Below are 72089 nucleotides of genomic sequence, written 5' to 3'. Positions count from 1 at the left end.
CATAATACCATAAAGTGAGTCCTTTGCCAACAAACGAGTTTTAACTCACTGTCCAAGAAGCTGAGAGGTCCCAGATGAATACATTTGGTGCCTGCCCAGACTCTCTCTCTCCTTTACAGACAGCACCTTCTTGAAGAATCCTCATGTGTTAAAAGGGCTCAGAAACTGTTTTTTCCATCACAAAGGGAAGGTTTTCATAAGCCATGTTCTCCCAAATGTCCCATCTTTTACTGTCTCAGGGTACGGGATTTCAGTGACTTGTGGAAGGACACATTGAAAAAACGTGTTATGAAATCTGTAAGAAATACTATAAAATAAAATCTTGTACATGCATAAGTAAACAGTCTGAGGAAGAGCATCATAAAGTACATAAGTGATTAAGAATTTATACGTGGATCCCCAAATTACGAAATGTGTAACAAATTTATTCTATGAAAAATACAAGAAATTAATGTGCTTTAGAAGTTACTCACGTACACGTGAAATACGAGCAACAAACAAGTAAATAAAGTAATAGTTACAGCAAATGATATGGGACAAGAGACTTGTGAACTTAGTTTGTCACTGTTAGAGTTGTCAGTGTAACACTCACTTTCAGAACTATTTGGTGGTGCTTTGATTAAGCCCATAGAAAGACATCTTAAGATGTCTTTTTATTATCCTATTTTATTATTCTCCTTACATTCTGAATTAATGAGGACATTCAAAAGTCCCCATTTTCCCATGGTGGTTGTCAACTCTCAGTCCCATGGGAAAATAATACAGTTTCTGTTTTTGGTCAACAGTTTGGAAATTAATACATTTAACTTTCCTCAATTTAAGTATTCTATAAATGAAACTCATGATTTTATATGCACTTCCAGAAGTTTCTTTTAGAAAAGATAATATATCCTCTCTGTTTCTATTGTATAAGAATAACCCATCAAGTGGGTAGTTCAACAACAAGTTGAACCTGATGCTCACACCTTTCATTGATCTCGTAAGAATATTAACTGTGGAATGTAAAATAACTAGTACAGCATATGTCACCCAGACAAAGCCATGACTATCCCTACGTGAGGAAGAACATTAGTATTCTCTCAGCCCTGCTAAAGAGTCTTTATATTTTCAGTCATGTCACATAAAAATTTGGTGGATAAATAAATTTAGTGAATAAATGTTCGTTTTCAAGGTCAATTGGGTCATCACTCCCTTTGTTTATCTATGCACTGCAGTGTGGTCCTTTGTTGTGAAGTCTTCTTCCAGTGAAAAGACAGTGTCTTCAAACTCACACTTACACGACACTATCTGAGCTTTGTTCTCTTCTGTGCAATGGAGGCATGAGAATGAGGACATGACCCACCATACTCAGATGTCACACTACATCTCCACCATTTCCTAACACTGGTGATGGCTTCCTTCTAAATATCTTTTGCATCCCTGAACTTTTCTTCATCTCCATGGACATCAATGTTGCTGAAGCTGCTAGGAAATCATAACAGACAAACCCTGGTCTCTCAGCTTACCATGTGCCAACCAGTCTGCCTAGTCCTTTGTCCAGCTCATTCTCCCCAAACTGGTGTGGTCTGGGAGGTAAAATTCCTTCTAAAACTGTCTCTGTGTATTCTCCTGGGCTGACAAAGTGGTCCCTTTGAGTAATCTCACTTCCCGTAAAATCCCCTACTTTCCCTTACTTGTAACAAGTGTTCCTCAGAGTTACCGCCAACCTTCTTGCCTCAGTGACTTGCCTCTCTCTTTGGGAAGCTTTCTTGGTTCCTTCACGCTGGCTCCTACCCAACTCAACCTTATTTAGCTTTTTCTGAGATTAACCCAAAACTTACATCTTCAGAAAACCCCATTTCTGCCCGATCATATCTTCTCTCTTTCCCAGTCTTTCCCCACTTTCTCTGCAATGCACTTATATGTGTGGTATATCTGTATATATCTGTATATATCTGTATATATCTGTATATATCTGTATATATCTGTATATATCTGTATATATCTGTATATATCTGTATATATCTGTATATATCTGTATATATCTGTATATATCTGTATATATCTGTATATATCTGTATATATCTGTATATATCTGTATATATCTGTATATATCTGTATATATCTGTATATATCTGTATATATCTGTATATATCTGTATATATCTGGAAGGGTTTTCATTTCCATTTCCACCAGAAGATGATTGCACATATTTATCTCACTGCTTTCCCTCTGGTTGCTGTATCTCCACTGCTAGCCTAGTACAGATTAATTAATAACTGGACTAACATAAGCTAAGCAGAGCCTTTCCTCATCTTTATCTATCACTGGCTCCCAATACCTGAGAAAATATGGGTGATTTTTTTCTGCTTAATGTGTGTTATTCAGAAAATTGACAAGAGATCATTAACTGTGCCCATCTGAGCCACAGTGTAGTGATGACATGCCTCTGCGGAAGTGAGATTATCACATTAAGATAACCAGCAGAGATTAGGGCAAGGAATCTATTATAACTTCTAATAAATTTTCTGTCTTTCAAGTGCAAGTTTTGGGTGCCAATAGCCTGTACTTAGAAATTCAACAGTGCTCAAATAGCTAGGCAAATAGCCTGAGATATGTTTTGTACCTGAGAGCAAAACCAGCTTCTGCCGTGTTATCAAGAGGTCAAGAAAGGGCCCATATAGAAATATAGTGCAATTTCCTTGTGCAAAAGGGCATCAGAGATAAGTCTCCTAGGATTCAGAAAGTCATTCCTACTGTTGAGAATGGAGACAATTCTGAAATATTCAAAGTGGCTTCTTAAATGTTGATAGTAACAAATCTTTACACTAAGAAACCAAGAATATTTTTCATTAATTGGGCTAGATTTGAATGGATACTGGTATATTCCAATGTAGAAACTACCAGGAAGTCTATGAAAATATGATGTGGATGACAGAATTGGTCTTCCTTATATCCACTGTAAGATGAAGGCCCCCATGTTTTTGTTTGTTTGTTTGTTTTGGGTTTTTTGTTTGTTTTTTGACAGAAGCTCAATATCATTTCCTGCCTGGCCCAGCCATGAGCATTTATTAATATCTTGGTTTAAAGTGCTTAGTCTTTCTGTGTTTACAGTCATCAGGCTAACTTCCAAATTGTTAATCAAGGGTGATAGACAGCATGGTAGGGTGAGAAGAATATTTATTTCTGAGCCTTATCTTAATCAATATATTCTCATTTTAAATCCACAAACTGTGATGTAAAAATACCTGAACATGTTTAATTATATCAATTAAATATTTAGCTTGACATTGTCAACAGGAAATGGAAGACTTGCATAGAAATAAGCATTGCTACTTTTACTACTCTATGCAGTTTAGTGTTCTACAGTTCAACTTCTTAGGTCTCATACCACACCAAATGACTCTGGAGATATTGCCAAGCCCCGCTCCCGCTCCCCTTAATGGAACTGGGAAAGGACACACGCCTCGCTTGCATTCTTTGTTTTCTTTCTTAGAGTGAAATCTAATCTCAAGAGTTCTTTTTATCAGTGTTTGTTGAGATACACATGAAAGGACTTACTGGTGTGTATATTTCTGCCATCAGTTGTCAGTTAAGCATCTAACGAATGCCTGAACTTCTCTGCATTGACTCAGAAAACACACATGCATTGTTTATAAACACATCGCCCCCATCTGCTGCGGTTGTCACATCTCTGTTTTAAACTATGGAGGGAGATTAGAGCTGTGTGGGTGGAGTAGTATCTGCAACGGTTATCTACCTACAGGCTGCAATATATCACCCATGTCTCCGGGGACCTAATCACTAATTGCTTCTCCAGAGATATACAGGTGGCCACTTGCCTTTCACCTCCTGTCATGAATTACCCACCAAGAGCTTTCAAAATGGTCTCAAAGACATGGGAAGAAAGCCAGAGAGAAACATTTATAGGAGCTGGAGTCCAAGCTTGCTGGTAAACACTAAAATCACAGAGCTGCTGCTTCTCTGAAAGTTGAGGGGACTGAGGAAAAAGTGGCTCCATAAGAGCCTGAAGAAGCTGCTCCATCCCTGCTTAATCGCATAGATGGTTCCATTCATTAATATGTGTGTGCATATATGCCAGGTTTTCCTTTAATCACTTGAAAATGTTCTTTGCTGTGTTAAAAATCACCTCTTAAGGAATGTCATGGCTATTCTGCGAGTAGGGTCTTGCCGCAAAAGTCTGGATACCTGAAGTAGAAATCCAGAAATCACATATAGGGGAAAGAGGAGCAGAAACCACAAGGCTGTCCCTTGGTTTCCACACTCTTGCCTAGCACCATGCACAAGTAACAGCAACAACAACATCAGCAACAACAACAATGTTGCTCTGTACATCAACAACAACAATGTTGCTCTATACATGCTTTAGGGTCCCTTAAATGGAAGACAATGCGTAGCTTTTCTGTTCTCTAGGTTAGAAATGGATGTATAATTGAGGATGTCAGTCTTCAACTCTCAGTGGTCACACAGCCGTTAAAACTTAAAATCAAGTGGATCAAGCTGGTTGTAAAGAATGCTTGATCTGAGTTGATACATTGAAAATTAAAATACTTGTGTATAACAATAAAAAAAAAAAAGAATCCTGTCTCTCAATTCATCTTCCTTCACATTGGGGGAAAATCCACTAGAGATCCTAAAATTGGTTCCCAACCAACATATAGATGGGACTTTACAAAGGTTGTTGGAATTTGCTTTCATAAATAATGAGACCATGTTAGGAGACCGGGAGCCATGTTATTACATAGCTGGGAGGGAAAACTCGGATTCCAAAAACAAGAAATAAGAGACCCAAGTATGGTGACCCCCATGGGGCTGAGGCAGAGAGCTGTTAAAGCCCAGACTAACCTGGAGTACATAATGAGACTGTCTCAACACAAATAACAAGCAAAGAGAGAAAAGGGTGACTCCCCTTTCATGTTTTGCAAGTCAAATTTTTCTGAAAACCTTCAGTGGTTTATTTCACATTTGAGGTCAGAAAACTCAAACTACAGAGGTGAAACTATTGTGCTTAAATGTTGATCAACGTGTGCATATTAAAAAGAATTTCCTAGACTTCAATCTGAGGTCATGATCATGTGATAATATACTTTCTCTTTGATGTTCATGTGAGAATTAAGAGAGAGTTAATCTGTTTACATGTGCAAGAATGATTATGAATAATTACCTGTCCAGAAGGCACATAGGGCCACATACATCTAACAACTTAAAATTATTTGAAGTCAAATCTAGCAGCCAAAATAGAATACCTTAATAAAATCTCTAGTCTAATATAATTGCATTTTAAATTGGTGAATATGGGTCATTATTCATCAACCCATTAATTGTTCTAATAGCTTTGCTTTATTCTCCTAAATAGCTCTCCCCCAGTTTAAATAAAAACAAAGCCACATATGGGAAAGAAAATAAAAGCTACTGTGTGATGAAAAATAATGGGCATATAGGATGTATATGACATTGATTAAGTTCATATAACACCTGTAATTCCAAAATTCTAAGTCCATATTAACATGAATAGTCTTTATTTTATCACATGTCATGGCTAGCAGGGAATGTTCACATACAACTAACTTCAGGAGTGATTGGCTGCCCGATGGCATGCCAGTTTTTTCCAAAGCCTCAGGTAGGTTGCTCTATGCTCCAGTGGATGGCCCTATATCCAGGTACACATAACCAACTGAGTTCAGTGAATTATTTAGACAGCTAAACATGTAAAGTTATGTATGACCTAATTTGGGGGGGTCTGTAAGAAATGTTAGGGGATTAATATGATAAAATACATTGTATAAATTATAAAGTTCTCAAAGAATAGAAACACAAGCAAAAACTAATCCTCATAAGCAGAGATCATATGTGTGTATACACATTGTATGTCTATGTACACTATACATATATAATGTACGAATATATATAACATCATAAACTATATATGATATATACACATACTATAGATAGGCTTACATTTCTAGAGTAGCTCAGTTGCTACATCTGTGAACTCCCATCTGAATGACAGGAACCTGAACACTTCTTTGCAGAGATCATATGAACATGAAGTCCAATCTCCCCTACTCCCATGGACACAGAGTGGCTGGGTTCAGTATTATACTTGTGGTTAAAGTTTTATGAGACAGCAGAGCCCAAACCATTCTTTGAAACAAACTAACATGGACTTTTAGAGGAAGACAACTTTGATTTCTTTCTTTCTTCCTCCTTTTCTTTCTCTCTCTCTCTCCCTCCCTCTCTCTCTCTCTCTCTCTCTCTCTCTCTCTCTCTCTCTCTCTCTCTTCCTTCCTTCCTCTCTCTCTCTCTCTTTCTCTCTCTCTCTCTCTCTCTTTCTTTCTTTCTTTCTTTCTTTCTTTCTTTCTTTCTTTCTTTCTTTCTTTAGAAGTAGGAATTAAGCATGCCCTGAAAAGTCTTAGATGGTTTTCACAATGCAAATTTCCTGTCTAACACTTTCCCTGTTGAAAACCTAAAGAGAAGCCACAAATGTAGAGAGTCCTGCATTAGCCCACAGTAATTTCCCTTGTACAAATTCATATGAGGTAGGTGCGGAAATAGCTCTGGGTTTGCCTTCCTGTGGGGGTGCCCATGTGGGCCTGTGCAGACTTCCTTCAAGAGTGATTGGCTAACAACTTTAGGGGCACTGTGAACAAAGGAAATTAACTCCAAACACCAGGACCCACTCTGATTTCACACGCAAGAATTTTCATGTGGTTATGTTTTATGTGGGATCCCCTGTATTTTCTTATTCACTCAAGCTATCCTAGCCCAAGAGCCCTACCTGAGAGTTCATTGTATAAACCGAATGGATGGTTGTACTTTTTGCCCGCAGGCTTCTGTGGCTTTCTCACCAGGATGCTAATATTTCTTCAGTTCACTAACACAAGAACATAATGTGTCTCTCCTCCTGGCATTCTTTCTTTGATGGTAACAGAAAGAAAAAGAAAATCTGAAAGCTATATTTGATTAATTAAAGATGATGCCAAGAAAAGTAGTTTATCCAGAGGTCCCCAGGCTACACTATCATGTTGGAGTAATGACTTTACGTGTCTGTTCTGGAAAACAGGCAAAGGTGGGGGACACGAGTTCAGTTCCTGGTATTCCCACAATGCTGAGAAATAGCTGAGGGCTAAAGTGCTCAGGTAAAGATGGCCACATGGCTGTGAGGCCACGGACCTACTTCCTGTGTCTGAAAAACTGAAAAGGGAAGGATTTTTTTTCCACCAGACATGTCCCTGAGAGTATCTTGATAATGTTTATGTTGTGCTAATAATGCCATAAGTCAAACATTGTGCCTTCTCATTATCTTGATCTGAAAATGAGGCTTGCATTGGATGAGAGCTCACCAACAGAAAGGGAAAAAAAAGGTTCCCTCCCAACCCTTATCTAAAGAGAAGCGACTCATTTTTGAACCTAGGGTGGGTGGTTTTTTACATCTGCCTCAAGTGTCTAATAGTGAAGTAGTGAAAACGCTTAGTAAGAACCTTGGCTCAGGAGAAAGACTGAAGGGACAGAGCCAAGCTGTCAGAAGTGGCATTTCTCAGGCACAGAAAAGGGGAATTATAGAATAGGCCTTTCTTTACTAAAGTGCTGCTCAGTGCTTATGGCAACACTCTGCTCTGTCATTAGCGTTCTGCATAACAAATATTCTCACAAGCATTCAGGGCCGGGAACATTCTCGTATAACTTTGGATGCTTTCGGGAAATATGTTCTCGATGACACACTTTCTAGGATGCTGACAATTTTCAGGAACCTCACAGATCAATATTTCATGCAATGCAAGAGTCTCTTTCTCAACATCCCTGCTAGGGAGATGTTTCCTTGACTACCACTTATGCCTTCAACACTTACTGGGCATAGAAATTTGAGCAGTAAGCCAAGTGCGTTCCATTACTCTGTACCAGACGGGTTAGTCTTGAGCTTTTAGTAAACTCTTAGTCTAGAAGTGAAGAGAACTATGTAGCCTTGTAATCGGAACCAAAGTATGCCAAGAAGGAGGTGACCAAACAGAAGGTAGCTTAGTAACGTAGAGGGCTGCGGAGATGAATGAGGATAAAAGACACCCAGGAAAGCAAACAAAGTGCTCACACACTTGAGAACATAGAAAGTCTGGGAGAATTAAATTCATAAACAGACATTAATTTGCTTTCTAGAGCTATCATCTCTGTTAGCCACCAATCAAATGTAGTTATCGAGCACTTTGAGTAAAGGTTAATCAAACTTGAAGAAGACATATAAAGATATGATTCATATGATTTATATGATTCAGTATTTTCAAAGTGAAACATGAATTGGAAATCTAATATCTTATAACAAATCATCTGAAATAGCAGTTTCAAATTATTGGCATTTATCACCATTTTATTATTCTGGCATTGGAGGATAATTTAAGAGCTTCTGTAAAGATGCTGTTGGGGTTCCAGACACTTGTATGGTTGAATTTAGCTAGAGGATGGAGCTAAAAGGTTTGTGTCCATGTTAACGTACCCCATTTACTGAGAGGGGAGACCAAGCTGGCGGGCTATTGGTCAGGAGCCACTGTTCCTTTCTAGAATTTCCATCCTTTCACATTGAAATCTTCACCATTTGGCTTCAGGCTTCCTACAGAAGGGATAATTCAACATTAAATGCAAATACATTGTCTAAGTATCTTTTATGACTTGGTCTCTAAGTCATACCAATTTTTAAAAATTTTATTTATGTGTTTGTAGGAAGGGAGCACATCCATGCCATGGTATGTATGTGGATATCAGAAGACAACCTGCAGGAATTGAATATCTCCTTCTGCCATGTAAATCCCTTGGACCTACCTTGTATCTTCAGGCTTGGTGGTGAACATCTTAAAAAGGATAGTACCACCATGCTATCCAAAACCCATCAGTTTTGTTGTAAGCTGTCATTTTTACTAAGTCTAGTCATTGCTTAAGAAAAAAAGTTAGAAACTTGTAAAAACATGTCAAGTAAATCATCTATGGGTAGGTGCATAAGCGAGGTTATTTAGATACAATTTTTAAAACAGAAGATCTGTGAACTAAAGACACAAGGCACATATTCCCACCCACTCCCATAATATATAGATATGACCAGTGTAAGACAACTACTGCAGGTCGTCCTGCTCCTGAAGAGGAAAGGTAGGAAGCCAAAGGAGTCCCTGCTTCACAACGTTAGTGAGAGTGGCCCTGGCACATTATAAAGTTCCTTGACCTGGTCTTGTTGAGTCCTATAAATAACTCTCAATGGCTTCTAGCTCTGCTCTGGGCTGACTCATGCTACCGTGTAGGAGAAGACAGCTTATGCAACTGGGTGGGTTTCTTAGCCTCCTTCCCCATCCATAGTTTTGGAGGCTTCGAGTTCTATCCTTACCCCAGCTCTTTAAGCCTGTGTACAATGTTTCTGTGGAGACATTTATCTTTAAGACTGTGAGCCTTCTGTGAATATTCCTGTGTTCCACTCCAATAGAGAGGTACTGATCTGCTCTCCTTGATTGCTTGTTTGTTTGTTTGTTTGTTTGTTTGTTTTTAATTTGGGGGGGGTAATTTTTAATGGTTATTTTATTTATTTACATTTCAAATGTTATCCCCCTTCCCAGTTTCCTCTCCACAAGCTCCCTATCCCCTCCTCCCTCTCCCTGCCTCTATGAGGGCGCTCCCCCACCTGCCGACCCTCACCTGCCTCGGCTGCCTAGCATTCCCCTATCCTGGATCATGAAGGCTCCACAGATCCGTGTATAAGAGCTGTCCCTACTTTGTACTTCTGAAATGACTAAGGAGCAATGCCAGTTTGTGCTGGGATGACTCACTGTAGGGCACCATAGATGGCTCAGCATGGGAGGAAGGTCCTTGCCACATGTGCTTGCGGCATGCATTTCACCCTGAGACCCCATGTTAAGTTAGAAGAAACTGACTCCAAAACACTGTCATCTGACTTCTACACAGGCACTGCGGACTATGTTCTCTCTATTGCCACATGCACACAAGAAAGTTGGGTATTTTCTGTTGTTTGTTTTTATAATTCAATGAGGTTTAATGGTGGGATGAAGACTCTCCATAGCCACACATACAGATCTTCTAGTAGGTCTGTCCGTACCACACAGCACTCAGCACACTCCTGTGATCTTCCTGAAACCTTAACAAGGACTCTACAGTCCCCTTCCTAAATTTCATTTTTAAATCATTTTTCTGGCACTGACTTTAACTTGATCCATGATAGTGCTTCAGTTTCTACTATTATTCTCTCTATAGAAGAGTTCAGGGTTTTCTGATAACATCAAGTTCTGATGCCTTCCATTTAATTAACCATTCCTAATAGTTTATTTCTTTCCTCTCTCATATTACCGTAAACAGCAAGAAGAAACCAGTTAGGTTTTACAGGACTTTGTCCAGAAGAAATCTCCGCTAGATCGGCGGGTTTATTGGGAGCGTCTTCTACTTTCCACGTTAGTGCGGGCAGTAACCTGCTGAACGTTCCGCCATGGCAGACCCAGGCTTTCCCCAGTGTCTCTTAATACTTCATTTACAGCTCTTCAAAGAGGATCATGTTTCAGGAAACCTTTTTACAAGGCTCTCTCTTAAGACCTGTCAGTTTCCACTCTGTCCCTATAACCTGCTTCCAATGCCATTCCCATATTTGGGGTGCTGGCTGCAGACACAAGTTATTGCCAACTATGAAATTTTACATTAGTTTATTATTGGTTCTTAACAATTTATGTTAAAATTGGGGACCTTATGAGACAAAAATCTTTTAACTGTATGATTTCTGCAGGCCAGGAAGAAAAGAAACCAGTTGTCTTCTGTGCTGTCCTGAGCCCAGTTGCCTTATGAATTTGCTATGAAGTTGTTGCCCAGTGTGAAGGATTTTGGAAGTTTGACTGTGGATTCACAGTTTGCTCCATGATGGGATCAATCACGCTACAGTGATCAGGAAACCTCGCTTCCTGCCTGGCTGTTTGCAAAAAGGGCCCCCATTCTCTCTTCACAGGCCTTCGCTGCAAGTGGCAGGCTTCTGCAGAATATGTGATGCAAGAAAGAGAATTACAGAAGCCACAGGACATTTTGAAAAATTATTTTAGTTCATTCATTCATTCATTCATTCATCCGTGTGTGTGTGTGTGTGTGTGTTTTATGTGTGTGTAAATACAGTAACCTGACAAGACGAGAATTGAATCCCTGGATCTGGAGTTAAAGGTTGTTGTGGACCACCTAACATAGGGGCTGAGAATTAAACTCAATCCTTTGCTAATACAAACTTCCAACCATTGAGCTATGTCTCCAGCCCCATCCATGGGTTTTTCATAAGATAGCCTGAGGTAGGCTGATCAGGGACATGCTACCTGAAGTATTACATTTGTTATAGCAAGCAGTCTTAACAAATTGTTGCGGGGGCAGGGGGGTGGCAGGGTGACATTATACTCTGTAAGACATTGTGGAATATCCTCATGGGGACAGATTCTCCCATAAATATCGAATTAATGATTTTTATATTCGTGTGTCATTTCTCACTATTACCAATTTTTGGAGATACTTAAATATAAATATTAACAAGGGCAAATATAAAAAACATTAATATAATTTTACACACATGTAAATAACATAGAACATCAATGTTGCTAATATGAAATGGTGAATATTTTTCTCTTATTGTTTGCTTTTCTGTTAATCTAAATACTAAAAACTTGAACTTAGACATCTGGCTTATGTTATATTAGTATTGGATTATATTAACTGAAGTTACAAAAAAAACAACAAAAGAAAACAAACAAAAGGAAAACAGATGAGAAGGAAAGAGGCAGAAGACAGATGGCAGATGGGGAAGCACCAAGACTCTCATTTCAGAGTTTATGTCTCTTCTATAAGTAGCAAAAAGACATTGAGGCTTTGACTTAAGAAGTGGCATTATCCAAGATGTGGCAGGGATGATTGTATCTAACAGCAGGGAGTCTGATAGATTAGATTGAATAACACTGAAGAAAGATCCAGAAGCCTGAATTATACAAGGATTGAGCTCAAAAGCAAAATCAAGACAGGAGAATGAAAATCTGTGGCCTCATCTCCTCATGGGTCGTAGTTGCGCAGTTGATAAGAGCACTTGCTGGCTGGGGGCAGGGGGAGAACCTTCGAGGCTTTCCTTTGCCAAGTCCAGCAGAGTGAAGACCAGATCCAAGAAAAGGGAGTAGTCGGAGTTGGCGGAGAACTTGACACCTGACAGCAAGTTACTTTTTTTTTTTTTTTTTTTTTTTGCTTCTAAGGGGTGGTAATTCCAGGTTTGAGATTTGGTCCCTGCTTCAGGGAAGCTCTGGAGCAATAAAACAGCATCCTTGAGCAACAACTCCCCCGTGTGCCTTTCCCCCTCCACCTGGACGCCACTGCCTTTAACACAATACCTCTTTGTATTCTCAGGTGGCACCCTCCTCCAGATGGAGTAGTGGGCAGAGCTCTAATTAAGATATCTTGTTTTTTCATCCTCTGCCAGCTCCGATCTTGTGTCACGCTTCTGGGACGGAGGTGGTTGTAGATAAGCAGTTTTGGTGTCATCCAGAGCTGTGGTCTGAATGTTTACGATGTGCTGCTGTGGAGGAGGGAGAGAAAGGAACAGCTGGCTTTATTCAGTTGAGACTGAAAAGGCTTTTAATGAAAAGTTTAAATTACTCTATCATCTTGGGAAAAAATGCTCTGTCAGTAGCCTCTCAAATGATGGACTCGGTCTCATTTATAGTTACGGAAAATATAATTCTTAAAGTTTTAACACACAGTTTCAAGTAGCTTTTTCTGTTGTGTTAGATAGACCCTTTTTTTCTGATTTTCCCTAAAAAAGAGTTTTATGCTGTGTTGTATCAGACACTGGGTTAAGTCTGGGAGTTTTGTAAGATTTAGTGTTAAAGATATAAACTATTTTGTTGAAAGCAGTGAACACTTTCTAATACCAAAAATACAGCAAAAGGGACAGTGAAGAACAGCAGTGACAGGCACAGGATCTGCTAACTATTTTTCCAGTTGCTGTAACCTGAAGTTCAAAGCACTTACATGCACTAGTTGTGTCTAAGCTTAGAAACAGAACCGAGAGAGGAAAAGTCCTTTTCAGTTTGATGTCATTTTCTTCTGTAATGTCTGCTGTAATTTGAAAATTGTATTTGCCAAGAGAATTTGTTTGTGCCCACTCATAATTGGAACAACTACAACACTTCTTGTAAGACGCAGAACAGTCTTACTCACTGCGCAGTTAAGACATGTTCAGCTGACGGTATGCTGACTGAATATTCTCCCATCAATACAAAGTCACATTTTTGATCAAGTAATATTCATAGGTTAATTATATCCTATTAGTAGACATATCATAAAATATGTGTCATGATTCTGAGAGATGTGAGAAATTATGATACAATACAGTGTTCTGTTTTTAAATGATGACTCTTAGTACATCAGTGATTAGATATGGGGAATAAAGAGAATTGGGTGGAAAGGAACACTGGACATAGACATGGAGTTAGTTCTTTTTTATTATTTTTTTTCTTTTTGTTCACAGAAAACACAGATCTCACCTTGAAGGAAAGAAGATAGTTTAATCCTGAGTAAAGTTTGAGTGTTTCCAGCCTAGGGACAAGGATTTAGGTGGCACCCAAAGTTACTTTCCACTGTTGGTATGCTTTGAGTAGAACTTTTTAGTTGCAAATCCAACTAACACATCGAGGCACCTACGAGATGTGTTGGTAGAGGCTCCTGGTAGGAAGAAAGCAGGCAATTTCTCCAATAAGTTTAAAAACCTAGCTTTTGGTGGAAGCTAGCACATTTAAAGGTTTAGATAGTCACAAGTGGTGAGAGAAAAGAATGAAATGAGTCAGACTCAGGGTGTGGTCCTCCAAAGCAAACCATTCTGCCTCTGATCCTTAACATCTCCTTCTGTCTTGGCCAGAAACAGAAAGTGTCCTGTCTGTGCCTGAGCCTCTGTCCCTTCATCCAGAGAACAGAAGTGGCAGAGATGCTTGGGGCATTGGTAACTCTTCTCATTCCTTGCTTTTATCCTTTTTTTTTTTTTTTTTTTTTTTTTTTTGCATAGGAACCTTAATGAGTGTAGCTGCCAACAAGATAGAAAGGAGGAAGTGACAAGAAGGACTGTATGGAACCCAGGATGGAGAAGTCCCTGGAGATGTAACAGTTGAGAAAGGTACACTGACTGCCTCAGCCACCTCTCCATTCCTCAGCCCAATAAAGCTCTATCCGCCCCTATGGGACCCTTGATCACTAACAACCTTTTCTTGGATCTTTCTAGTTATATTGGCACTGGCCTCCCTTCCTTTGTCTTAAACTCTCACTTATAATCAGACTCCTTTCTGAAATTAATCCTCCCATCATCTGTGAAATTCGTTCTTTGAATTTAGAAGACTGAGGATCCAGAAGCCACTGGACCAGAGTACCCTCTGGTCAGTCATTGTCTGGCACCGTGACTCCCGAAGTGATTGTTTACTCAAGTGGATATGCACCTGCCATTGTACTCAAAGGTGAATGCTTTCCCACTGCATTAAAAGGAAGTTACATCAGACATGAGGGTGGCTACGGAATGGCCTTCGGGGGGATTAAAAGTAGCTTGAAATACTTTGATTCTGGATTTACAACATTCCAACTCTCCACAATCATGAATCCAGCTTTCTCTAATCGTCAGCACACTTGGGTCAGTTTTTGAGGTTTCTGAGCATTTTAGCTTATATCCTTCTTGTTCACATAGCTAACATTTAGCTAAGAAACCACTTAATCTGAGGTGTGTGCAGAATCTAGGTAGTGCAGAATTTAATGTACAGTGGTTGCATCCCCCAGTGTGAGTGTGTATGAAAACAATGGAAAGATGATATCTACGGAGCTGGGTGGTAGTTGGGTGGGTAGAGTGCCTATCATGTAAGTGGAAAGATAGAAGCTTGAATCCTCAGAGCCCATGTTAACACTGGATAGATGGGGCAGCCTGGCTGGTGTAGCAGTGCTTAGCAGAGAGAAAGAATGCTCCCCATAAAGAGCTGGTTCCCAAGATTAGCTGTGTTGGCAAATTGTGGGTTCCGATGAGGCCTCTTGCTTCAGTACGTTGAATGGAAAGTGATCCAGGAAGACACTCTATGGCTTTGATCTCACTCTTGGGTCTCACTCTGTCACACACATGTATCTCTACACACACCTGTGTACCCCCCAGCACATGCAAACATACACACACATACACACTAACAAAATATAAAAGAGACAAAAAACTCATAAGAAAGAAAGCAAGCAAGCCTAGGCTAAAAATGAAGAAACCATTTATCCAAATAAGTAACACACAATATGATAAGCACCATGACAGCAACTTCAGTATGTAAAGCGTGTACCCTGTGGCAGGCCTTTGCAGGTATATTACTTAATTCCATTTCATTCTATTTCATGGGTAAGGTGTTATCCCTGGCACCATCAATTAAGATAACAATAAGTGGAGAGACATGAGGATGCTGTAACTTTGCCACAGTAGGCAAACATGCTGGAAGAGAGATTACAAACTGTTTCCGTGTGTGAGCACCTGCCATCTTGTGTGGCTTGGCCTTCCTCTCAAAACTTCAGAGAAACTCTTTAGCAAACACTTTATTTTCAAAAACTTTCATTCTTAAAGACTTTGTTTTACTCTTCAAAGAGGAAATAAGCCAGACTTAGTAGTGTAGATCTTAGAATTGCAGCTACTGGGGCTGGGGAAGAGCTGAGGCAGGAGAATTATAGGCTAAGTGCTACCTAGGCCACAGGTGGAATCAAGACTAACCTGACTGTTATAAAGATCCTATTTCAAAATGACAGAAATGAAAAGGGGCTCAGATACAGCCCACAGTTAGTTTAAGTTTGAGGCCTAAATGGCTTCTCAGACATCCTAGAACAACATAGAAAACTGACTAGTGACCTTGACTTAAGGAAGAAAGAGAATTGGAGAGTTGAACAGTGCAATGGGATAGGATGAAGGAAGGAGTCATATAAACTCCAGGAACTTCTTTATATCAAGAGAAGAACCCAGGGGCCCCAGAGCACTGGCTCTCACTGTCTGATGCCAAGAGCAGTGGCAATGGGGGTAATGCAGAAGGACCAGGCTGGCCCACTGTGTTGAAAGTACACATAAGCCAGTCTAAGGCAGCCTCAATGAGTATGCCAGGGAAAGGAAAGAATCAGATGGTTATAAATGGATGCTTCTTAACCCGGAAGAAAATCTGCAGCTGACTATTTTGGCTACATTTCAAGCTGCAGTCAGAGGAGCCACATTCCCCCAAGAACAGCTGCACTCTGAATAGGTAGAGACAGCCTCTTCCATTTCAAGTGGCATATCTTGCTATCGCTCGTGAGCACTTCAGACTGTCAGAGGTAGGAGATGTATTATTGATCACAGTACTGTCTGTGCTATGGGTGGCCTCAGTCCTCACTAACAAAATAGCAAGAAGGACAAGGTCCTTCAACAAGTGTGGTTCCTCAGGGACCACCTGGCAGCTTGTCACACTATCAAACCCTTGTTGGAAGTCATTGTAGCTAACTAGCTCTTGTACCCAAAGGCACTGAAAAAGCTTCGGTTTTCCTTAATAATACTGAGTGTTTTTGTAGCAGTTACTAATCTTTAATTAGTTAATCTGAGACCCGTTCCTGTGAGATAGGTAAGGATAATCGTCCTCATTTTACAGATGAGAAAACAAACACTCAGAGGTTAAGTGACTTTGACAGGGTTATTTAGTGAGCTGTGGAGGCAGAGCCAAAGTACAGACAACTTGCAGACCTGGAGAAACAGACGGCCTTTGCCTTCAGCACGTAGCCAGTATAATTCCAATAATGTTTAAGCAATCCATATGATGTCATTGTTTTCCTTTTTATCCAGATGACTTCCAAACCCTTACACTCTGGCCACTGAGTCATCAGTTACTGATGGTAAGTGACTAATGGCAATATATGTTGTTATTGGCTATAGCCAGAGCAGAACTGGCAAGAGAGTAGGTAAGGAGGATTAAGAACTACCATAAAACTTCCCTTCCAATTAGAATAGAATTTATTTTAATAGCCTTACATAAGGTAAATAACTTTTAAGAGCTGGAAGTTCAACCAAGGCAAGCGTCAAACATTTTGAAGCAAATTGAGATGAATTTCACCATGGAAACAAATGATCAATGACCTTCCCGAAATATTATAGATAACTATTTGCTAAAAGTGACCAAGACGCTGGTGGATTCTGTACACTTCAAAATCATTTGTTAGGAATGAACTTTAATATGAAATTAAAGTTCATATAGAGTTCATAATTAATATTGAAACCAATGAATATACCCCCAAATTGAACCTGTCTCAAACAACAATAAAACCCTCAAAGTTATGATTCTACTCCATCTCATCCACCCTCCTTCCAAATTGTGCTACAAGAATTATTTCATGCATTACTAGAATGATTTCAGGAGCCAAACTGTCAGAAGGGTTGTGAAACCACAACTTCTTATCAACATCAATAGACCTTCCCAAGCTGTGGTACTATGTCACAACTGCAGTGTCTCAACATCCAGAGAGACACCTAGACACTGAGGATATTCGATGGACATCCAAGAGACAAGAAGATTACATTTATTTGGCTTGTGCAAAAATTGTTAGTAAATTTCTGTGTTCAGGAGGGGTGTTCATATGGGGTACAGGTGGACTGCATGTTGCGGGGGGGGGGGGTCCTTCTCTATCTTGAAACTCTATTTTTCTGAGACACTGTCTTTCACTGAAGCTCAAGTTTTCCAGTTTGCCTAGGTTGAATAGCTGGTGAGCTCCAAGGATCTGTCTGCCCCAGCACTGGCATTAAGACCTCTGGCTGCTGTGCTTGGATTCTTATGTGGGTGCTTGGAACTCTGGCATGGCAGCTACCTTAACCCTCTCCTCGGCCTCCTAAGGGGTGTGTGTGTGTGTGTGTGTGTGTGCTTATTTGTATATATGTGTATTTATGTGTGTGCATGTGTTTGTGTATATGCGTGTTTGTTTATGTTTGTGTGTATGCGTGTGTTTTTGTGTGTTTTTATCTGTATGTATGTATATTTATGTGTGTGCATTGTGTGTTTTTGTGTTTGTGTGTATGCGTGTGTTTGTGTGTGTGCATGTGTGTGTGTGTGTGTGTGTGTGTTGCAGATTTCTCAATCTAAACCTGGCCTTTGGAGCACTTGGTCTCCTGGGAAAGATTTCAGGATGATAAAGAAGGAAGGCATTCCCTATAAGTAGCACAATTCAATTATATAATGAGTGCATTTTTAATTGCATGTGGTTTTTTCCCCCTCCTATGTAAAGTGTAATTTTAAATTCAAATGTAGCTGTATCACAGTCTCAATAGTCCCTTGCATAATTGGACTTAATTCTCAAGCACGAAAGATCAACTTCAATAGCGCTTGAAGTTTCCTCTACAGCACAGCAGAAAGTGAGCATCTTCTGAGTTGCAAGATCATTTCGAGAGGCCCTGTATATTTTCCGTGGAAATTCACCTTTTATTTTCCTCCAGTCCTGGTCACCTTCCCACACTTCTTTTCTGCACTTTTCCAGGCTGCTGAACATCTCTTCTCGCTGGTCCCGCCCCCCTCAGGCTACACTCCCTGCTCATTTAGGCTCTTAATTTTCCCTCTGGAGCGTAGTTCAACCTTCTGTTGACTTTTTCCACACAAGTTCTCACCCACTAACTCAACAAATCGTTGGACCTTTCTCTAGAACCAATTTCCTTGCAAGATACAAGAGAAAGCGACTGTAAATATTTGCCATTCAATTTGCCCCGTAAAAATCGAAGGGATAAAAGCAAAAATCTAGAGGCTGCATAAAAAGCAAACGGGGGACGCGAGCGAGGAGAGTTAACTCTGATACATGTACGGCTGGCAAAGGTGGGCCGACTGATAAAAGTCCCAGGAACGGAGAAATTTGAAAGCCACGGTAGAAGCCTAGGGATTTGCCTCTGTGAAATCAAAAAACAGAACGGAAACCGATCAGATATCATAGCAGGAGACACGCCTCCACACAGCAGGGTGGTGCTTTGCCGGTAGGGGGTCCAGCTCCGTACCTGCCTCTGAGAATCCGTGTTCACAATCAATCTCTATTGAGCAGGGACAATTCCAGGCTGCCATGTGAATCTTTGAAAGCTACTAAAGAAAATCTCTACAGAGAGACATATTGCCGCCCACAACCCTGACAGTCCAAAGGAAGGTCACAGGCTTCCCAAGGAAGGGTCACCCATGACCAAAGCTTCAGCTGGAGTTTTTCTCACCCCTGCAAGGAAACCCTCCTGGTTTCAGAGTGCTTCCGGAAATCTAAGGCAAGGAACATTTATATAAACATTAGAAAGACACTAGTCTATCAGGGGTGCGGTAAGAAAAGAAGTGATTGCTACCCAGATGTTGTAAGAGGTCAAAAGTTAAATGCCTGAGTTCTGAAACGGTGTGGGGACCTGATAATTGCCTATGGATATGGTGTCCGAGGGGTCTGGGGAGAAATGAAGCCATGGCCCGCAGGATCTCCTTCTCCTCTTCGTAATCAAAGAGAGAAATGGGCTGGCGTCCACTGAGGTCCTGGCAGAACAAAGATTACTACAGTGCTGAGAGGCAGCTCCTCTGAAGGCAGCATCTCAGCAGCAGAGAGGCAGGAGCAGGCTCACTGCTGAAGAAAGAACAGTACAGCTAAAGAATGTGAAATGAAGGGTGGGGTAGAAAAGGAAGAGAGGGTCTGCTGAGCAAGCAGGACACCGCTGTGCCAGGTCGGTAGCCACATATGATCAAGTATCACAAAACAGTAACTAAGCGAAGCTGGAAACCGTATCAGAAACATGTCTAATTAGGCCTGTACTAAAGACATTTTCCTAAAACTCCCAAATACAGAGCAAACCATTCAGAGTGAGAAATGGCCAGCACAGTGAAAAAAGAGCTGAAAACCAGGGCGTCCACGCCGGGAAAAGCCAGGGCATCTACACCGGGAACAACAGAAGGGAAAACACAAGCGAGTAAGCAGTCTGTTCAGAAATCTGCCTGTAGCCATCCCGTGAGCATCGAAGCCACACAGAGGCCAGCTGTGTAGGAAGAGATGTCTGGGCTCTATTCCTAAGGAATCCCACTCCAGGGTGGAGCCTGACGCCTTGCCTGATACCCATCTCTCACATGGTGCTGACACTGCGGGTCTGTGACCCACACTCTGCCTGGCACCAATCTGATGTATGTAGCCATTTCATCCTTCAAGCTCAGGTTGTCACAAACAACGCTTTGCTGAGCTATCTCTCACCAATCTTGATTGCCCCTTCCAATCTCAGTTTCTCTTCAAGTGGTTTTAACGGAGCCTTAATTTTCCAGCGTGTTTTTTTTTTTTAATGACACACACTCATCACTGTGGGTGAGGCCCCCTAATTACACAATTAAAGCTTTAAACCCTTTGAAGTCCTAATTCACTAAGAGCTTCACGCCAGTGTCCTTGCGCTTTTTAAAACCCTTGTGATACCGACCAAATCCGGCAGAAGCCGCTCCGGCAATCTATAGTCAATTCACACTTGCCCCAGATAGTAATTATAGAAAACTTATGACTTTTCTATTTGTAAAGGCTGAAGTTTTTGAGGAAATAAGCAGCTTCAAATGTCAAGCGCTCACCAGAGCCTCCTCCTCAGCCAGGGAGGATGCTACAGCTGTGGCTGAGAGTGCCAGCTCTCTGGTATTAGAAAAGGGATTTAGTCAGACCAGGCTTGAATTGACCTGCGGGGCTAAGAGTGGTTTGTTCGGTTGGCTTCTCCTGCAGGAGGGAAAACATTTTGACCTTGTATCTGCCAGAGACTTTTTAGTCTCCAGTCTGACCTGTTTCCTGCCTACTGAAAAATCAAATGGATATAGAAATTACTTGTCTTGCTTTTCCACTCACAAATAGATGCAGTGACTTCTCATTAGTTCCTAAAGAAATGACCTTCTCTGGCAGACGGAGAAGGAAGCTTAAAGGAGGCTCATCTCATCTGGTAAGGGGAGAGTAAGGTAACTGATAGTGACGCCCCTTCCCTCTTTCCTCACTTACCAGTTCGTTCCCATCCCTTTATTCTTTTGGGGTGTGTTCCTCCTACCAGAGGGGCACCACACGGTTCAAGTTGAGGCTCGTCACCCTCCTCATCACAAATTGATTCAACACCATTAAGTGCAATCATGCTGGATTATCTTCATTATCTTGGGTGGCCCAGATAATGGGCCATGTTTCTCTCTCTCTCCCTCCCCCTCCCCTCCCCTCCCCTCCCCCTCCCCTCCCCCTCCCCTCCCCTTCCCCTCCCCCTCCCCTCTCCCTCCCCTCCCCTTCCCCTCCCCCTCCCCTCCCCTTCCCCTCCCCCTCCCCTCTCCCTCCCCTCCCCTTCCCCTCCCCTCCCCTCCCCTTCCCCTCCCCCTCCCCTTCCCCCTCCCCCTTTCCAAGATAAGAAGAGCCTGCTACCTCACTATTTCTTCTTCCCTATCTGTGAATATAAAAGTTTACATTCTCTTTCTAACCTGTCCCACCCTCCTCAGCCCCCTTCCCTAGCCCTATGTGTCTCCAGTTTCCTTCTCTTGCCTCTTCCCTATACTCCTTACCAGTGACTGGTTGCTGCTCCCCAACTGAAAATGAGCTGACAAGGAAAACTGACATTGGACAGTGTTCTACATCTCACTGTGGCATCCATATGCAGAAATTGCTTCCTGACAAATCCCCCTGCACTAGATTGTCCTGTTAACCATCTAAGTGAGCACAGGTGCGTATGCCTTATCAAAGGCCCACCTACCGTAATGATTGCTAAGTACGCCTTCACTGAAAAGATCCTGGCTGTGCTAGCCAAGGGTCATGTTCAAGTCTCTTCGAAAATGTCCACATAGCAACAGCTCCCAGGAGGGAAGAGAGTGTCCAAACACAGGAGGGGGCTCCCAGGAGGGAAGAGAGTGTGCAAGCATAGCAGGGAGTTACAGCTCCACTGTAGAGGCCTTTCCTTAGATAAATAATGTACTGTTGCTTCAAACATCATTTTATTTCTTAATTGGTAGCGCATACTTCTTTGCTGGATAAATGGAACAGACTAGGTATGGCATCATCCTTAATTAATTGGTATGCTAGCTACTTAAGAGGGCACACACCACTTGTGTTGTTAAACAGTGCCATGTCAGATTTAATGGATGTCATTATGGGGTTCCTCAGGGATCAATCCGTGGACCATTGTTATTTATGCTCGTTGTAAATGAGCTGACATGGCAGTGTTCAGAGCATAGTGAGGATCTTTATGCTTAAGGTAACAGGCCTGAAGGGGGAATGCCCTGACACCCAGTGAACTTGGAGGCTTTCTTGTTCCAGGTTTCCTTGGCTCCAAGTTGAATTGTTTGAAATTAGTCAAAGACAGATATTTGGTCACTGTGTAGTAATTCTCCAAAGCTGTGCACAGGAATATAGGTAGGTAAGTAAGTAGATAGATAGATAGATAGATAATAGACAGACAGACAGACAGACAGACCAGGGTATTCCTATCATTTAGGACAATTCCAGGGATGGGGCTGTCTTTGTTTTGGTAAATGTATTTACATATATAATCCCATAAAAACAGATTGTATTCCAGAGATAATTTAGAATAATTTACTTCTGAAACTTTTAGATAAGTTACAGTGATGAGAGTCACAGGAAGAGAAGGAGCCCAGTCAGTCTTAGTTGAGATTTTGTTTCTTCTTGAGCATTATCTCTGGACCTCCTAGGTTTGTAAGAGGAAGATTTGCCTTGAATTCTTGGTGCGCCTTGAGCTACAACTGAGGGCAGGGTTGTACAGCCTCATGTAGTTTATTGACCTCAACAAACCCAGAGCCAAGTGTTTATGGAATAGCTGTGTCTGTCTATGGCACAAGGGAGGCAGAGGAGGGAGTAGAGGGTCAAGATGGAGGTACAAAGTGAGGATCAGATCACACAGCCTCTGCCTATGGATCGCAGGCAGTGATGGGGTCTCCCAGGGGCTGCTGAGAAACACAGCAGTCTTGGAACAAGTAGACCTCGTAAAGGACTTTGAGAATCAGCCACACTATGCTGAAGTCACTGAGATACCACCATGCCCAGGAGATCAACATTTGGAAAGTTACAGCCTTTCCCCCTCTCTGACACAGTCCTGAAAAACTGTAACAAGACAACATTAAAAAGTGGGGTTCTAGAGAGTATGAGAGCAGCTTCCCCTCTACAAAGCAGAGGCTTGAGGTGTGGGAGCCCATGACCCAGAGTGAGGTACAAACAAAGTACAGATACAGACATACAAAGAGACACTTATTCTCCCACTGTTGCCCAACAAAGAAGGCGGCTTTGACTCATGACACTATTTAGACATCAGCTAATGTCAACACAGGAGCACAGGTACAGTGCCAACTCGTCGGTAGTATCTTTCAAGTTGAGCTCTGAGATAATACATGGGCACAGGAATAAAAAGACCCGCCTCTGCCAATAAACGTTTCTGTTCTGATAGGATAGAAAAATTAACACAATAAGCAAGATTTAGTTATTGAAAATGATTGAGGACACAGCCCCCAAATAATTTATACTTTATGATATAACAACTAAGTCATATGGGAATTGTGCCAGCTCTCTCTCGCTTAGAGCCTTCCAGACACCACTACCATTGTGTCTGCCAGAAATAATCTTGCCCTTCTTGGCTTAGCAGACAGTGATTGTATTGTTGTAGGTTCAGATATGTCCCTTGTAGCACACCCTCCTGATGACTTCATCTGCATTACAGGCTGCCTTTCTTCAAGAACAAACCATAAATAATGGCACCATAAGCAAATGTTTCTTATTACAGTGAATGCACAATATGAGTTAAACTACCGCAATTTTATTCTTTAAGGCAACCTTGACATTCCAGGCGTTGTGCCATCCTGTCAGATGGGAACAAAACATGGTAAAAATGGCCTTGCAGCTATGACTTCAGTGAGATCAAAATCCAAGAACTAGAAACAAAAGAAAAAGACTGATCTCTTTTTTTATGTAGTCTAAATAACCACTTAAATTTCTTCCCATAGTTTTCTGTTGAATATATTGCTGAAGTGGATTCCTCAACTTTTTCTCACAGTGGGAGAATTAGAATAGGAAGACTTCCCCAGTTTACCCATGGACTGTTCCTAAATTGCACTATTCCTTCGGGTGGAAATGAGGTAATATGACCATAATTAGGGCTCAGTCATTTTCAAAGGGATATTTAACCATCAGCCGTTAGTGTGTTTTAAATCCCAAGGGGCCACAAAGATGACTCAAAAACAAACACTACCCTAATCAGTTTGCAATATGGTGAGAAAAGTAGAATAAGTTCACAGATACCATGAATAGGAAATTGAAATGTAGTTATTAAAATGTTTAAGTTCACTATTGAGAAAGTATTAAGTCATGGAGTACACAGTGCATTCTGCCTTGTAGAATGGGTATAACTGGAAATTCCTCCATTTCAGAAATCCTGATTTCCATCAGCCACACAAATTTTCCTTGAAAACAGGAATCTCCAAGTGGTTGGAATGCAAATATAGTTGTCATTGTAACCCATGAGTAGCTTCCAACAGTCAGAAGTCCTTAAGGGGGAGAAGAGAAGAATGGCATCCAGAAAGAAGATGGATCCGAACATGGTATAAGGGAATGCGATGCCTCAGAAGCCTGAGAACCAGAGTGCAAATTCTCTAAACCTGCATAAAAACTGGATGTGTAGAATGTATGCCTGTGATCCCAGCACTGCGCCAGAGAGGTGGGAGGCAGAGATGAGGGGATCCCAGGACACCTATGGGCCAGAGAGGTGGGAGGCAGAGATGAGAGAATCCCAGGACACCTATGGGCCAGAGAGGTGGGAGGCAGAGATGAGGGAATCCCAGGAAGGACACCTATGGGCCAGCTACTCTGGTGAGTCAGTAGAGAAACAACCAAGAAGCAGTGGTTTAAATGAGGTTGGAGTCAATGTTGGATACCAGAGGATTCCTCTGATTGTATACATTTACCAGGCATGCCTGTGCCCACATGTGTACACATATACCCCCCTACACACACACACACACACACACACACACACATGCACACACAGGAAAGCACAGACGTAAGCACACATGTAAAGATGACACCAGTTCCATGTTGAACTGACAATTGCTAAACCAGATCTCCCCTGGAGGTTTGAGGGAGGCTGGAAGGCTAGGTGTACAATCACCTCTCTGTGTCCTTGAAGCAGGAGCAGGAGCTGGAGCTGGAGCTCGTGCTGGAAGCCCTTCCGCCTCTGTACTTCCCTGCTTTGTCTATTGACTCTTTCATCTGCTTCTGTCTGGAATTACACAGAGGACTCCATTTCTTTCCAACAACCTTCTCAAGATGCACACCTTTACCAGGCTCCACCTTTCGTGAATCATTTTGAAGAGGATTCCTTCTCACTTTGTCTTTGCTTATCCAGTCGCAGCCATGTTTTTGTCTCCATCCCAGCTGCTTGTACCCTGTATCCTTCTCCCACTCTCCCTGAGCACCAACTGAATCTCTGTGCTGGCCACTCTTTCCACACCAGACACACTTGTAACTTAAAGATCTGACTCTGGTCTCCCAACCTCTTCATTTTTTTCCCCAAATAACTGCTCTGTAGCTCTTGCCTGCTCTCATACTCTTGTCACATATGGTCATGGCTCCAGCAATGGGCCCTCAAAAGGAATGCCCCTATCCTAACGCAGCACCCATGAAAGTGCACATATTGGAAAAGCATCTTTGAAGATACGTTCAAAGTTGTTGAAACAGGGACATCCTGGATGGTCTGAATATGCCCCACAACAGTTCATGACATTATCTTTATGAGACACACATAAGACACAAGCACACACACACACACACAGAGAGAGAGAGAGAGAGAGAGCTATGTGAAAGGGTATAGACATTGAAGTGATAGGAAATTAAGCCAAAAGTGCCTAGAGTCCTTGGAAACTAACAGAGGCAAGGATGGACATTTCCCCTGAGCTCTGGAGGGAATGCAGTCCCGTTCCAGATCTCAGTTGTAGACTTGCGGGCTCAGGGCTGAGGGCCCGAAAGGAACAGATTTCTGTATTGGCAAATCACCTGGTATGTTCTTGTTCTTCACAGTATTCTCAGGAAGGGGACAAGCACGTTATGTCTTGGATAACCCCTACCTTAGCCCTCCTTCTCAAATGGCTTCCCATCTTTACTCTTCCCATTTGCCCTTTACTCTTCCCATTGTGGTTTTGGACTTGTGGGTTTTTTTGTTTGTTTTGTTGGTTGTTTTTTTTTTAATTTATTTTATTTTAAAGTACACATCACCTTCTTAAATCCTATCATTAATTTATACTTCCATGATCTTAAAAGTCCAAATCAATTGGTAGAACATAACTATGGAAAATTACGTGAGAAGAAATCTGGGTGACAGAAATTAAGAAAGATAACTTGTCAAGTCATCAATGTTTACTGAGTGTGGACATGCTGCATGAGAACGATGTCCTCTTCCTTGCCAGAAGACCTCTGATGTGAAAGTGGTGGCTTCTTAACTCTCTTCATCACTGTGCCCAAGGGAGGAGATGGAACTTCCTTTCTTGATGAGGTTAGAGAAAAGAATCCAACTGACAATTGGAGCCACACTCCCTTTTGGTCCTCTGGAGCTGTGCATTGAGTAAAAGTCTACACATTCCCCTTCTCTTCCCTCCCCAGTGATTCTGTAGATGGACTGCTCCTACCCAGAGAAACCGGTAATCTTAGTGAATATTACTTTAATCTTGTATGCCATGGCTTTTCTTAGCAAATTCATCAAGCTGAGTAAAGCTATTTCACTCATGAGCATTAGCTTATAGCCAAATTCCTCACATCTGTAACTACCATCTAAAATTTCAACTTCACCTAGTCTGTACAACCAACAGTTTCCCATAAGGCTAAAAGATAACTTATAAAAGGAGGAAGAAAAGGACTCTTTAGAGGTAAGAATTAAGAGTTTCTGGAAGCTGAAGTGAAGGCCAGGAGGACACACAGATTTCTCTGAGGTCGAGTTAAAAACAACAGCTTTTGAAGAACGCAAGCTTAAACCTAAGTTCTTCATAAGGTTCTTTTAATCTTGGCAAATCACTAATGTTTTGGCTGCGGGTTCTTCCTGTATAATTTAGGGTACATTTTCTTGTTCATAAGATTGTTATGAATATTAATGATCTCCATGTAGAGGAACTGCCACATTTCCATAAGAAAGGGCTTCTTTATCCGGCCCTGGACTTCTCCTCTCAACTTCTAGCATTCCCCAGTTGGAGATCATTGTCACCTGTACCTAGAGCAAAGAACAAACTGGTCTTTCATTTCATTCTCCAGCCTCGAAAGAGTAGAAAGCATCATTTCCTGAACTTAATCACTAAATACAGTAATATTCTCTAAGCATGGGTTATACGGTTACTTAAAGGGAAGCTGTACTTGTTTTAATATGGTGATTGTAGCCGTACATTTTGATTTTATGAGCTTTATACAGCACTATTACTTGTTTGGTAATCTTAAGGATATTGTTATAATCTGCTTTATGGGTTAGGTATTAGAGAGACTGCCTAACACTGTCCCAGTTAAAAGTACAAAGCAAATTATTTGATTCTGGCTTGAGCCATATCTTACAGCCACAGGTTCCTTAGGCAGATTCTGTTTTTTGGTTCCAGCCTCAAGCTGCTGGAAAATGTAACTCCTGTCCTTCATAACATTGATTTATCTGAATGTACCCAAGCTCTGTGCTTTGTTCTACATGTGCCAAACTCTGGAGTCTCTTCAGAACCTGATAAACAGCCATGTTCTTATGTTATTCCTGTCAACACAATGGTTGCTCCTGGGCTGACTTTTCCTTGTGCTTACTTAGCTTTTAAGACCACAAGATACATTCTTGGTTTTCTGTCTTCTTTTAGTTTCTATATCCTAATAGAAATTGCAAGAGTCTATTGGTTTCTTTTGGGTGTAATTTAAGAATGTAGTAGAGGGAAGGCAAGACAGCTTGGTTGGTAAGCTTCTTCCTGTGAGATTATGAGAACAGGAGTTTGTTCTCCAGAACCCTCACAAAAAGTACAGAAATGGTAATTCATGCTTGTAATCCCAGCACTGAGAAGGTGGAGACAGATAGATCCTGAGCTCTTATTGGCCAGAAATCCTAATCTAATCAGAAAGGCCCAGTCCCCAAAAGGCACTTTGTCTCAAAAATAAAAATGTTTGCCACCTGAGAGATCCCTTGTTCTCAATAAAGGCATGCACATACATCCCTTCTCTCCCCACATACATGCACATAGAGATTTTAAACCATAAGTTACTACCAAAATGTCTACATTGCAATTTCAACGTCTTCTTTTTCCTGAACTATAACCAATGCAAAGATGTACACCAAAAATCATATTGTTCACCCCAGTTTTCAGTTTCTCCTATTTCACATAAACTAGAGCTATTCCTACATTTTATAGTTTTCATGCCATCTTCATGTATGACCTGACTGGTTGTGGGAAGGCAGGTTTTACCATTCAAGAAAGAATATCTCATATCTTGTTCTGTGTATTACAGTGCTGCTAGCAAAATCTGACCATGTACAGGGATCCCTGGGGACCAGAACTGCACACCTATATCTTCCTTTGTTTGTCTAAGAACTGTTCTATGCTCATTAGGCAAATTTATTGTTTGAGGTACAGTTGAGTTTTGGGATGATGTGTAGAAATAGACTTTGATATGGTGAACAGCCACCATAATTCCATAAAGAATTGATGATGTCTGACCACTTAACTGTGTGCATTGTTAATACCTGTAGCAAGGAATTAAGGAGGTAAATAAGTCACTTAGTAATTATCATGGCTTCATGTGGCCTACAGTACATATTTATATGATGAATTAAAACAAAAAAAACCTATAGATGCTTTCAACTTGGGTTCTGATATAGAAACATACAGGGTAGAAATGTTCCTACTGTAACAATGAACACGTTAAACTAAAATTTCATAGATCTTAACCCAATAAAAACGAAAGAAAGAAAAACGAGCTAAATTACAGAAAATGATGAACTTCTCCATGAAAACTAGAAATGCTTTCTGTGTAGACTGGCAAAGACATGAGTGAGACTTCACAACTGTGGCCTCTAATATTACCAGGATACACAATCCCAACGAACATTCTCTTACCCTCTGCTTCTCACAGTCTTCCTGGTTCCTCTCCCTCAGTGTACCCTGAGCCTTAGATATAGAAGTGTTTTGTAGAATAATCAAATGGGATTGGAGTTTACAACTATATATTTTAATCAACTGTGGTTTTTCGAGGAAGATCTCCATTTGTTGCACAAAGATGTTTCCTGGTTGAAGGGTAAAGACTACACTTATCTGTGAGAAAAAGGACACATGCTTATAGATTGTTATTAACTTCTATACTACTGGTCTAGCAAATTGGTAGTTGTAGATTCTCCTTCAATAACTGTGATTCTACTAGCACTGATTAGTTATTCATTTATAAAGTCTCATCAACATGATTGGCCAAATGTTTGCTAAGTAAGAATGACAACATTGGACATGGCAAACTGGACTGGGATAAATCCATGAATCCACAACTCAACACAAGGAACTAACCTTGAGTAACCAAGGAAAACAAGAGGCGGTCTTCACCAGAGAAGAGCACACAAATTGTCTCATGATAAATGGTCATCCATGAAAACATATATACAAGTAGCATTATACAGACTAAACAGGTTAACTTAGGATTATATTCATCTATACTCATCTATATACAATAACAATTAGTGATTGGTAATAAATTTGAAGTATATCAGGGTAGGAGATAGCAGAGGGCTTAGAGGGACGACAGAAAAAGGAGAGAATTTGTAATTGAATTAAAACACCAAAAAAATTATAAAAGAAGTTGGAATGAGTGAGAAGAAAGTTTAATTTGCAATGAGCACTTGAAAGCCAAGGTGATGGAATATAACCTCAAGAAAGTTCAAAATGAGTGTTCATATCTCCAATGATTCCTGACAATGATACTTCAGGATGCATATGCACACACACACACACACACACACACAGAGAGAGAGAGAGAGAGAGAGAGAGAGAGAGAGAGGGGGAGAATATGCTAAAGACTGAGGCAGAACAAGATTTATTTTATTTTTTATTTATTTTGAATCAAGGTTACTTTGTGTATCCTTGGATGTCCTAGAACTTGTTTTATGGACTGGTCTGGCTTCAAACTCACAAAGATTCAACTGCCTCTGCCTTCTGAGTGGTAGGATTAAAGGTGTATACCATTACCGTGGTCAGAATTCTAATATTCTTTCTCACTGTGATTCATAGTGCCTTTTCCTAATATAAGCAGCAAGGTTTTATGGGAAATCTGAGGACATACAAAGCCTCCATATTATGTAATCACTGGCAACGATTCAATAGATGTTTGAAGAACTAAAACATTTCACCAGGAACCTCTGGACACTAACATTGCATACAAATGTAATACGCACATACTGGCATAAATATATGATAAGAAACAATCCACAAAGATAGTAACATTGAATTGTATCAATAATAAATATATTAAGTAGAATTTTGAAAAAAGGAGAAAGAAATGAAAGCACTAGACTAGAACTAAAAGTACAAGATAAGTATACAAGATCTGGATACAATATTAAAATGCTAAATGGTCTAACAATGAATGGAGTCAATGTAGCAGGATGAAAAGACAAAAACAAACAAACAAACAAACAAACAGGAGAAACTAAGAGAAGGTAAATGTTAGTAGATTAGGCTGAAGCCCAACTACAGCTGTAAATACAGTAAATATAAAAGGACTGGTCAACTTAATTAAATGTCAGGGGCTTTTAGATACTTCTCTTTTAAAAGGAACCAATAGGCTGATATTAAACAAGAAAACAAAAGTAGGTCAATGAAGAGTTAGGACAGATGTGCCATGTATCATGTTTGTACCTGCGTAGTAATGCTGGTGAGGTTGCACTGAGATTAACACGAAGCTTCCTAGAACTCAGCAAATAAGGAGATAATATATCATCTCACCACACAAACTGTCCGCAGTTTAATCCATGAAGCCTGTCATTCTGTAGCATGACAGCCTTTTTTTTTAGTAGATATTTTCTTCATTTATACTTTAAATGCTATTCCCTTTCCCACTCCCCCTCCAAAAACCCCCATCCCCTCCCACCTCCCCCTGCTCACCAACCCACACACTCCAGCTTCCCGGCTCTGGCATTCTCCTATACTGGGGCATAGAGCCTTCACAGGACCAAGGGCCTCTCCTCCCATTGATGACTGACTAGGCCAATCTCTGCTATATATGCAGCTAGAGCCATGAGTGCCACCATGTGTTTTCTTTGGTCGGTGGTTTAGTCCCAGGGTGCTCTGGGGGTACAGGTTAGTTCATATTGTTGTTCCTCCTATGGGGCTGCTAACCCCTTCAGCCCCTTGGGTAATTTCTCTAGCTCCTTCATTGGGGACCCTGTGCTCCATCCAATGGATGGCTGTGAGCACCCACTTCTGTATTTGTAGGCACAGGCAGAGCCTCTCAAGAGACAGCTATATCAGGCTCCTGTCAGCATGCACTTCTTGGCATCCACAATAGTGTCTGGGTGTGGTGATTGTATATGGGATGGATCCCCAGGTGGGGCAGTCTCTGGATAGTCATTCCCTCAGTGCTGCTCCACACTTTGTTTTTGTAACTCCTTCCATGGGTATTTTGTTCCCCCTTCTAAGAAGGATCGAAGTATCCACATGTTGGTCTTCCTTCTTCTTGAGTTTCTCAACAATAAAAGAACTTCTGGTGGAATCACCATTCCTGACCTCAAGCTGTACAATTGTGATAAAAACTTCATGGTATTGGTACAGTGACAGACAGGTAAATCAATGGAATAAAATTAAAGACGCAGAAATGAACCCACATACCTACGTTTACTAGATATTTGACAAAAGAGCTAAACCATCCAGTGGAAAAAAGGCAGCATTTTCAACAAATGGTGCTGGCTCAATTTGCAGTTAGCATGGAGAAAAATGCAGATCGATCCGTTCTTATCTCCTTGTACAAAGCCCAACTTCAAGTGGATCAATGACCTCCACATAAAACCAGAGACACTTAAACTTATAGAGGGGAAAGTGGGGAAGAGCCTCGAACATATAGGCACAGGGGGAAATTTTCTGAACAGAACACCAATGGCTTGTGTTGTGAGATCAATAATTGACAAATGAGACCTCATAAAATTACAAAGTTCATGTAAGGCAAAGAACACTGTCAAAAAGACAAAAAGGTAACCAACAGATTGGGAAAAGATCTTTACCAATCCTAAATAAGATGGGGGGCTAATATCCAATATATACAAAGAACTCATGGAGTTAGACTCCAGAGAACCAAATAACTCTATTAAAAAATGGGGTACAGAGTTAAACAAAGAATTCTCAACTGAGGAATACCAAATGGCTGAGATGCACCTAAAAATGTTCAACATCCTTAATCATCAGGGAAATGCAAATCAAAACAACCCTGAGATTCCACCTCACACCAGTCAGAATGGCTAAGACCAAACACTCAGGTGACAGCAGATGCTGGCAAGGATGTGGAGATAGAGAAACACTCCTCCATTGCTGGTGGGATACAAGCTGGTACAACCAATCTGGAAATCAGTTTGTCTGTTCCTCAGAAAATTGGACATAGAACTACCATAGGATCCAGCAATACTACTCCTGGGCATATACCCAGAAGATGCTCCAACATGTAATAAGGACACATGCTCCACTATGTTCATAGCAACCTTATTTATAATACCCAGAAGCTGGAAAGAACCCAGATGCCCCTCAACAGAGGAATGGATACAGAAATGTGATACATTTACACAATGGAGTACTACGCAGCTGTTAAAAACAATGAATTTATGAGATTCTTAGGCAAATGGATGCATCTTGGAGGATATCATCCTGACTGAGGTTACCCAGTCACAAAAAAACAAAACAAAACAAAACACATGATATGCACTCACTGGTAAGTGTTAACTCACCGGTAAGCTCAGAAGTTCATTATACCCAAGATACAATTTGCAAAACTCATGAAACTCAAGAAGAATGACAGACTCTTAAAATGAAAGGAATAAATGAACATGGGAGATAACCACAGGGTGGGGGCAGTGAGCAGAGAATAAAGGCACATGGGAATTGATATGACAGATAAGATTCTGTTTCTGCACTTATGGATGAAGACTGTAGCTTCCAAAGAATGAAGGCAATGAGAGAAAGGATCTGTAGAAGCTAGAGAAGATCTTCTATAAAGATATCCTCTCACCCAGCTTTCACAGGGGATTTGAAAGCCGTTTTAGGATTGATGATCTCATAATTAAAAGGAATAATCAGTAGGAACCCAATTCAGCAAAGTCTCTGAATAAAAGGGAGGTCCATGTACTATAAATAAACCATATTTCTACACACCAGAAATGAACACTCAAAACTGTTTTTATAAATTCCTAAAGAGGAAGGCTGGGTCAGTGGGTAATGACATTTGCCACCAAACCTGAAGACCTGAGTACCATCCCCAGTATCCATAGGATAGAAGAAAAGTACCAACTCCTGAACATGGTACTCGGGCCTCTAGATGTGGTTCGTGGCGTACCTTCAACTGTGTAAAGTAGGTAAAACTGTCAAAAGAAGATGCTAAATGATAAAAGCATGGAAATACAGATTTTTAGCAATAAATCTATAGATTATGCCATGATTTAGCACAACAAGGTGTCCCAGACTTACAAAGATAAGTTTTCAAATAAAAGAAAAGAAAAGAAGGGAAACCTTTGTAAGCACGGGGCAGACAAAGATTTATTAGAAGAGTCAAAAGGGCACCAACCATAAAGCTTCAAAATGTAAAAGCTGAATGTTTCTGTGAGGCACAGTGGCAAGCTAAAAAAGAAGGCATGGTCTCTCTGTGTTGTCACAGGAAGAAGAACTTGTGTTCCCTACCCTCAGAAACTGATCTGTGCCTTCCTGATCTGCAGCTGGTTGAAAGAGTAATTCTTTCATGTAAAAGTCAAATCTCTCTACATTTTAACCACATCTGAAAAAATTTAATGAAGATATAAACATCTGTGTGCATCTGTATGAACAAATGCAAGCACCTGGGTTAATGTTTGATTAAATAACTGAGTGCAGTGTCTTTATAAAGTTGACCAGCATGGACCCCAAAAGGGGAGCAAAAGAAACAGCACATCAAAGGTTTTTGGTTTTTTTTTCCTGATACAGAGTTTATTAAGAACCTTTAAAGAAAGGGAAAATACATAAAGAATTCATTTAAATAAAAAAATGGCATGGTGGCTCAGAATTATAAACCCAATACTTTGGAAGTAGATGCAGGCAAGTCAGAAGTTTCAAGTCCTCCTGAGCCGTATAGCAAGTTCAAAGTTGCCCTGGGCTACATTATGCTCTGTGATTCATTTCTCTGAAAAGAAAGAAAGAAAGAAAGAAAGAAAGAAAGAAAGAAAGAAAGAAAGAAAGAAAGAAAGGAAGGAAGGAAGGAAGGAAGGAAGGAAGGAAGGAAGGAAGGAAGGAAGGAAGAAAGGAAGAAAGGGAGAAAGAAAGGAAGGAAGAAAGAACGAAGAAAACTAAACTGACAAAGCCTCTGAGACATGGTTTTAAAGAGATGCAAGTAAAACATACACAAACCATGTCGTTCAAGAGGGAAGAGAAAGAAAAGAGATTGGCTGATTGGATGCAAGGCAACAGGCAGCAGGATCTGTGAGTTTGGTCATTTTATTATATTATATAGTTAATAACACATCTCACATTTCTAAATAGTCTGAAAGAAACATTCCATATATTCTTGTCATAAAAGAATGACAAAGACTTCAAGGGTTACATAACTTAAGTATCCCAAGTTGATCAATATACAACATAAAACCCCCTGAAGCATCCTGGTATGGTGATCATCAATAAGATTTGGAATAAAATGATTGTCCACATCATTTGACTTCAGAGAAAAAGCTAAAGGAAACTATAATATGATATAGTGGTATGGTATGGTATGGTATGGTATGGTATGGTATGGTATGGTATGGTATGGTATGATATGGTATGGTACGGTATGGTGTATGGTATGATATGATATTGTGAGGTATAGTGTAGTGTAAAATCAAAAGGAAGATAAAATTGAAGTCAACGTTAGTAGGACTGTGAGTGGAGTTCTCCCATTACTTGAGGGAGTGAAGAATTCTACAGTCACTTGAAAGACCGTAAAGCATAGGAACTAGCAAATCTATTCCCAAAAGAAATTAAAATATCGATCCCACAAAAGATTTCTATACAAACAACCATGTCAGCCTTATTCAGAATAATCAACAACTAGAAAGTGTCAACTGTCCATCTCCAGAGAGTGAAAAATAATTGGAGCTATATGTTGGGATATAAAAATGCCTGTGAAACATAAAACAGTGAGCGATTGATGCATGTAATTGTGTGAACCTCAAAAAGATGTTAATCAAATACATGGAAAGAATACATACTTAAATACATTGAAGCCCAAGTTACGTGCAAGGGATCTTCAGTTACAAGGCACAGTCCTGCTATATTCTGTTTAGTTTGGGGTGTCAGTTTTTTGTTGTTTTTTTTTTAATATACACAATTGTCAAATGTATCAACCCAACCCTGAACTTTTCTACTGTCTTTTCATTTCATTGTTTCTGAATTATTGCTTAATGAAAATAGAAAGTAAAAATAAACAGCTCCTTGAAGAAATGTCAAGAGGAAGCAGATTCCAGAGACTTGGATTAGAAAGAGACAGAGATTAAGACTGAAAAAGGACCCCACTTTCCCCTTGAGATAACAGCTGGAGGATGCTTGACATAACTTCTTTACCCCCAAGCCATGGAGACTGGAGTAAAAATGGTAGAACAGCTTTTCTCTGAAACGAAACAGATTTTGTCTAATCCATTTGTGCTGACTGCAGCTGGAAGAGCAGAAGCTGGCCAAGCCCACGCAGGCTCCCTGGGTTTTGTCTTAAATGTTAGCATTGATCCATAACAATTTAAAGGGGAGCTGTGTGGGAGTGCAAGCCCTCGGAAGGTTTGTTTCCATTTGAGTTTTGAAATAATGTTTCTTGTTAATCCTCTCTTCAATACATACTATCTTAAAGTGCCAAATCATATGTGTGTGCTAAGCACTCAAGTGTGTGGTGGAAGTCACACCCAGACTGAGCAGTAAATCGGGGGATTAGGATTCTTGGACGGCATGTGGAATTTCACTCATTTATCAAGGTTCTGGTCCTCATGGAGAGCCCATTCTCTGAAGAAAAAAAAAACTGCTACCATAGAGCATGCATATCTTATAATATGTAAATATAAATACATATCCACTTATGTATATATGAACTTATGATTAATAACACAATATCTGACATTTTGAAGAATTAAAATTGCTGGAATGTTTGACATCATTTTTCAGCGATGACAGTTACAGATCTTCTGACAGAGCTTGAAGAAAGAGTAATGATGTCGATGTTTGCTTTGGAAGATACTTTCTAGGAAGAGGGGTTTGAGCAAAGACAGACGACATGAATCAGAGAGCTGAAAGGAACCAGGGGGTCATATCTTCATGCCCAAACTAGAATTCTCTCTACCACATTGACTGATGATCAACCTGTCTCTGCTTGAATTCTTTCAGAGACAACAACAAAAGACTCCACTCTGGAATTTGGCCCAATCAGATTCTTCTCCTGAGAAAAAAAAAGAATGTGGAGCTGAAGATACTGACAACATGCTGCTGTGAACTCTGCAGCCAAAAGGTCAAATCAAGTCAGGACTGGAGAAAGTAAATGAGGTCTGGGAAGGGCAGATGCAGATAGCAGAATAGCGAGAAGGCCAAGCTACCTTAAAAAGAATGTAGAGAGTGCTAGACAAAGGCAGACCCGAGAAGCCCCACACCCCAGACAGAATAGGCTTGCTTCCTATTTCTGAACATTCTCTCTCTCCTCTGATTTAAGTATCTCAAAATGTACATCATTTGACACAACATCCTTCCAGAAAGCATGAGACCTGATTGTCTAAGACAGAGATTATGGAACCACATTTTATCTCACCATAAAAGCCCAGCCTCAGGGTTGTTTTTTTTTTTGTTTTTTTTTTTTTTTTTTTTTTTTGTGGATGTAGAAAGAAAAATGCACTCGCAAAAATAGCACATAGACCAGAAGAAGCCAATGGAATTAAGACTTTGACAGTCTGTCAAGACCATGGCACAATGGGACCACGTTTTGCCAATATAAATAGTCCTGTCAAAACAGGGATCTTTTAAGCTATGTGCAATATTCTAAGTTTTAAATACCAGGTGGTTTGGGCAATAGTAATATTATTCTGCAAAATTATGAGACAAAGGAAAAACATCATGGGCATTGTTAAAATAGGAACTAGTCAAGTGGTTTTGACAACCAAGTCATGAAAGAGCTTGAGGAGAATTTGAAAGCATGAAGCCATTACCTTTGACCTTGCGTTACTGTGGAAACAGTATGTGTTAGCATGAAGAAAAACTTCTCCTCGGGCTTTACTTGTTATTTATTCTTACTGGGGATTCTGTTTTCTTATACCCTGCCCCCCTCTCTACATACATACATACATACATACATACATACAAACATACATATATACACACACACACACACACCTCTCTACATCTGTGTGTGTGTGTGTGTGTGTGTGAGTGTGTGTGTGTGTGTGAGTGTGTGTGTGTGTGTGTGTGTGTGTGTGAGTGTGTGTGTGTGTGTGTGAGTGTGTGTGTGTGTGTGTGTGAGTGTGTGTGTGTGTGTGTGTATGTGCATCTATGTGCATTTCCTTCCAGAGTCCATATAAACCTTTACAACTAAGAACACTTTTTTTTTCAGGTTTTATCCCTAGAAGAAGTTGATCTCAGAAGTTGACTGTGCTGACTTAGAAATCCAATTGCATCGTGTCTGTGGATAAGAGCGCCTCTGAGCATTACTGACTGATGTGGGCTAGATGGATAAGCCTCAGATATTTACCAGAAAAATCAGAGTCTAATTCTTTCTCCAAGAAAAGAAACTTAGCAATTATATATAAAAAAGTTTTGTTAATCCCTTATAGGGTGCCAAAAAAATAGAAAATATAAAGCACCTTAAAGCTACTGCGCATCAGGCATTGCTGGCTCTCAAGCCATGTAAGACAGAATTAGTGTCTTCACGCCAATAAAACAAAATCATAATAACAGAAGGAAGTTGGAAAATTCAAGCTTTTAAAGGGTTATTAAACCTTTCTATTTTAATAAACTTGTCATTAAAATAATACATTTCATTAAAAAGAATAATATTCTCATAGATTTTCATTGGAAATATATTGACATAATTTTTAAAAGAGATGTTATCATTTACTACATATATTTAAATGTATCAATGTGTAAATGTATAGAATCAACAACATTCTTTCCTTAAGTACATTTTAAAAGATAATATATATTAAACGTATTAACTATATATTATAAGGATAATATATTGAATACATATTAAATACATATTAAAATGATAAGGCAATAAAAGTAGTAGTACCTTAATTTATTTGCATGTATTTATTTGTGCTCATATCAACGTTCACTGGAGTAGAATTTATTTGAAAAATGTCCAAGAAAAAACGTGAAGAAAGATGTGAAGGAAGTGCTCAGACACTCAGAGGGATTAGCACTCTATAGTTAAAAATAAGTGATTTCAACTCCTTGTTCAATATTTATTTATAAGGGACCATAAACACATGTAGTTTTATAGAAAAACACACCCATGTAATTCTTTGTTTGTTTTTGTTTTGTTTCGTTTTTTTTTAAATGATTAGACTCTACAAAGTACAGTAAAGTAGGTGGTTTGCTTGTGTCCCAGATGCAATGATAGCACACTGAAGCCACTGGTCCTGTAGACAGGTACACGTCGGACCATCCTGTCCTACTTTACTTTGAGTAAAGATAGTCTTTCTAAGGTGCTGCCTACTTAGGTAAAGTGCCCTTCAGTTGTCTTCCTACAAATGGAATGTCCATTTTGAGTGCCCAGGGGCGCTGACTGGACTGGACACAGACAAGTCAGTTCTTGTTCAGAGCTGTGAAGAAGAATTCCTTTGAACTTTCTAAGACAGACTTGTCTAAAAGAGAAGAAACTCGAGCAAGTCCTCCCAGGTATTTGAAAAGTGATCAATAATTGCATTTTCAATGATGTGATTTCATACTTGCTTTTCTTTTAAGCAATATCACTTTTAGAGACTTTTCTTACTAAATGCTTCTCTTTAATGTACACTATGCTATCTTATTAAGTTATTCCAACAAAGCATAGCAGTTGGATCTTCTTCTATCTAGCATTTTGGCTCCATAGTAAACTATCTGGAGCCAGCCATGAGATTACAGTTGAAATTGTGATAAAGCATCCAAAATGCCCTTATAGTAAGTACATACTTTGGGGGGCATGAATGAATGATGCTTCATCCTGCCCTGCCTCCCTTCTAGCACGTTTATCTTCATAAAGATCCTTGGGCTCCTGAATGTCCTCTGATTCTCACATGGCATGTAGAACAACTGGTGAGTGAAGTGTGTGTAGCAGACAGCAATACCGTGTCAAACCTTTCCCATGATTCCATAGGGCGATTGAGATTCACAAATGTAATGTTCTAGAGTAATATCATTCTCTGTAAGATAGTTATTCTTTATGGAAAAACAGCTTTTGCTTTCCTACCAAATACTGGGAGAAACTTGGGTTTTGACTATGAATTTCAATTTGCAAACAATATAAGTTGCATTCCCTATTGACCTCCATGCAATGTTTCCTAGCCAGCCCTTTGAGCACGCTTCCTCCCCCTACTGCTTTTGCACGTTTTATGAGCATGAGAAAGTTTCACAAATGGCATTGACTTCCACAATCCTTAGAAATATGACCCCTTACTCTCATGGCACACCTATGAAGTCATGGAGAGTATCTTATCACAAAGCTGAAAAAGAAAGAAGAGTCCTGTCTTATGGGTGGCTTCACATAGGGTTGACACTTCTTTTAAGCAAACCAGACAACAGTCAAAGCCCTACTCAAAAGTAATTCAGAAGGATTACAATGAAGCAGCCGCAGGCTCTCAGAATGCCAAGGAGAATCCTGAACCCTATTTTTGCTTGAAAGCATAGACAGTCGGGGTGCTGATGGAAGTCACAGATCCATGAACAGTAGGTGGGTGATTGGGAATTGAGAAGAGACACCACTGAGAACTTGGTGAAGAGAAAAATCTGTGGGAAACATGTGATCATCTTTGTTTAAAAGCATACACACACACACACACACATACACACACACACACACACACACCAAAACTAAAAAAAAAAAATTCTTACACTTTGTGTGAAGGCTTAATATTTGGGAAAGCAAGATTAACTATTTGAGAATTAACTACAATTCTTCATCTGTCTCTGCTCTTGACCAATAGGATCATGGGCAAAGCAACACTGTCGCAACAATGGCTCCATATTACAAAAGCATGAACTTGTATGTCTCAGGGCCAACTTAGGGACAATCACTGCCAAGTATCAACACAGCCAATAGCAGAGACCAACACTGAGACCCCATATGGTAGATTTATCACCTGGTAGAAGCAGGGTGATCACTTCTGACTAATTCCATCAGGGAAGGGGCAGCTCTTTGTTCCCACTGGACTCAGTCCTTACTCTGGGTATTGATTTGTCTCCCCTTCCTATGATTCTTTTGCCAAAACCCAATGGACTCCCAGGCTCCTTTCTTCACCATCTGGGTATTCTACCCAGCATTACCTCTCAACAGGAAACTCATTTTACAGCAAATGAAGTGTGGAAATGGGCTTGTGTTCATGGAAGTTACTGGGCTTGTCATGTTGCCCACCACCCTGGAGCAACCAGCCTGACACAATGATGGATTGGACACTTGGAGTATTAGTCACAACACCAAATGGATGACTCCACCTTGCAGAGTGGGGGCAATGCCCCGGAGCATGTTGCAGATACCCTGAATCAATAAGCAAACCATGATCCCCCCCACCCCCGTCCCACTTTCACAATGCATATTCACTGATCTAAGCACCAGGCATGAGGCTATAATACTTGTGAATATTTATTACTTACTTTGACACAAATAATTTTGCTATCTTGTTCATTCCTCTTTCATTGACAAATGACTCACGGTTATTTCTAAAGAACAAAGTAAATTCCTCAGTGTGATTACTGTCAAGAGGGATCTATGACAGGGTGCAAACATCCCACCAGTCCATGGATGCCAGTGGAGGCAGCAGAGAGACAGGCAGTCAACATAGCACCTTAGCCAGAAACCTGTTCTACTTAAGTCATCTGAAAGAGGTGCCATGCTCATGAAAGAAGTGGCTAACTTATTCTTGCCAAGGAGAGCTGATTCCTAGAATTAGGAGTATGCAAAAAGCCTTTGCCTTTGATACAGCAGAAACAGTGACTTCGTTAATTGTAGAGAAGTCCACAGAGTCAACATTATAGATACTGGAGGCTCCCATCATTAAGGTCATTTGTGCAAGAGATAGTAAAACAAGTGGAGAAGAAGTGCGAGCTACAGCCTCAAAGCTGGGATTCTACAAAGAATTCATCTATTTCCAGAGGAGAGAGGGGGGAAGAGGGAGAGAAGAAGAGAGAGAAAGAGAGAGGGGGGGAGAGGGGGAGAGAGGGAGAGAGGTGGAGAGGGAGACTGTCTCGAGAGAGGGAGAACAAAAGGAGAAGAAAATGAATGAAAGGAAGAGTATTAATTCCTTCCAGTTTATAACAGAACTTTGTAAATGAAGAAGTTAAGAATTCTGGGAAATATAGCAATGGCCAGCACAGCCCCAGCATCACATAGCATTTATAAAGGTTGTGTGAGACATAAAAGGCAGGAGGGAGTAACTGGAGTGCTATGAATGCGGACCCCTAAGGACCCCACCCTGGAAAGTCAGAAACACTATTGTCCCTGCACAGGGCTCTGCGATGAGAACAATTTAGATTTTATAATTGTGCCATTTAAATTATCAGGCCTTTATATGTCAGATTTATTGGACGTGTTGCCATCATCTCGATCTTTTAGCTATTATGATTTGAGATTTATATTAAAATTCTTAAAGTAAACATTTTTGCCTTCCCACCAAAATCAGCTCAAAGCCTAAAAACTTGCCACCAAAGAGTGATTGATCTGAGGTAACACGGACAGTTAGGAAAGTCTCCCTGGGGAAGAAAAAAAAAAAAAAAAAAAGAGTTACCAGTTTGCCTGAGAATCCACTTTTAACTGATTCAGAAAATTTCCACTGTACAAAATGGGGGTCTTTCAGCCTACAAAGTCTATTCATTTTTCTGCTTCTTTTTGCTCATCTAAATGATAGGGCTCTGTAATGCTTGGACATAGAGCTTGATTCAAGTTTAATTACTGCACACATATGTTACAGCTGTGGCCTTGGCAGAAGTAAACAGAGTAACATTCCATTGACAACCAAATAATTCTTGTAAATGAATTCAGAGTGTATACATGCTGCAGTTCACCACACACAATGGGTCCCCTTGTCCATTAAGTATAGACGGTGGGGTTCAAGCCTATGAAGAATGACAGGCATATCTTCTGTCTGGACAATTCTAGAAACTTCCAGCCATCCTGGATTCTCCAGCTGACTATCTCAGACTGTGGCTGGGAGATGAGCTAAGTCATTTAAAGTTTCAGAGTTGTGACACTCCATATCTAAAGTGGGATAATTAAACAGACTTTAAAGATGTTCAGATGAAAGGCGTGATGTAAAAAGAAAATAATCTGCAGATCATTAGGAAGACAAATGCTAATCTACTCATGAAAGGGAGTGGTTAGGCAAAGCTTGGTCAAAGGAAAGAGACATTCAGGGAGATTATAATTTTTATAATTACAGGAAGCTAATTATTCATTAGACTGCCACAAGTCTGTATGCAGGCTCCCTCACAAGACAGCGATAGCTCTGTTTCAGAAGAATGTCTGTGTGCTTTGTTTTACCCACAAGACTTTTAAGAACAGAGTTAAATAATATATTTTGAGTGCTTATAATGTACTTCTTATTTTAAAAAAAAACGAATAATTGCTTTTGTTGCAGTATGCTGCTGTTGTTTGGTGGTTAACTCTGATGGGGCCTGTATAGCAAGGATCTTGTTTCTGTTTTTTAAAGCAGTTTGGTTTCTGAATTTACCAAATCAGAGTTTACAGTGATATTCTACACAAAATATATGTACTTGTCCTTTGAAAGTAGCTCCAAGAAGATTAGAGTCACAAACTATCAAGCCTGGGAAATGTTCATACTACTTTAAGGAATGTCCTGTAACTGATTTGCCAATGTTGTGATTTGGGTTTTGTTTTGTTTTGTTTTGTTTCAAATCACTCCACAAAACTGGGTCCTGCTGTTACAATCAACTAGAGTAAACGATAAAAAGAGAAAATTGAGTATTTAAATGCAGAAAAACAGGTAATGATCATTCATTTCTTCTGGGAGACATCTTATTTTCTTTTGAGCAATTTGTAGGACTGTCTTCAATGGCAATGTGTGCTAGCTAAGTGACAACAGAGGAGAAGAAGGAATGGCAGCAGAGACAGGTGGAAGTGGGGAAAGGTTGGCAATCATGAGTAGGAGCAAGGGAAGCAGGATGAGAGAAAAGAGAAATCTTACTTTCATTTCGTTTGCTTTTTAAGCTATGTTTCTATGCACTACCCCAAATGGCCAAATCCATTACCCACCCCCCCCCCAAAAAAATGTAAGAGCAAGGTAGGAATATTTACTTTTTGTTTATGTGGAACCACTGCAGTTTCATAGTTATACATAATATTCATACAGGCTGACTATCATAAGGTTTTATGTAACTGAGAGTGACATATCTTTCAAATAGTTCAGTAAGTTGGAGAAACAAAACAAAGCTGCAAGCAGGCAGCCTGGGTTGGAGTTAGCCCCTCAATTCTTCTCCAGTAAAGGGAGGTTATAATTAAGGCAATTAAAACAAAGGAATTTAATAATGGGTGAATTACTCAGGTAATTATCTTAAGTGTTTTATTCAAGGTGAATACTCTAGTACAGCTTTCTTTTAACTTATCTGGACAAAATGTATTCTCAAATCAATGTGAACATTTAAAAAATGATATGAAGCAAAGAAACAAGTAATGGGGAAATGATAAGTTCATTAAAATGTAAAGCTTCTATGGTTACTGGTGTACTTCCGCTTAGCTTTATTTGATATCCTGTAGCATGCTGGTCTTCACTGGCACCGTAAAGAGCTTCATATATGATCTTTTTCCTGTGGCCGCGGCGAGATCAGTGGGAGAGGACATTTTTCAAAACCAGCAAGTTCAAAGTTTAGCTATCATCAGAAGGAACCAAGGGAAGAATGGCATTATGAGAACAGTCCAAAGAAAGGGTCTAAGGCCAAAAGAAATGCTTGCTAAGTTGTCCGGCAGCTCAGGGCAGCTGGATTTGTAAAGGATATACATGATTAGATAAAGATCCCTGCACTTGGTTTAACTACTTGGCAAGGACCGATGGGTGACAAGGATCTAGCAAGTCTTCCTTTGCCAGTGGGCTTAAATGACAATTAAAAATAGTAATAAAAATGGGGGGTGGAGGTGAAACCTGGACGTTCATTTCAATATTGTGCATAGACTTCCTTATTCAATACACACAATGGCATAGGGCAGGATTGAGTGTCAGCTATCATATAGGGAATGAGAGGGGAAGTTTAATGAGCACTACACATCAGCATTCCAAGATTCAGCCATTCTTGTCAGGAACTACTTTTCAGGGCAATCAGTATCCCAGGCAAGAGATCTGAGGTCATATTCAGTAGGGAGTGTCTCTCCATCATGCAGGTATCATGCATGGGTGGACAGATGGGAGTAGAAGCCAGAAAACAAAGCCAAGACTTATATGTAAAGAAAATAGCCAACCCTTGAGCTGAAACAAGGATTATTAGTCAAGAACTGAGAATGGAGACCATGGAAAACCTGTGGATGGGACAATTAAGGGTGGCACATGCAGTGTCTAGGAGCAATTTTCCCTAGATAGCTTACAGAAAGTTTCTGCATTTACTGTGAGGATGTGACCTGGAATAATCCCAAATAGTGTGTCTGTGCACAACCTACTATCCATCCATACCACCAACTGACATTGGCTCTTTTTTCCCTTAGAAAACCCTTCTGCTTATTTAATTGTTCTAGTCATATACCTAGGAATCCTCTCCAGGCTATACCTTTCCCATTATGTCTGGGTTCTGATGGACAAATTCTCGTCTACATGCCTTCAGCATATACATGGAGTCCCGAGACCTTCCTCCCCACTGTTAACTATCTTGCCTGAGCTCTGTAACTTCCACTCTGTACATTCAGCCAGACTTGCTGTGGTACACACTCTCCTTTGGCATGCTCACCTAGGGAAGTTACATCCTTACTCACACTTGAGGCGGATCAGGACCTTGTTCTGTGATTGACTTCAATATTAGAAATGTTACACTGGAAAGGATTATTGTTAGGTAACCAAGCAGAGATGTTGAGTTATGAGTGGAGATAAACTTTGGAATGAGAAGTTACCCAGGCAAAAGCCATGCAGTAAAAGCCATGCAGTAAAAGACGTCAATGAACTTATGTTATTTAAAGCTGTGAGACCTAGAGAAGACTCAGAGAGACGCTTAGAAGGAAGTCATGCCTGAGCCTCTTGCCTATGCCGAATTCTGCAGCTGAGAGCAGAATGGGAAGTAAACAAAAGACATCAAGAGCACCACATCACAGTAAGATAAGCAGCTTCGATATAGACAGCTACCCATGTCTTTATACCATATATCATACCATATCACTTCAGAGTTTCATACCATAATAACTAAATACATTGGCAGAAAAATCAATTATAAGAGGGTGTGACTAAAATCCCCTAGAGCTGATCCAAAGGGGCCCAACTAGTGGTGGTCAAAATTCGCACTCACTAATTCATAGATAAAGCTGTTAAATTACCATGGTTCCCCTTTTTTATTTGTAGGCCAGTAAATATAAGTGGTGACTAACTGTGGATGAGCAATAGTTCTTGTGGTCAAAGAAAATCAAAGATTATGCTGGGATTCTGTATTCCCCCAAATCCTTTAATATGAAAGTCCAGATTTAATCATTTATAATCATTCAAACATGAGAAATATTTTTCAAGATTATATACAACTCACAAATTACAAAAAACACTTCAATGTTAAAAAACAAAATGGAAGAAATCAGTTTGTAAGGGTTTAGACCAGTGGTTCTCAATCTTCCTATTGCTGAGACCCTTTAATGTTGTAGTGACCAACAACCATAATGTTATTTTTGTTGCCAATTTCATAATTGTTCTACTATTATAAGCTGTAACATAAATATATGTATTTTCTGATTGTCTTAGGGGACCCTGTGAAAGGGTTATTTGACCCCAAAAGAGTTGCGACCCACAGGCTGAAAAACGCTGGTCTAGAAGCACTAGCTGCCTCTAAGTCTGACTCCTTCTTGCCTACCTAATGAACCTTTGTGTGCCTCCTCCTGTCATCTGTGCTATGGTGTCTGTAATTCTCTCATAGGGGATGCTATGCTGGGTGTCTCTGAAACCCTATGAAGTTTGCCTGGCCCATGCCAAGAGTTACAGGGATATTACAAACATTATTATTATTCAACCAAGCAAAAGTAGAGAAGAGGGGATGAGATTAAAATTCATACCTCATAGGATTACCTGTGAGGTTTAGGACAATGCCTGGAACATACGCGTTCCATAAAAGTTAATTCGCAATATCCAGTCTAGGCATCCTCTAGCAATCAGTATGCCCGAAGTGTATTCTGGGTAACAGAAATTACTTATGATGGGGAAATGGAGCCCATGCCCCTACCCAGATCAAATTTCACACAATCCATACTTTGGATAATTTTGTGAATCAAATCTATAAATATTTAGAGCCTTGCTTGACACTAATCACCATCAATGCTTTCAGTGCACGGCAGTAAATACCAGGAATTTTCATGAGGGTATTGTAAGTCGGACAGATGCTTTTGTTCATAAATCAGGCTTTGACCTCAATCATTAATAAACAAATCAGGGCAGAGCAGAGTGAGAGTATAAAGAGTAATTTGGTGAGGAGTCCAATAAATTTTATCAACACAAATAATCAAAACCCAGAATTTATTCTTAATCCTGCCATGCTAATAGCTTCCTGTTAAAAGGAAAATGATTAAATCAAATATGGCTTTAATTTGTTGGGGCTAGATGTAGTTTTCCCCAATGTGATAAATTACTGTGAGGGCAAGTCAAATAATGGAAAATTTACATCGAGCCTGCTGTTGTGTGTTGGAGAAAGAAATACAAAACAATCCAAGAGCTGGTCAACACAGTTTAGTGAACTACAGAATGCACATCATGTTGCAACCTGTACGCCCAGCCTCTACTGCGGGAGAATGGCTGTAATATCAGGGCCATAGCTCTCGAATCCCTCCTGTCATACCTGACTGGGGCTTTCCAAGGTAAACGAAGTCCAAGATCTGAACATTGTTTTGCCACCTCAGATTCCACAGGATGACAAAGTGCTCTTTAATCAGAAATGATTGACCCCCTAATTTCTCTTTTTTTTTTTTTTTTTTTTTTGGTTTTTCGAGACAGGGTTTCTCTGTGTAGCCCTGGCTGTCTTGGAACTCACTTTGTAGACCAGGCTGGCCTCGAACTCAGAAATCCGCCTGCCTCTGCCTCCCGAGTGCTGGGACTAAAGGCGTGCGCCACCACGCCCGGCATGACCCCCTAATTTCTCATTTTACAAATTAGGAAACTGAGGTCCCAAAGGATTAAGTGACCTCTCTAAGTGCTTAAGACAGAGCACAACATGTAATGAAGTTGCTCATCCCTCCATTAATGCTCAAAGACATAGGAGTGAGGTAGAGAGAGAAAAGAGAGGTGTCAGCCTGCAGCTGAATGTTATTCATAAAATAGAGTTTCCACAGCACTCCCCTGTAAAAGCAATGGGTATGAAATTACTCATCCACACCAAGTGATCTGCTCTGAACTTTATTTCTATTTCTTTATTTTAAATATTGGCCAGGGTAGAATATCCACATGTATATGTCTATTTTTTTAAGAAATTATTTTATCAAGCTTGTGTATTTTTATAGCACTTTATAGAATTCTTTTAAAAAATTTTTACATTCCATATTTTATTCCACCGCACCCCCCATCTACCCTCTGATTATTTCACATCCCATACCTCCTCCCCACCCCCTGATCTTTTGCATTTTGTGCTTTCAGACAAAGGAGAAATTAGTACATGGTATCAATCTCTCCATCAGGAAAAAAATCAAAAATCAAAACGGGAGCTTGTTTTGTCTTGTTTGGCTGTCTCTTTGAGGCCTGCTCTTCTCTGGAAAGGAAACTAAGGTAGGGTGGATCTGACTGAGCAGGGAGATGAAGCTGGGAGGAGTGGAAGAGAGGACAGTGTGGGAGGGAGAGGGACATATTGTATGAGAGAAGAATCTATTCTCATTAAAAACGAACTGTAACAAAAGAAAGTTGAACAGACAGAAGAAAAGCCCAAAGAGGCTGAAGAAGAGGTCACACCAAATAGAGACAGATAATCAGACTGAGTCTGATATGAAGATAGACTGAAGTAAACTTCATCTGGAGAGAGAGAGCTAGCCCAGTCGACACTGGCACTAGAGAGTCTCTCTCCGGAAGAAACTGCTTTTATGAGAAGACTCGATGTGTCCACCCTTAGCAGCACTGTGCTCTGTGTTTCCACGTTACTGCGAGGAGCTAATGAAACCCTGGTTACTTGGAGCAGAGCAGAGCTGCAGCTTTATACTACACTGAGCTAAGCCAGTCAGCAACTGTGCCAAGAACAGCGAAGCCTGCATAGCCATACTGCCAATGCAAAGTGAACCAGAAATACAGAATACAGTACCATAAGCTACCCTGTTGTCAGCTGAGCACCTGTCAGTCTATGGTTAGAAATATATGCAGGCAATGTCCCTACGGTCACAGCTCTAATCATTAAAAGAGACCATTTGTCTAGCCCTCTCCTGTCAGCCTCCACCAATTGGACATCTTTCATAGGTTCTACTCAAAATGGGAACCAAAAAAAAAAAAAAATAGGTAATAGGAGAGCACACACAGAAAGGAGTTCAGAGAGGAATCTGGAAGTTTTGGCTGCTTCAAGTTTATGCTATAAGCAGAGGGGAGGATCGATCATAAAATGCTTGTCTTCGTCCAAGGCCACTGGGAAGCAGGCCCAAAATACAGCTCCAAACTTGAACTGAACATAGAGGGATATCTTCAACTCACTCAGCAATTCCACATCAGTTTACCAGGAGAATTTCCAGCACCAGCTGGTAAAGACTGGGTAGTGTCCTTACAGAAGAGCTCTCTGACCATCAGATCACACAACCTCTTCTTCCACTAGTTAATTCCAGACTCCCAAAGTCCTCCTTTTTTTTTTTTTTTTCAGCCTCTTTCAAATTCACCTTGATTCCAGCACAAAGGATGTTTATCCTTGTGTATTCTCATCCCAGGAATGCAGGGAATCCGTTTGGGTTTCTTCGTTTATTTCCTCATGCTGTTGCATGCAAGAAACAAAATTAGACTTCTACATTTTGTTCACAGTGAAATGATTCAAGGGATAGGAGAGTTCTAAGGCACTGAATTATCCTTCAGGGAGAATGAGAAGCCTGTTTTATTTTGTTTGGATTTAGGAAAAGGCACTGAGCCAACATTTCCATACGCCAAGAACCCAAGTTGACTGATGGCATTCTGAATCCATTTCACGTCTGTGAACAAATCTGCAGACGCCTTAGTGAACACTCTACCAGAAGCTTTATAAATGTGTTTGTCAAATTGGTTTGGCATGAGAAGAGGTCTCCAGCAAATTTTATATTTTTGTAGAAAGTGAACTATAAACTTGAAATTTAAATGTCTGAATGACCCATCTTTCCAAAATAGTAAGATTTGAAGTGATCATGCACATTATAAAATACTAAGGAAGCCATCCCTTGTTGGGTATCTTCAACTGTCAATCTTAGTTTAGGGTCCATGTAAGCCAGGATTTGCATGGTAGGATCGGTGACGGAGCTGCAGAAAATAAAGATGAAATTTTGTTTGTAACAGTGAGCCATGGAGACCTTAGATCATTTGTCTTCCGGCAAATTAGAGAAAATAACAAAACCTCAAGTTTTTGAACTATAACCTTGAATCAGCATACGATATTGGCAGAATATTGGCTTAGAGATTGCTATAGTACTCGTTAACAGATATTGCATCTGAGGAAGATTCAGGAAAATCATTTCTACTTCTTTGGGAGTTTCATTTTATACAACAGTGTGAAATAGACATGGTGAGGTTGGGCATGGAAGGCAGAGGTGGTAATAAATATGCAGGAGTTGTAAGCACAACCTTTCTTTAAAATCTGAAACATGCCCCTAACTGCAGAGAGTCCTGCAGCAGCTGGGAAACTCCGTAGCCCTCACTGAGGTTGCTTACGGGCTTTCATCATGAGCTCTCTTTCTTCCCATCTGGAGCCATCCTGTTTTCAGACCACTTCATGTCTTCTCAGAGTCCGAGACACAACGGCTGGTCATTCTGGGCTCTGCTCACTGAAGGCTACTCCTTGTCTTTCAGTGTCCCAGAAAGCAAAAGTTGAGTTTTCTTCTAGACTGTTCTTATGTTGGTGGTGATGGTTTGTCGGGGTTGTTGACTTGGTTTGGTGGTTTGTTTGTTTGTTTTTGCTGTTGTTGTTGTTGTTTTGTTTGTTTTGTTTTGTTTTGTCTTGTTTTGTTTTGTTTGAGACAGGGTTTCTCTGTTTAGCCCTGGATGTTCTGGAAATCCATTTGTAGACGAGGCTGGCCTTGAACTCAGACATCCATCTGCCTCTACCTAACCAGTGCAATGATTCAAGGTGTGCACCACCACTAGGCTGCATTTCCCATTTTGTACACATCCTGGATTCTATGAGAGACATGGGCTCCCTCGGTCAGATGTTCTAGGAAATGAAGAAAAGAAGAAAATTAAAGCCAGTCCTTTATTCACCCAGACATCTTCATGTCATATAGTTTTTAATGGTTCCCTTTGTTTAAAGAGAAATTACCCAAACTAAATTAACATTAGTTTTGAAAGAAAGCAAATTGTTAAAGTTCTTTAAATCAAAACATCCTTGATTAAACTTTTTGATGGATAAAACCCATCCTGTAAGTGAACTGTTCTTCAAATGGACAAACTTGAAATCTGCAATCCAGTTTTTATACTACATTTTGCTTTTGCCTGTAGCTGTAATTTCTATTTGTTTATAGTTTCTCAAATCCTTCCCTGATATAGCAATGTCATTTAAATGGATTTCTTTGAAAATTTCAGTCTATTTAGATCATATTCATTTCTCCATCCCCCAACTCTTCTCACATCTACCTCTTACCTACTGACCCCACTTTTCATCCTGCCTTCCCAGTTAAATCCAATTTGTGCTGACCAATATTCTTGGGAGTTGGGAATGTCCTGTAATGGGGTTGACCTATCTGGAGTCTTGTGAATGCAGTGACAATCTCACTGAGTTCATATATGCATCTGCTCTGTTATGTATGGGGAAACAGCTTTAGTGATGTCATCCTAGACCTCTGACTCTTGCAATCTCCCCTCTCCTCTTTTGCAAAGATCTCTGAGCCTGTTAGAAAGAGTGTGGTATACATATCTCAGTTAGGGATGAGAGCTCCAGTCTCTTATTCTCTGCATGTGCTGACCAGTGTAAGATCCCTGTGTTCATTGCTATCCACTGGAAGTGTCAGCTTTTATGATGAGGATTTAGGGGCATACTGATCTATGGGTATACCAATAAGTCATTAGGAATCATTTTAATAATATGTCCATTCAGCAGGATAATACTATTAGAGTTTCCTCCACAGCCTATTGTACAGGAACACCTGTTTTTCTTCTTTCTAATCAATAATGTGATAATCATGTTTTATCTTTCCCATTTTAATAAAAATGGAATTTAGTTACAGTATCAATTTTCATTTTTAAATTGTCATAAGTCATCTTTTCTCATGGTAATAATCCAGTTCCCTTTTTTACATTTAATGTACTCATTAAATATGTATGTAACATTGCATATTTTTTCAATTTATTCCTTAATCTCTTCTTATACAATTAGCAGTGCCCTGTAGAAAAATAGTCAGTAACTTTTGTCAAAAAAGAAAACAATGTATGATTCTAAATTTAACTCAGTGGGAAGAATTGAATCCTTTAATTAACATAAAGTCTAGAATAACTGTCTGTGATCATTCACTAACTCAAGTAGATGTTGGTGGGTTGGTTTTCTCCTACATGCAAGAAACAGTCCTGAGAGGTTGCATTGGTGGCCAATGCTGTTAGAATACGCTGTACCATAATACCAAAGGCCTCTAACTCTTGACACTTAGACATATCAAGCTTTGTTTCACAGTTGTGCTAAAGTCCACCTGTGACAGGCTTGTCTCTGTCTCTCTGCTGGAGGATCCAGGATACTTAAGCACAACATTGAATGTCTCTGTTCACTGTCAAAGTCTTATGCTTTCCAATAATTCAGTAATTAGAGCTGGTTGGCTAGAGTTTGTCGTGAGGTCTGATACAAACAAGAGGAAGTCCAATGTATGTAAAAAAAAAAAAAAAGTACCTCAAGCATTTGACAGTAGTCACACCTTCCAATAAGATCTACCCTTCAACACCACTTAATATTTATCTCACCCTCAGTTCTATAATAAATTATGTTCTCATCTTAATGCGTACAAAAATACTCCAAACATTTATGTGGCCTTGGCATCAAGCTCCCGGCTCATGGGAATCTAAAAATAACATCCTGGTTATTTGCAGCAGCATGGCTGTCATATTGGTGGGTGGAGTCTCTATCTAGGGAATTCATAGTAAGTTACCTGCTCCTTCCTGAAACATAAATAAACGTTAGAATAGGAGCAAAACAACCAATAGTCACTCAGAAATAGAAAGTTGGAAAGGTATAGAGTACTTCTCCAGAGTAGCAGTTGTTTCTCTAAGAGGCCCAAATTCCATCCCTGGGGAGGGACCTGGTGAGTGTTCTCTGCATCCTAGCATCTGATCATTCCATCTAGTCCTCTTAAAGTGAGGCTACACAAGGCGGTCACCATGGGAGGCTGAGGATTTTCTTCAGTCTGCTCTGCCTGAGGAAGACCGGAGGTCCTCTGCTGACCACAGGCATCAAGCAGCTCCGTAATCTGTCAAGGCCAGTTTGCTTCATGGGTGGTTTGCTGTGCTTTTCTTCAATAGCTTCCTGTACCCAAAGCCTCAACCAAACCCCTTTAACATGTTGTCTGTGGATTGTGTCTCCACACAAATCAATGGGAAGTTTCTCTTTGAACTGGAGATTATCTAGTCACCTACTAGTTACACCTTAGTTTAGAAGTGTCGATAATCAATGCTAGAAGGATGTCCTTAGCTTTAGCATTGATTATTTTTTTAGGTTATAATATGTCTTAATTTTATCTATGGGGGTGGCTTCTGGAAGAGTTTCTCTCTGATTTCTGAATTCTTCTTGAGAACTCAATTTTTCCAGGTATCCCTTTCTTATTACTACTTTTCCAAGTACCAAAACTGTGCATGTGTCAGCTAGCCCTCCCATATCCGATGCCTTCCCTTACAGCCTCAAACTCACGATTACATTTCTCCCTTGTTCTCTCAAGCAACAATGTAGCTTACTTTTAAGTTTGGCTCGTCATGTCCTAGGGATGGTACATTTGAGCCTGCAGTATCACGTTCTCTTGTATGAAAATGATTTCCAGTTTTCGCTACTGCCATGGAACTTCTTCCCACCAGAGTCCTCGCAGGGGTTTCTGCAGCACTCAGGAAGTGCTGATTTAAACTGAAACATGGCCCTGGAATCTCAGTAACCTGTAATAAAGACTTTCATGGTCCTCTTTGGGAGACAAGCTACCATTCCCTACTTCCCTCTTGAAATAGTTCAGTTTAGAAGACCAAAGTGATTGTTTTTCCCTCTGAGACCATGTCAAGCATGGTCCCCCTCTCTCCAATCTTAAACTCATAAACTCTATACAACATGAATCTCATTATAACACCTGCGTTTACACTTCTTATTTTTTGTCAGCTAAACAGAGAATAATGAAGTCCAAATTCCTTTTTGAAGGCATAGCACATACCTAACTACTGACTACCTTTCTAATGTGTGTCTGGACATTTATCAGTTAAACTTTGGGCCCATGACACAAAAACAAGTCTCTTTCATTTTGTGTCTACCTGGCAGGCTGTTCGTTTGTTTGTTTGTTTGGCTCTCTTTTGTATGTCCTTTAAGTCTCCATCAAACACAGAGAAATCAGATGGTCTCTCCCAGGAGGGTTGTAGCACCTCTTCCTTCCATGAAAACCAGTGAATAACTCTGGTGGTTTATTATACTGTTTTGTGGCTTCTTCTATATTCCATAGTGCACAATTAGCTGGTTGAGGCCAGTGACTTCTTCCATACTCATCTCAGTAGCTAGAACAGACAGACATGTGGTACCTGTTCATTATTATCTCATCCAGTTTGTACTCCTGGAATGCATACTATCACTGGGCATTGTGGTGCAGTCAGGACAGATGTGACAATAGGAATGTGGGGATGGGGTGGGGGATTCAAGGCAAACTCCTGTAACTGTCCTGCCAAAGGAAAGGAAAAGGAAAGTAAAATGATTGAATTCTCTGTGTCCCTACATAGGAAAGAAGACAGAGCTGAAGAAAAATGGTTTGGTTTGAACCTTTTCCATGCAGATGCTCACAGGAAGCAGAAGATTTGGAATTCAATAGCCTATGATTGCTTTTTTTTTTTTTCCTTATCATATAGATTGCTGGGGCACTTTTAAGTTCAATTTGTAAAATGTTAGCCAAATCGATTGCTCCCATGTGATACTGGCCATTATTTTCCTCATTTCGAGATCTGCTCTCAAAAGTGAGCATTTATTTCATTTTCTCCAGCTTTTGGAACTCCCCGTTTCTCCATTAGCCACTGTTGACTGTATGGGTCTTCCAGGTCAGCTTTCTTCTTATGACCTTTGCCAGTGAGCACAGCTGACGCCATTTTCCAAGTGTGCCAGGAAGCTCTTCTTCCTGGTCCCAAAAGGAAGGATGAAAATTCTGCTTAGGAGAACAATGTGATGCAGGCGCGTTGTAATATCCTCAGCTTATGCTCCCAAATCCTTGACCGTGATGTTGAGGACCCGACTTGGAGATGAAGTCTTTGGAGTATGTACCCTTAAATTCAGTTCTAAGTCAGGAGACAACACCATCAATCCCCTTCTTAATTTTTCTAGTGACATTTGCTTTTATTAATAAACATGATTTAATTAAAATGGTTTCATAAAATGTTATTATTAAAATGTTAAAAAAATAAATAAAAACAATGTACATCAAAATGAACCAAACACAAAGTCCACACAACCCAGTGAAAAATAAGAGTAGGAATTTGGGTGCCCATGAAATCTTACATCTTCAGTATTTGTTATGTTTTATGCGCTTATTTCCCACCGAACCTCCCCTCCCCCAAAATAATGATAGAATTAGAACTAAAAGAGAACATGGCTTTTAATTCAATTATAAAGGACTTTTTATTCCTCATTGTGCAGAACCTTACTCAGGATAACTATATAGACTTAGGATTTGAACACCTTGACTCAAGAGGGAAAATTTATTATCTCATTTTGCAACTTTTAGTACGTAAATATTTTAATCTCCCATGGATTACACTGGTATCTATTATTTTCAGTTTTTCTCATCCTGCAAAATCTACTTAATGCAATATTTTATACTCCCTCCAGGGGTATGCTTTTATGATCATGATTTTAAAAAATGACTTGTTCCTTTTTGTAATGCCAGTTCCTAGCCCGGGGAGAGAGTTTATCTTGCCATATGCTCAGCGAGCCGCTTCCGTTTCTGAGGTTCTTGTTTGCAAAGCTCTACTGCTGGGGTTGTTGGTTTTGTTTTTGTGTATTTGGAGCTATTAAATAGTCTAAAAGGAGAAAAGAGAAAAAAATAAATAAACAAGAGAGTCATGGTGAAAGTATCTGTCCCTTTGTTCCCAATGTGTAGTGTGGAACAAGCCTGGAATTCCAGTGTTCAGGAGGCACAGACAGGAAGATCAGGAGTTCATAGCTACATAACAATTCAAGGCTAGCCTAGCTACAGGAGACACTACCTCAAACAACAAAACAGGAAAAAAAGATTCACAATTTGTCCCTCTCTCACAGATCAGATCACTTTGGTGGCACCAAGCCTTACTTCTGAGTTCTGTCTCTCTCTCTCTCTCTCTCTCTCTCTCTCTCTCTCTCTCTCTCTCTCTCTGTGTGTGTGTGTGTGTGTGTGTGTGTGTGTGTTTTGTTTTACCTTTTTAACATACTGTGATATAGGTAGAAATATGAAATCAGGGGAAAGTGAGAGTCAGCTGAAACCTTGGCACATACCAGCACAATGGAATTGCAAACCACTAAACCTCTAGGCTAAGATGTTTCTAGAATAAGGGGAGAGACTCTTCACGATAAGGAATTGTAGCAAGGTGTGGGGACTCAGGTGACTCACAAAAACACTCGCACCTGTTTGATTACTGAGATTTTCATTACTACTGCAAAAATACCAAGGCTGCTCTCCTTCGCTTTCATAATTTCACATTACAGGCCCCTTGGAGTTTTGACTGCTCTTTTGCATAGACTATTACTAGGAGGAGGAGGAGAAAGATTCTGAATTATTTTGCATTCCATTCACAGTTGTGCATATTATCAACACACACATGCCAATACTATCAATAATACTTACTTCTGTAACAGAATACAAATGAAAATGTCATTTTGAGATGAGCATGCAGGGAACTTGAACAGTTAGATCTGAGTGGTCCCGTGCCCAGAGTAGAGTGTGTGTGTGTGTGTGTGTGTGTGTGTGTGTGTGTGTGTGTGGCGGGGGGGGGGGGTCTCTAGCTGCTCACTGTGCCTTACACATAAGTCCTGGATCAGCAGAGAGTTTGGGAGAATAGCAATCGGAGCACAGCAGATGGCGGTGACTTGACAACTTATCCTGGTACAGGACGCAAACAGTGATGGCGGCAAATCAGGGTGTGCGTAGACTTGGAATACAAATGAGACAAGCGTCAACCTGACAAATGTGTCCTCCTCGCTGCTTCTAATTATGCCTCAGAAGAGCGATTTTTAATGAACAATCAAAAATCCAATAGAGTGAACTTCTGATTAACTGTAAATACAGAGCGTAAAATATGTGGGTGATACCTTAAAAATAATAAACAGCTTTAGAAGTTGCTGCAGAAAGCAGAGGAACCAACACTCTCACAGGCAGCACGCACTACTGAAGTTCAGGCTCTGCTCCAAGACTCGGAGGCACTGAGAGCTGTAGTATTGGTGACGTGGGTTTCATGTATAGCAGCCTCAGTTTACAATGCATAGAACTTAGATTCTGCTTTTATATTTCTCTTACACATTAGTCTTAATCCTAAATGGGTTCGTGGATTCGTAGTTGGCATTTCCTCAGTGAAATAAATCCTGATTTGAAGGCAATTGTCACTTTTTCAAGTAGGGGGAGTCTTAAAACCTTGCAAACCTTAAAAAGAGTAGACAGAAAATAAACAAAAAACCTTGGTTTTTACCTTATGTTTATATTGTGACATGACCTTGAAAATGTTATTTAGCCAGGCAGTGGTGGCACACGCCTTTAATCCCAGCCCTTGGGAGGCAGGGACAGGTGGATTTCTGAGTTCAAGGCCAGTCTTCTCTTCAGATTGATTTCCAGGACAGCCAGGGCTACACATATGTATATATGTATATATGTATATGTATGTGTATGTGTATGTGTATGTGTATGTGTATGTGTATGTGTATGTATATGTATGTGTGTGTATATGTATGCGTATGTGTATGTGTATGTGTGTGTATGTATATGTGTGTATGTGTATGTATCTGTGTGTGTGTGTGTGTGTATGTGTATGTGTGTGTGTGTGTATATACACATATATAAAATTTAGGTGCATGAGTACTTAAGCTAGAAGGTCGTGCTCAATGCTTCCCACATTAGCCTCTGAATCATCGCAAGACTCCATGGTATATATACGGCTGGCCTCGTTGCTTAGATGAAGATCTTTGAGGAAGAGCAGATGGAACAACTTATTCATGTTTCTCAGCCATTAAGGAGAAAAGGCATGGAGGAACCTGCTGTCTCTATTGAGGCCACTCCTTGGTGTTTACATCATCCTGGAAGCAGAGCTAAAACCATAGTATGCTTGCTCTTCCAAGCCAGAAATAGCAGCACCCATCTGTAATCCAGTACTGGGGGAGATGACAAGAGGATCAGGAGTTTATGGTCATTTTAGGTACCTAGATTCAAGAAACTCTGTCTCAGAAAAACCCAGAAAATAGCAACACTTGGAAATTGTATTCCTGGAAAAGTGGTCACAGTCTTCCGAGAAATATCTTGCTGCTAAGGAGCATAGAGTAGTCAGAGAGGATGCTAAAGTCAACGTGCATTGAGAAATCAGGCTAAGGACAAGCACAGGTTGGAAACATGACTCACTGGTTAGAAGTACTTGCTGTTCTTCCAGAGGAGCTAGTTCAGTTCCAAACAATCACATCCGGTGATGCACAGCTATCTCCAAGTCCAGCTCCACACATTCCAATGCCTCTGCCTTCCAAAGACACCTGCACTCTTGTGCACATACCCATGTGTAGACACATACACCTAATTTATAATCAAAGGAAATCTTTAAGAAAATCAAATGCAAGTGGTAAATTGAAGAAGAGAAAGAAAAACCTGGGAAAGCATACAGAGTCCCCGATGAGCAGAATCCAAGCAGTTCATCTAAGACATGGCAAACAACATGAAAACGTAAGACAGGCCTGAATATCACTGGAGTTGGTAGATCCCAGAGCATAAACTCTGTTTTCCAGCTTTGATTTCAAGGAGAGTAGTGTTATCTTGAAGAGTGTTCTGCTGAGAAACCCAGATTCAGGGACAAAGATGTTAAAATAAATGCAAAAACAAAGTAGACTCTTGTTTGGACAGCCCCTTTTGATAAGAGGTTGAAACCAATTGAGAGGAAATTTTAACTAATTGCTGGAGCAAAGTGAAGCAATGGATAATAGATTGTCCTGAGTCTGTGAAATGTAGAGATCATAGAGATGGGCTAAGATGGCAGCAGGTTCACACACTTGCAAGCTGTGCTGGGGAGGAAGGCGGCTTGCAGAGTGGAAGAAACAGAGAACACAACCCAAAGTCAACTTTTGTGCTTATTCACCGAATTCTGCCATTCTGAAAAGAAAACCTCCGACACTTAGAGTAGTAATGTAACAGCAGGGCGTAGGCTCACCTCCACATGTGCACAATAGGCTTTCTATGAGCTGAGCTCTCCAAAGATTGTCTACATGTAGTTCAGTAGCAAGTGGTACAACATCAAGAAGCAGAAGCAGCCTTCTGATTAATTTTTTAATCTTCATTTCAGAATCATTACATTATAGCATTCCTAGAATAGAGATTTTGTTGAAATTCTTCTCATTTCAGGAAAGCCTGACTGTTTCATTCTCCTTCCAGTCAGTAAACCCACTGTATATAACTTTTAAATTTCCTGTCTGGAAAAACCAAGTTCCATGCACAAATCCACAGACAGTATGATTCTGATCTGCCCTTTTGTTTAAAAAACAAAAACCAAAGATTAAACATCAAAACCACCAGGTTTCTTTTCATATAGTTTACTTGTAGTTCCACATTGCTGTCTACGAGGCATACTCCAGGAAAGGTGGCAGGCAGGGTGAAGGGTGTGGCATTTTAGTTTCGCTTCGATTGGTTGGGTTTGGTTTTTAGTTGGGTGGTTTGGTTTGACTTAGATATGTCGACCAAAACATATCCACGATATATGTGCTTAAAAAAGAAAAGTATACAAAGACAAGGCATTGTTCCCAGTTTGTCATGAGAATGATAAATAACAAAGTACACAGAGATCATGAAAACTGCCTTTCAGGTAACACTGTAGGAAGGAAAAACACTAACAAAAACAGAAACAGGAGCTCAGCATCTCTCTCTCTCTCTCTCTCTCTCTCTCTCTCTCTCTCTCTCTCTCTCTCTCTCTCTCTCTCCCTCTCTCTCTCCTAAACCCTGCCTTTCTAATTGGAAAATCCCCGACCTCTTGCTGATTTTCCTTTGCTTATTAACCTCCTCTACATTACTATCTACCTTAGAGCTGTCTAGATGCATTGAGTGGCTATACATCATGAAAAGGGATTTATTTGATGGGCTTACACAGTATGGTCCAGAGAGTTCAACACAGGCCATATGGAAACTGGATAAATTTAGAATCCAGAGACACCATAATGCCCTCCAGGATATATGCCTCAGAAGGCACAATGTCACTGTAAAGTCCTAGAGGATTCCTCAAGAGTTGCTGGTCTTCAGTACCCTTTGGAAGGGTGAGGAATCTTCAGTCCAATTCTGGTGGCAGTGGCAGCTACAATGGAATAAACATAGACAGCAGCAAGAAGCCAACATAGGCAAGCAAGAAGCACTGACCTTGCCTGGATATCTTTACATCCTGCTGCTGCCAGAGTCTCCTTCTTCCTTTGAGGGAGAGTCATTGCCCCTAGTCAATCCTTCTTGGAAATGTCCTCATGCACCATCCTATAGGCCTATCTCATTGTTGACAATATAGATGCCATCAAATACAATCAAGATTAAGCCTAGGTAACATTAACTCCTTTAGAGCCTGAAATAGGCAGAGCTAAGGTACATGTACCATCCTATAGGCCTATCTCATTGTTGACAATAGATGCCATCAAATACCATCAAGATTAAGCCTAGTTAACATTAACTCCTTCAGAGCCTGAAATAGGCTGAGCTAAGGTATAAACTTTCAGAGTTCCTTCTCACTCATCAGATAAAAACCTATTGTATATTAGTGTATTGTATCATCTATAAAGCAGCATAATTCAATATTTGAGGAGTAATCCTGTTCCATTATATTATACAGGTGCCACGTATATTATAATACTAGTCTTCTCTAGACTATTTTCAGCAAAGATTATGTAGTTCATGATTTTCCCAGCACACAATGTGATTTGGGACATTGTTAACATTTTTAAACTGCTTATAGAATGAATATAGACCCTATTTTGTTGAAATCTTCAAGCTTGGGCAGGATCTCTTTCGACAAGAGATGAAAGGAAAGGGACACCAACAATGACTATAAAACACAGGACACATTTGAGGAAGGAAGAAAGGGCATTGCTCTCCTCCAGACTTTGATCTCCATATGTTTGATCAGAACTATACATTATTTACTCACATGGTAGACTGTGAAAGCTTTTTCCATCAAAAAGTATATATCACAAATATATCACAAATAGTATTATGTATGTGTACCTATATTTCTATATATGTGTGTATATATGTATATGTGTATATATACACATATAAAATATACACAATTTAGCAAACTATTACCTTTAGAGTAGGTCATGTTAAAATTCTGTCAGTAACTCTGTTTCAAAAAAATCTTAACAATCAGATGAAATTCCACTACTTTCTACTGCTTATAATTCTGATCTAGTCTGCACTCTACTGAATAATCATTAAAGATAACTTACAGATATATATAATATATATATATATACATATATATATGTGTGTGTGTGTGTGAAAATGAAGGTATAGATAAAAATATAGATGACATAAATGATTATATGTATATATAATCATATATACAACCATATATATACATATATATGTGTATGTGTATATATACATATATGTGTATGTATATATACACACATATATGTGTATGTGTGTGTATGTACATATATGTGTGTGTGTGTGTGTAAAGAGGGAGGAGAGAGAGAGAGAGAGAGAGAGAGAGAGAGAGAGAGAGAGAGAGAGAGAGAGAGAGAGAGAGACCCAAAGAGTTTCTTGGTTACAGATAAGGAGTGTAAAGGGACATTTTCTAGAAAGAGGCACATCTAGAAAGCATGAACTGGTAAGGACAGAAAGGCAAGGTAGCCACTGTGTTGCCAGAGAGATGTTGCTTAGAATCATGATCTAGAAAGATGGGGAGCAGAGGATATCTGACATAATCATCTCATGGAAAGACAAAAGCCCCAACACTCCAAAAGCACCCCTAAATCACACAACTGTCCTAGGAAAGGATCCTTCCCAGGCCCTGAGTCCAGATCCTAGGATTTGCCCTGCTGCTTTCCAGTCAGGGATAACCAGCCCATCTTACAACTCATCCAGCCTTGCCCTAATTGTCAATTTTTTTTTTTGAGTGATGAACCCATTACTAACTTTGCCATGTACAAAAGAAGTGATTTGAAACAGAAATCAATCATCAAGTCAAGCTAAGAGACGATGAGTTTCTTGGACCATTGTGAAACCAACATATTCATGGGCCTTTCAATTTTACATACAATCCCAAGTACAAATGAAAACATAGATTTATTTTAGGAACACAGAGCTGAGCCACAGATCACAAGCCCAGGGGATGCTCACTAAGAACTAGGAGTATAAGTCAACATTACAAGGAAGCTATAACTTATTCCTGCTTCTCTCACAGGATCCCAGGCACTTGTACCTCTCAGAATAATACATTTCTTTTCTCAGTGTTGAATTGTGTGGCATTGTGCTGGATAAAACCTCTCTGGTGACAATTAAACTAGGCTCCTGTCTATAAGTATAGAGGAATATAACTAGGAACCATGTTCCCAAATGGTTGACTAAAGAGGGTGTCTCTACCTCAATTCAAACAATGACAGAGCCTTGCTGGTGGTGCCTTCTCAGCCAAGTCTCATTGTCCAGCATGGATGAACCAATCTTCCACTGAACTCAATAAACGGGAGCTGGAAAAGCAATGCCCGAATCCATTCCATCTGCTGAGAAGGGCAGTCTAGCTTTGTCAGAGTTCCACAAGGTCTGCTCTACATTAAGACCCTCTAAAATCAGTTCAAGTGATTGACACTGGGATGGAAGTAGCTTTGACTGTGACTCAAGACTGCTTTAAGCAGAAAGACCGGGATGAGAAATTTATGTCTCCGAGTCTGACCACAACCTACATCCTTAAGTCACTGGTCCAGGTAAATATCCTTCTTGTCTACCTCATGGAAGAGAAAGGTGAGTTCTGGTTAACAGCTGAAAATAGAAGTATGATAGAGGACTAGGAGGTAAAGAGGCAACAAAAACCTCTAGGAGAAAAATAGGCTAACCCAGACACCAAAGAATTTCCAAAGAGGGTGGAGACTACAGATAGGGAAGACACACAATGATTCCTTGGTGGCCTTGTTGTAAAGGGATTAAGATAAATATTTGGGATAAAAAGAAGACTCAGCAAGGGTAGAGAAGGGAGGGCTTCCCGTGAACAAGGCTGGTTTGTTAGTATAATGAAACTGTGCGGGCCTGCTTTGCAGAACTTGTTTCCAATCCCTTGGAGACATTTCCCCTTCAGAAGAAAGGATGTAGAATATTAGAGTCTTGGCAGGGGGTACAGAAAAATCTATGCTGCTTCAGGTCCAACCCAGCAGTGGAGGATTAAGGTGTGATTGAGTGGATTGCATTCATCAGCCTCACACTCTCAGATCCCCCAGGTCCTGCCCAGGGCTTCAACCAGGCAGTGTCCCCAGGAGACTCCCCAGTGCTCAGTCCATTTCTTCCCTATTTTTCTCAAGTCACCTCCTGTGCGGTATAGAAACCCTCAACTAAGCAGCTTGTGCCCTTCAAAGATAGAGTTCTTGAAAGTCATTGGGAGGAGTGCAAAACTATAGGCTTGATGCTTAACCTTAAACCAACACCAGGCACCTTCCTTCCATCACTGCACATCTGGAATTGTTTGACTCAGTTAGCTTGAATGAGTTTCCCTCTTGCTTTGTCAGAGAGCTTTCCTTATAGACACAAATCACCTATGAACCTGGGACATACCTGCTTCTGTCTCCCCATTGCTTTGGATTAGCAGCTTCAAATACTACCAGATGAATAAAAATTATACAACTAAGATCCTGGTATTTTTTTTGTAAAATTTTTATTAGATATTTTCTTCATTTACATTTCAAATGCTATCTCCAAAGCCCCCTATACCCTCTCCCCACCAACCCACCTATTCCCGCTTCCTGGCCCTGACATTCCCCTGTACTGGGGCATATGATCTTCACAATACCAAGAGCCTCTCCTCCCATTGATGGCCTACTAGGTCATCCTCTGCTACATATGTAACTAGAGACACAGCTCTGGGAGGTGGGGTACTGGTTAGTTCATATCGTTGTTCCTCCTATAGGGTTGCAGACCCCTTTAGCTCCTTGGGTGCTTTCTCTAGCTCCTTCATTAGGGGCCCTGTGTTCCATCCAAAAGATGACTGTGAGCATTCACTACAGTATTTGCCAGGCATTGACATAGGGTCCTGTCAGCAAAATCTTTCTGGCATATGCAATTGTGTCTGGGTTTGGTGGTTGTATATGGGATGGATCCCCAGGTGGGGAAGTCTCTGGATGGTCTTTCCTTCTGTCTTAGCTCCAAACTTTGTCTCTGTAACTCCTTCCATGGGTATTTTGTTCCCCATAGATCCTGATATTCTTTCATGTTCAGCTGAAAATATTCAACCATGTATCTGAAGTATGACTATTTCCATGTTTGTTTTATGTATACTGTATACTATGTGCACATCTGTGCTCTCAGAAACATGTCAATCATATGAATCTGTTGGGGAAACAGTTCACATCCAACCAAAGTACTTGAAGTCCTCCGAACCCATCCTGGTTTGCTGCAAATGATAGGTTTGTGTTCATCTTTGTGAATGAATGACAGACCATGCATCCTTACCTATCTGCTGACTGGTCGTTAGCACCACAGCAAACACTGGCACTGGACTCTGTCTTGTATGCTGAGTTGATTTTGTTTGGATATATACCTAAGAGGGACAGCAGGATCATGTACACGGTATTTCTGGTGTGTGTGTGTGTGTGTGTGTGTGTGTGTGTGTGTGTGTGTAGGCACCTAACGAAGCTTTCCTTCCTTCCTTCCTTCCTTCCTTCCTTCCTTCCTTCCTTCCTTCCTTCCTTCCTCCCTGCCTCCCTCCCTCCCTCCCTCCCTCCCTCCCTCCTCCCTCCCCTCCTCTCCCTTCCTCTTCTTTCCTTCCTTCTTCCCCCCCCCCTCTCTCTCATGGGTAGAGTTCCTGTAGCCCTGGAACTTACTCTGTAGATCAAGCTCTGAAATTCTCCTGTCTCTCTGTCTCTGCCTCCTGGGAGCTGGGAGCTGGGAGCTGGGATTAAAGGAGTGTGCCACCACTCCCAGCTCTGAAGAAACTTTTGAATAAACATCATCAAAGTCTAACTATTGTCTCTAAATTTCATGTCAATCAAAAATGATTGATCCACCTTGCTCATATTTATGTGAACCTTGATGAACTACGAAGAGGGGATAGTGCATAAAGGGAATCTTGAAAATCATAGAAAAAAAAATAAAAGAATGAAAATTACTGTAATTCTCCTGATACAACCCCAGTATTAAAAAAGTGAAGAAAATAATAATACAATTATGATATTGAAGTATCTATCCCCAATGCTAACAGAGTTCCACACACATATGGAAAGTAGGGACATTGAAGCCTAATGAGAGCCATGTGACAGCCATAACTCTTGCAAGACTATGGCACAGAGACTTCCATGTTGTGCTTTGATTAATAGTGAACTTTGGTAAATCTTACTTTTCTAGTAAGCAGCCCTTCTGCCTCAGGAGTAGAAACATATACAATTTCAAGTCGCTTGGCACAAAAGCTGAGACATGGCTTGCTGTTTGTATTTTCCCTGCTGCTGGGAAGTTTCCTATGGACAAGCAGGATGAAGACTCGTGCTGAGGAAAACATTGCTCTAGAGACCCAGTTTTATAACTGACAGCTGAGAACTAATGCTGGCCTTGGCTGGAGTCCTTGAATGTTAGATCTTGCAGTGGCCTCTATCCTCCAGGACAGATGCTAAAGCATAAGAGTGGGATCATGAATTTTTGATGTTGTTCTTTTTAAGACTTCTCCCGATCGCTTCCCTCCCCATAGTCAAAATGATGAATATGGAAAGAAAAAATTCATGTCTGCTTATGTTTTGATGATCTGTTTGTATATGAAAGTTCTTAAGGAAGGCCTTTTTCTTTACATGGAACCTGGTACCCAACGATTATGGGGTTTTGTTTGTCTTTCCTTTTGGTGCTAAGTGTCATTACATCAGGAAGTGTCTTTGCATCAGTTGGAAGAATTAGACTGCCTTTGAATGTTCAAAGTTTTTGATGTTAGCCAGAGATAAAATGAGCCTTCTTCCACTCTGTGAACTTAACCCTTAGTAATGCATTCTGAAATCAATCAAAAGTGATATTATGCCCAAAGGATGAAGAGCCAGTCATTAAAAGCTTCTGAACTCTACCTAAGCCTCAAATCATGAGACTGTTTCTGGCCTGTCCTTTGGGTTTTTTTTTTTTTGGGGGGGGGGGGGGTTGGGTTTTTTTTTTGTTTGTTTGTTTGTTTTGTTTTGTTTTGTTTTCTTTGGTAATTTGGTTTTCATTCAACCAGTGACCAAAACTGATGAAGAAACAATTTATAAACCCAACTTAGAAAAAAATATCATTACTTGGAATTGAAGAAGATATATCGACCAGTGATTAACTGCACTTGGAAAAATATTAGTTGGATAAAAAAGTTATTGAATATTCTATCCAGTGTATTCTACTGTTTCATTTTACATGAGTGTTCAGGAGCTTTCTAAGAAACCTCATCAAATAATAAAAAGCAAAGGTCAATCTTCAATAAAGGGGTTGGAGTTATGAAAGTCAGTGGCCAATTAAAATCCTATACAGAAGAAGTAATTAAGTTTAACTTTTCAAAAACTTAGTAGTTGCTTTTATACTTCTGCCCTAAAAAGCATTGCTCTTTTGTATTGGGTTTGACCCATATTGTCTGAAAAATTAGTTCAGTACCAGAGACTTTAATTAAAACCTCATAATGGGGTGTGAGTGTGTGTGTGTGTGTGTGTGTGTGTGTGTGTGTGTGTGTGTGTGTGCCTAATCCACAAAACAACTTTTCTCTTTTCTGGAGCAAAGGTAATGCCTTACCTGTGCCTGGATGAAAACAAAAGGTCCTTACGGCTAAAGATGTTGCTTTAAATTTACTTGGATAAGGGACGCTACATTTCTTTTCTCTCCCTTAAAGGAGGTTTGGGGTCATGACATGCAACTGACAACGAAGGGAGCAGGCAGTAAATATTGGTAATATCCCTGGGGGGTGAATGGGCTTCTAATTTTTTATTACTATTCAGGAAGTGTCACTCAAACGAGATTCTTTTATTGCAGCAGTGCTGTGGATCTCTGTCATAAATTTTGTTTGTACAATTTCCCCTCTCACATTGTCAAGTGTCTGGTGGTTTTATTAGTGGCTTGCCTGTAATTAGATTCCAGGTACTGACTCACACTCTTCCTTCCAGGCAGGAAATCACAAAGACTATCACTTGTCTTCTGCTATTCCACTGAATTCAGTTAGGGATATATGATACGTTTCGAGTAATTTCATTTTTGGGTTGCACAGTGTCCATGACAATGGATGTGACTCTCCTGGTGGCGACACCACAACTCCCTCACGCTTAGAATTTGTTCCACCTGTACCTGTTTGCTGTTAAGAGATAAGCTCCCTCTCATATTTCATGAACTCCAGGAATTAAAATCAGAATGAATAAATAAAAACTTAAGTAGTGAGTGTGTGTGTGTGTATGTGTGTGTGTGTGTGTGTGTGTGTGTGTGTGTGTGTGTGTGTGTGAGAGAGAGAGAGAGAGAGAGAGAGAGAGAGAACTGGTTTTTCAATATTCCCACCTATCTCACCAGGTCACTTATGCCTTTAAGTGGCATCTGACATTGATGATTAACTTAATTTCTAGATAAAGCATCTTTCCTAAGGAAAAAGCTCCCCAGAAGTGCCAGCTGTGTTCTTTTCTCTGATAATGATAGGTTGATAGCATTTAACTCTTTATATAGCTCTCATTTGATGGGTCAGGCAGGTACTCACTGTAGTCTGCGATTCTTGATGCTGTGTGCTTACTTTATACCTCATATTCAAGTGATACAAATTTGACTGACATAATCTGAAGAATCTGTCAGTGAACGTGATTCTCTCACATTAATGAGTACCCTGTTCCCAAGACTTACCAAACCAGACAGCCAATGAGCCTGGGTAACCTGATCTTGGGAGATACAAGTACAGTGAGAAGAGTCCATTGCTATCATGATAATTCATCCAATTAGAAAATGGCTTCTTTTCAACTCATGTTAGAACCTTGGTGGTTCTCTTTCTTCTTCTTCTTTCTATCTGTCCAGAGACTCACAATTCATGACACATACATACTTCAGAACAAATTAAGGGAAAAAAAGATGCTTAGATATTAATGGAAATCTCCCATTTTCTTTTGATTAATTAAAGGGGATTTTTAGGAGAAAACTAATAATAGTCCACAGGGAAGAAAAGGCCATTAAAGTCATGGAATATATATTAGCAATTATCCTACCATATTTACTGCCTGTTTTTCTGCTGAAAATGGGAATGCATAAAATATATAAATTGTCATAAAATAATAAATATACAGAAAACTCAAGAAAGCCTGAAACACATTGTGATTTTTCATATATTTTTAAATACACAAGATGAATTTTCAAATAATATTAAATAAGTGAATTAAGATTGCACTCTGATACAACCCTAATTACATCCTCCTCATTTTGATCTTCTTTTAAACACCTCCTAATTCTCTACCACAGAAAACCATAGATTAGAAGCAAGGCTACACTATTATCTAGATACAAAATGTGAGTGCTTATTACTTTATAGGACTATCAAGATGGATTCTTGCAGATAAGCATATGAACTTTGAACTTTCAACAGATATCAGCAAAACAGCCTGGGTCTAAACTTACTTTCCGTGCATACCAGCACTTTCCTGTAAAAATAGAATAGCCTAGGAATCTGTGTTTTTATATGATTTCTGTAGAATTAGATTACAATTAAAGTATATTTCTTTTTGTATTTGCAAAGTTCCAAATCGAAAAATAAATCAGTGTTGCAAATGCAAATACTTAGGCGAATTTTATTAAAGTCAACATTCAAGAACTCATAATGTTAAAATCTAAGTATCTTCCCTTGAAATAAGGAACTCAGGTGTAGATAGTAATTCCAAGATACCATTGAACAAGTTTGGTGCGGGACATGAATTTTTACTTTAGAAGTCAAGGAAGAACCATTCTGGAAAAGTGAGGAGTGCTTGTTGTAGTGTGAAATGCTTGGTCTTCAAAGTCAAGCTCCAAGAAGTTATAAATCCATTCAATTTCTTAATCCTTTAGTTTCTTCCTCCACAAAATAGGATTAAAATATCACCTACCTAGTAAAACATCTCAACAAATTAAATGGGCCAGACCTACTCATTCTGAGTCCTCAGTTGGCAGTTTCCACTAGACACAATTAAGATATATTATTGGATGTGGGGAGAACAAAGGTCACAACCCTTTCTCCCAACAGCAAATAAAAATACAAATGGCTATCTTGCCAAAAGCAATCTACAGATTCAATGCAATGCCCATCAAAATTCCAACTCAAATCTTCAACGAATTAGAACGGGCAATCTGCAAATTCATCTGGAACAACAAAAAAACCTAGGATAGCAAAAACTCTTCTCAAGGATAAAAGAACCTCTGGTGGAATCACCATGCCTGACCTAAAGCTGTACTACAGAGCAATTGTGATAAAAACTGCATGGTACTGGTATAACTACAGACAAGTAGACCAATGGAACAGAATTGAAGACCCTGAGATGAACCCACACACCTATGGTCACTTGATCTTTGACAAGTGAGCAAAAACCATCCAGTGGAAAAAAGACAGCATTTTCAACAAATGGTGCTGGCACAACTGGCGGTTATCATGTAGAAGAATGTGAACTGATCCATTCCTATCCCTTGTACTAAGGTCAAATCTAAGTGGATTAAGGAACTCCACATAAAACCAGAGACACTGAAACTTATAGAGGAGAAAGTAGGGAAAAGCCTGGAAGATATGGGTACAGGGGAAAATTCCTGAATAGAACAGCAAAGGCTTGTGCTGTAAGATCGAGAATCGATAAATGGGACCTCATAAAGTTGCAAAGCTTCTGCAAGGCAAAAGACACCGTCAATAAGACAAAAAGACCACCAACAGATTGGAAAAGGATCTTTACCTATCCTAAATCAGATAGGGGACTAATATCCAATATATTTAAAGAACTCAAGAAGGTGGACTCCAGAAAATCAAATAACCCCATTAAAAAATGGGGCTCAGAACTGAACAAAGAATTCTCACCTGAGGAATACCGAATGGCAGAGAAGCACCTGAAAAAATATTCAACATCCTTAATCATCAGGGAAATGCAACTCAAAACAACCCTGAGATTCCACCTCACACCAGTCAGAATGGCTAAGATCAAAAATTCAGGTGACAGCAGATGCTGTCGAGGATGTGGAGAAAGAGGAACACTCCTACATTGTTGGTGGGATTGCAAGCTTGTACAACCACTCTGGAAATCGGTTTGGCAGTTCCTCAGAAAATTGGACATAATACTACCAGAGGATCCAGAAATACCTCTCCTGGGCATATATCCAGAAGATGTTCTAACGGTAAAAAGGACACATGCTCCACTATGTTCATAGCAGCCTTATTTATAATAGCCAGAAGCTGGAAAGAACCCAGATGCCCCTCAACAGAGGAATGGATACAGAAAATGTGGTACATTTACACAATGGAGTACTACTCAGCTATTAAAAAGAATGAATTTATGAAATTCCTAGCCAAATGGATGGACCTGGAGGGCATCATCCTGAGTGAGGTAACACAATCACAAAGGAACTCTCACAATATGTACTCACTGATAAGTGGATATTAGCCCAAAAACTTAGGATACCCAAGATATAAGATACAATTTGTTAAACGCATGAAACTCAAGAAGAACGAAGACCAAAGTGTGGACACTGTGCCCCTTCTTAGAATTGGGAACAAAACACCCATGGAAAGAGTTAAAGAGATAAATTTTGGAGCTGTGAAGAAAGGATGGGGCATCTAAAGACTGCCATATCCAGGGATCCATCCCATAATCAGCTTCCAAACGCTGACACCATTGCATACACTAGCAAGATTTTGCTGAAAGGACCCAGATATAGCTGTCTCTTGTGAGACAATGCCGGGGCCTAGCAAACACAGAAGTGGATGCTCACAGTCAGCTATTGGATGGATCACAGGGCCCCCAATGGAGAAGCTAGAGAAAGTACCCAAGGAGCTAAAGGGATCTGCAACCCTATAGGTGGAACAACATTATGAACTAACCAGTACCCCAGAGCTCTTGACTCTAGCTGCATATGTATCAAAAGATGGCCTTGTCGGCCATCACTGGAAAGAGAGGCCCATTGGACTTGCAAACTTTATATGCCCCAGTACAGGGGAACGCCAGGACCAAAAAGTGGGAGTGACTGGGTAGGGAAGTAGGGGGGGGAGTGTATTGGGGACTTTTTGGATAGCATTGGAAATGTAAATGAGGAAAATACCTAATAAAAAAAAGAATAAAAAAAATCATGAGCATTCACTAAGAAACTAAGAAAGCATTTATCAATATATATGAATCAGTAGTGAGGATATGGGAGAAAGAAAAAAATGCAGAGGGTAGAAAAGTATTTGAATGTTTGAAGAATGATTCATAGGAAATTAGCTAAACCAGGTCCAATCATGGAATACAAAATTGTAAGATTAAAGATGCAAATGAGGCTGAAAATCTTCAAGTTTTTTATGAATGTCATATGACTGTGCATGACGTTTTACTAAGTAAAAACTGAAAGAAAAGAGAGTCAAAGGGCTTTGTGATAACATAAGCAGAGAGGAGCTGTCCATCAGTGAGTATTAAACAATGCCGATTGTCCTATTCTGTCTTTAAAGCTGAAGAACTGCTTACTGCTGTGAGAAGTAGGAATATGGGTCTTGATAGGTTTTTTATAATAAAAGATTATTTTTCATTCAAACAACATGAGATTCATGGTTAAGAAATGTCGGGTCTTTGCTGGCAGGTCCAGGCGAGAGGAGAGGACCAGGTCCAGCCGGGTCTGTCCAGGGCTGGGCA

Source organism: Mus caroli, unplaced genomic scaffold, assembly GCF_978045245.1.
Source record: "Mus caroli unplaced genomic scaffold, Mus_caroli_1 scaffold_3, whole genome shotgun sequence".
Classification (NCBI taxonomy): domain Eukaryota; kingdom Metazoa; phylum Chordata; class Mammalia; order Rodentia; family Muridae; genus Mus; species Mus caroli.
This window is presented reverse-complemented; position numbering follows the sequence as displayed.